The sequence below is a fragment of the Phaseolus vulgaris genome, chromosome 6, assembly GCF_051622355.1.
Source record: "Phaseolus vulgaris cultivar YP4 chromosome 6, ASM5162235v1, whole genome shotgun sequence".
NCBI classification, from domain to species: Eukaryota; Viridiplantae; Streptophyta; class Magnoliopsida; order Fabales; family Fabaceae; genus Phaseolus; species Phaseolus vulgaris.
The window spans coordinates 20,717,116-20,775,028 of NC_143503.1; the positions used below are offsets into that span (position 1 = coordinate 20,717,116).

Genomic DNA, 57,913 nt, shown 5'->3' on the forward strand with positions numbered 1-57,913 from the left:
TCATTTAAAAATATTATTAAATGAGTTTCTGAAATAATTTCTTTACCTGTATGGATGACGGGGCCTAGGTAATATTTATCCACTGGTACACAATTCGTTGTCGTGCTGGTAGTCTCCTAATCCTTCGAAGCTTTTCCTCTCGTTGTGTGTGCTCCGCAGGTCGGGGTACCTGCGATTGCACTCCGACGCTCAAGTCAGTGCTAGTCTTTTGGTTTGTTCTTTTAAGATATGAAAAACGTACATTTTCCCCATTTCAAAATCCTATCTATAGGTTGGCTTGAGCCCCCACTTGTGTGGGTTAGGTAATCAGTTCACTCAGAAGTGTGTAGTGGTCCTCAGAATGTGTGTAGTGGCTTCCTGATATCATGGGCATGTATCTTGAAGTATGTTTTTGACTCATTCAACGGCAGTTACCACTGCTTCTTTATTTATTACGTATTTGTTATATTGTAAATGTCATTTGACTCGGTCGTCTGGTGTCTGACCGATATACTTGCCCCAGGCTCAAGGAGATTTATCTCTGAAGAGTCGTATAGGATGGTTGGGGATTCCAAGATAGTGCGCGATAGCTGGCTACTTTGAATGCATGGCAGAGATGTGACGTTTGGCAGAGCCGCCATTTCATGATGCACTATTTCATCATATGCCTTCAACGGTGGAGATTTCGTGTCGTTTTGTATGCCGAGTGGGCTTGACCATTAGATTACATTAGATCCAATGGTGCTGGACAAGTGGTAGGGATTTCTCTCTCCTATTATGTTGGCTATAAATAGCGCTTCATTGGTGGGTTAAAGGGTTTACACACTTTTTCTGCCTTTTGAGTTTTGTGCCATCTGCTCTGAGTGTCAAGTTCATTGCTTGAATTGTCAGGTTGAGGTTAGTAATGTCTTCTTCTATAGATTCTTCTGGTAATGTTGTAGATAACGAGTCATCTTCGACTCGCACTGCATCTGGTAGTGCGAGTCGGTAAAGGTCTTGGTCAATGAGTATGAACCGAACAGTCTGTTGCTTCATTGTTTTCTCTAAATGTGGGTCACATATTCCATTAGTCAAGTACTGTTTGATGGGGGGTCATCCAATTGGGTTGGGTGTCAGTCACCATGCATTCCTCTGTACTAACACTGAGTTTAGTCAAAGTTACATGTATGACCGATCGGTGAACTCCTTTCTGTTTGGTGGTGGCCAATCGAGAAAGTGCATCCGCACGAGTGTTATTTTCTCGTCAAACGTGTTGGAACGACACCTCTTCAAACTTGGTTAAGAGATTTCGTACAAAATGAAAGTACTGCTGAAGTAATGTTTCTCGAACTTCGTATTCCTTATGAGATGCTCGACCACTAGCCGTGAATCGCTCTTGCAAGTTAACTTAGTTACCTCTAACTCAATAGCCAAGTAAAGACCAGCTATGATAGCCTCATACTCGGCTTGATTATTCGAAACTTTGAACTCAAATTTTAAAGTTTGTTCCACTATGATTTCCCCCAGTCCTTTTAATACCTCCCCTGCTCCGCACGATCAGCTGTTTGAAGAACCGTCAACGTATAGCCTCCACTGAGAATGTTCTTCTTCAACCAGTTGTGGAGCAAGTTTAGCTACAAATTCGGCAAGGGCTTGTAATTTGATTGCACCCCTGGGTTGGTACTGAATATGGAATTCTGATAATTCGATGACCTATCCTATCATTCGTCCTGCCAAGTCTGGTTTCGTTAGAATCTTCATAATAGGATAGTTAGTCTTGACTATGATCTGGTGATTCTGAAAATACATCCGCATACGCCGTGCGGTTATAATTAAGGTCATCGCAATCTTTTCAATCGTTTGATATCTCACTTTCGCGTCGTCGAGTACTCGACTAACGAAGTACACATGCGTTACTTCTGCTTCTATCTCCTGTACGAGGACCGAACTCACTGCTTCGCTTGAAACAACAAGATAAACAATGATAGGTTCGCGTGCGTTCGGCTTCTGGATAACCGGCGGGGATGCCAAAAATGCTTTCAACTGGAGAAAAATTTGTTCACACTCAGCGGTCCACTCAAACCTGGACGCCTTTTTTAACAACTGGATGATGAGTCTCGTTCGTTCCGTAAGTTTTGGCACGAATCGAGACAAGGAGGTGAGTCGTCCGACCAGTCTTTGAATTTCCTTGAGACTACTGGGACTCCACATTTCTGTGATAGCTTTGCATTTATCTTCTATGCCCCGATGGGTGAGCATAAAATCTAAGAACTTTCCCCCTTCTACGCCGAACGTGCACTTGTCGGGATTCAGACGCATGCGATATTTGCATAAAGCTTGAAATGTTTCCTTCATATCTGAGACATGATGCTCGCATGAGTCAAATTTGACAACAATATCGTCAACATATACTTTGACGTTTCTTCTAATCATGTCATGGAAGACATAGTCCATCAATCGCTAATAAGTGGCTTCGGCGTTCTTGAGGCCGAACGACATGACCTCGTAATAGAAGTTGTTGAAATCCTTCCTAAAAGTTGTCTTCTCTCTATCCCGCGGGTGCATATGGATATGATTATAGCCCGAATATGCATCAAGAAAACTGAGAATCTGATATCCAGCTGCTTCATCGACCAGTCGGTTGATAGTCGGTAGGAGATAAAAGTCCTTTGGACACGCTTTGTTGAGGTTCATGTAGTCTACACACATTCGCCATTTACCGTTAGACTTCTTAACCATTACTACATTAGCTAACCACGTGGTATAGCAGGCCTTTTGGATGAAACCGGCTTGTACCAATTTATCAGTTTCTTCTCTGGCGGCCTGACGCTTCTCTTACCCTAGTTTCCTTTTTTCTGGGCTATCGGTCTAGCCTCCTTGTATACGGACAAACGATGAGTGTATGTCCGCATTGGGTTTTATACGGACTATCGATCTAACATTGGGTTTTATCCCGGGCATGTCCGCAGTGGTCCAAGCAAAAAAGGTCTGCATTCTTGGATAACATCCTACTTATCACCTCTTGGTCGTCCAGCTTTAAGGATGTCCCCATGTATGTTTTACAGTCGTTGTCGCGGAGAAATATGGGTTGAAGGTCCTCTCCGGCCTCCATCCGAGGGTCGTCCAGCCGTGGATCCAGGTCTACCAGGGCAACTAAGTGTCTCCTAGAGTTTCAACCTCTAGAACGCCTCTTTGGCGACCACCCTCTTCTACTGGGGGATCGGTTGTTCATCCTAGTATATAATCGTCTGGTCGGTTCAACTTTTAGGCTAGCTACATAGCACTCCCGCGCAATCTTTTGATCAATATGTACTGTCGCAATATCTCCATTGACAGAAGGAAACGTCCTGGCCAAATGAAGGGTAAAAACAATAACTTTCAACTTGTTGATAGAAGGACGTCCGAGCAGTATGTTGTAAGAGGTGTTGGCATTGACCAGTAGGTATCGAATGTTGATTGTCTTCCTGAGAAAATCATCACCAGAAGTGGTGAACAAATCAATGTATCCCTTGGTATCCACATGTTCTCCCGAAAATCCAACTATCTGCTCATCATAAAGTTGTATCTCTATTTCGGAAATGCACATTTTCTTAAAGGTTTCCCAATACAGAATGTCGACCGAGCTACCCTAGTCCACCAGAACCTTCGCTATTGCAAATTTGTCTATGTCCACCGTGATGACCATTGGGTCATCTTGGGCTGGATCAATTGCAGTGAATTCGTCATCACTAAAGGTAATTGGAGGTAAGTGTGGACGTTTATGTGTCGAAGTTGAATGGATGGACTAAATCACCCTCAGATGTTTCTTCCTTGCTGAGTTGGAGCATCCACCACCTACGAAGCCGCCCGCTATATAATTAACTTCTTGAGCTGGTACGCCGAGCGAAACAGAGCCAACAATAGTGTTAATAACTTCACGAACCCTTTGTTTAGTTCGGCTTCTCCGTTCAGGGCTCTCACTTTGAGGACGGGTCCATCTGACCGGACTTTCGCTTCATCTTTGTCGGGTAGTACGGTGATGGTCATCACGGCTTCAAGTGTCTATTCGTCCAGAGCGTTCTTTGTCTTTAAAGTAGTCAATGTCATGTTGGGATGACCGTGGTGTGGCAGTAGACTTCTAATGAATTTGCGGATATGACTGGCTTGAACAAGTTCTTCTATTTTATCTTTTAATGCTTGGCAGCCTTCGGTCATGTGGCCGTAATTACAATGATACTGACAATGTTTGACTATATCTGCATTGTGTGGTGTCTGCGCTTGTTTGAGTGCCGGGATAAGTTCAGCTTTTAAGGCTTCATCCAGAATTTTTCCTCTAGGTACCGTCATAGGGGTGTAGTTGTGGAAACGAGGACCTCGGTTCGGACAGTATCGGTCGCGGTCGGTCCCCATTGTGGGGGATGGATGCCTTTATTTTTCTCCCTTTCTTTTTCAAAAGCCTCTGCCAGCGTTTTCCTGTGATAATCAACGTGTTCTTCTATCTGCATGAATTTGGTAACTCTCGTTCTTAGTTCGTCCACGTTATATGGTGGCCATTTTATAAGACTTTCAATGAACCGCCCTAGCAATATGGTCGAGACTAATTGGTGCATTGCTATCTCTGGGTTCAAGTTCCTGATCCCCATACAAACCTTGCTGAATCTGTCCATAAAAGCTCTCAATGATTCCCCTTTTTCTTGTTTGACGTTGAGGAGAGACATTGATGACGTACGGTGGGGCCTGCTCGTGGCATACTGGGTGGTAAACTTTGTTTCTAGAACCTTGAAACTAGTCACAGAGTTCGAAGGGAGTTCGGTAAACCATCCTAGTGGTCCCTCTCTCAGAGAGGTGGGAAAAACCTCGAACCACATCGTCTGATCTATGGTGTATAAAGTCATTTGTGTTCTGAAAGTGTTCAAATGCTCATCTGGATCAGTAGAACCATCGTAGAGGTCATCATCAAACCTCTCCACTTATCAGGAAGAGGTGCAACAATGATGTCGTCCGTGAAAGGGTGACCCCTTGGATTTTCTTCCTTGTCGAGAGTGACACATTTAATGCTCTGGTGTGTGGGGTGTGTAAGTGAAGCGTGATGCGCCCCATGAGTTTGAAGAGTTGGTGGTTTTGTCCTGGATTGATGCGTTTGCGGTGTCGGTATTGGTGTTTGGGAATGCTCTTCCCGTTCGAACTCTTCAAGTCGTTGAAGCAGCCTTTTGTTATGCTCCTTCAACTGAGCCATCTCATCTGCCTGCCAACGTCGTTCTTCCTTTTGCTTACGCCGATCCTTTTGTCGCAGTTCCTGCATCTGGGCTTGGAGGGCTTGGAGCATCACCATTTGCTCTTCCGCTGTGTTGTCGTTGTTTGTGTTGTTCATTGTGGATACCATTGTTGCTCGTTGAAGTCCCTCTGCTTGGAAGACTAAAAATTACTCAGGCCCCACGGTGGGCACCAATTGTACTTGTATGGATGACGGGGCCTAGGTAATATTTACCCACTGGTATACAATTCGTTGTCGTGCTCCTAATCCTTCAAAGCTTTTCCTTTCGCTGTGTGTGCTCCGCCGATCGGGGGTACTTGCGATTGCACTCCGACGCTCAAGTCAGTGCTAGTCTTTTGGTTTGTTCTTTTAGGATATGCAAAACGTACCTTTCCCCCCTTTCGAAATCCTATCTATAGGTTGACTTGGGCCCCCACTTGTGTGAGTTAGGTAATCAGTTCACTCATACGTGTGTTGTGGTCCTCAGAACGTGTGTAATGGCTTTCTGATATCATGAGCATGTATCTTGAAGTATGTCTTTGACTCATTCAATGCTAGTTACCACTGCTTCTTTATTTATTACGTATTTGCTGTATTGTAAATGCCATTTGACTTGGTCGTCCGGTGTCCCATCGTTACAATCTCGCATCTTATTTTTTATCATTATTACTTAATTAATTTACTTTATGACATTGGATAGTATTGAAATAGAGACCGAACTTTAGAAAGTATTTTTTTTTTATCAGCAATACTTTAGAAAGTATTTTAAAAGTGTTAAAATAGATGTACATAAATTTTAAAGATTAAAATTAAAAAAAATAATTATTTATAATTAACTTTTATATATATATATATATATATATATATATAATACAAATAAATTTGGGAGTCATGCAAATAGATATGAAGTATTTAACAATACGTAAATAATTAATATTTAAAATCATTAAAATGATTACAAGACCAATTAAAAAATCTAGTAATTTTGTGATTAATCTTAACTTTTTACGACTTTGTGTCTAAGATATACTTTTTCAGTTTCTTCACCATTTTATCGAAATTTCTCATAAAATAGTTTAAATTTATAAATTTCCATAAAATTAGTGGAAAAATAAAGTGAGACTTCATATATATCATTTTATATATATTTAACCAACATATATGCTATTTAAATATTAGTTAATTATAGTTTATATCACAACAATGTCCAACCTAAATTTAAAATTTGAGATATATGAAAAGAATATTAAAAAATGTAAAGATAAAGGAAAGGATTTAGAAAAGTGAAAAGTATTTAAGGGATAAAGAATAACGTGGAACTTTTGCAATTTGGTTCCTTGCTTGTGTACAATGTTTAATCTAATGCCATAGTTGATTCAAATCTTTGGTATATATATATATATATGTTTCACGGTGTCTTCAATTTCTGATAAAGCAACAAAACTTGTGACCAATCTATCTTCATTGAGGAAAAATGTCTATTAGAACAAACCGCATGAAAGCAGTGCCATCACTGCAGAGACGGTTGACATCAGTTCAGATCAAGGAAGGGCCTCTTATTTCTGAAAAGCTGGAAAACTTAATGTCTGATCTAAAAGCCATACAAAATTTGTTTACAACAGTGAAAAGTAAGGAAGAAGAACTTCTTGACACGTTAAAAATTGTCGATGATCTTCTTCGCAACTTCAGAACAGACAAGTTCTTCGAGATTTCCCATCGAATTTTGCATCCACCCAAAAAAACTGATCCACAAAAGGGTAAGCTCCTAATTTTTCTTTATATATATATATATATATATATATATATATATATATATATATATATATATATATATATATATATATCATCTGAATCACTAATTAACACTGATTTTATCTTAAGTAAATGTGGTTGTTAAACATCGCACTATCCACGAATTAGGGATAAAGAAATTTTATAATATATAATTTTTATAATATATAATCTTATCAATTTTATAAAATTGAGTTAAATTTAAAGTTTACTTTTTAATATAGTATTAGAATCATTTAGAGTGTGTTTGCTTTCAAGTGGGAGGAAGGAGGGGGTGTTTTTTGTGTTTGTTTCCATGATTTTAAGAATGGGGGAGAGGATGGGAGAGAGCGTGGAGAATTTTTTTTTTTCATTCTTCTCACAATGAAGAGATCTCTGGAGATTTAGTAGGATTGTTGCATTTTACCAAAATATCCTTGTGCATGCATTTTATTTTAATATATAAAATTAAATATTACATAAATTTATTTATTATTTGTAATTTTAAAAATATTTAATTATACTATTAATAACAACATATAATTATAAATAATAAAATAATAAAATTAAATTATAATATCAACAATATATATAGTTATATAAAGTAACAAATTAATATTATTTTCAATGTATTTAATAAATTTATTTCAATTAAACACCAAAATATTTTATATTATATTTTTTAATTTTTTAATTAAAAATATAAATAATTATGGATATTATATATTAAAAATATTTAATTAATTCAAACCTACACAAAAATATCATAATTCATTATTTAAATATTTTTTCATAAGAAGGATAATTTTGTAAACTTACAATAAACTATCCTCACAAATCCACTCTATCATCCCTCCATCCAAACAACCTCACATATCTCCACACATCCTCTCCAATCCTCAAAAATCCACTCCCTCCCTTTCTCATAAATCCCCTCCTCAATCCAAACAAAGTCTTAGAGTGTATTATAATTAGAATTTGTCGTTGACCTTATTAGCCATAACATGTAGTCTTATGTAGGAGTCGAATTAAAGGAACTCATTGTGTAAGAGAGATGGGTTGGAGATCTCACATTTATGTAGGGATAAAAACATTTCATAGTATATAAGTGAGTATAAAATTTATCATAAAAATTGATTTTATTAAAGTGAGTTAAACATAAATTTCAAAAAAATTGGATTGTTAATGTTATTTTTATCAAGGTAAAGATTTTAATTGTATGATTAACATTGTATCAACCTCCTATTGTTTTTTATCTGCATCAAACTCCTATGTATTATTTGATATATGTATTTTATATGGTTTATAGGGAGTGATAAGCCATCTTCAAGTGATGAGGCAAAAGAAAAGAGTGAGGAAAAAGATGAAACGATTGATGGAAAGTTGGAGAATTTGACGTTCATGTTAGAGCATTTGAAGGACAATTTTTCGACGGTGAAGAAAAACGAAGAGCTACGAAAAACGTTAAGAGAAGTGGAAAATTTGCTTCAGTGCTTCAACTCTAAGCTTGCAGAAGAGGCAAATGAAAATGAAACAAAAAGATTAGAACAACCAAGCCAAACCTCAACGGAGGAGGAGATGCATCAACACTTCATTGATGAAGAGTTTAAAGTCACAGGTATGTTATCTTTAAAACCAAGAGCATCTCATGTAGAAATAACAATTAAATGATATATCATTGAGAATTAAAATATGAGAAAGAGTGCTAAAGAGATTAGTTCATCCATCTCTTACTTGGTTTGTGTATTTATAAGAGTATGTACATTATAGATACACATAAAAAGAGATCTAAAGAGACTTCTACTAGGTCATAAATAAGTATTACAAAAATAAGTTAAATTATTTTTTACAACTTAACTTATTTAAACAAGTTAAACAATTTTAAACCTTAAGTTGATAAGTTGGAGTATATAAATTGTATATATCAAAATTGAAACATATAAAACGAACTTAAATATTTGTAAGCAGTATATATCAAACTTGTAACATATAAAATGAATTTAAATATTTGTAAGCAGATGAGTTGACAATTTTTTTTTTCAAAATTCTTTTAATAACAACTTCTCTTGATCAAAATGATAATAAAATTTCTTTTTTTTATCTTTTATAGTGAAATACAATATTAAAATTAATATGAGTAGTTTCGTAGTTATCGTTTTTTTTTATTTGTTGAATTTCATAAAATTTAACTCTTAAAGATTTTTTTATTTGCATAAGTTTACAAATGAGTGATATCCATTAAAAATAATAATTTAGTGATCTATTTTAACGATCGAAATAATTAGTCACAAATTGTAATTAAAATAAAATTCGACTTAATTTTAGTTATTAAATCAATATAAATTAATAATAAATTTGATTTTAATTACTAAAACACAACAAAGGATCGATTTAGTTTTGATCACTAAATATAAATATATTTTTACAAATAAGCACAAATTTTATTTTTCATTAAATCATTATAAATTAGCAACTAAATTTAATGAGAAAATTATAATTTTATCAATACGATTTCTCTCCAATTAAAACATAATATAGTGAAACACCTATTTGTATCATATCATGCCTAATTAGCATCAAATACCTAAACATATATGAGTATTTTCTTTATCTTTATATAGTAATCATTACCTTAGCTTTTTAAGGTATACAATTAATGTGAATGAAAACATTCGAGTGATCAAGACAAGAAACTTGTATAAAGTGACTAACCACTTCAGGTAAAGTCGGGTCTAATAATAATAAGGAGTTAAATAAGTTTTTTTATTTTTTGAGTTTAAGAATAATTACTATAAAATTATTAAATAGAAATTAATTTAAAATAAAAATTAGTTACTATATTGACTAAATTAGGCCCCACAAAATGTGGTATGGGTTGGCTCGCCCCGTGTAAGGAGTGCAGATTCATTTCACTGGTCTGTCCCACATAAGAGGTAACCCGTGTGTCAGCTTGTATAAGAAAAATATATATATTTTTAAAATTAAAATTTTTAAAAAATTATTTCTACTATTGAAAAATTAAAATTTTATCTTTATTTCAATTCATTCAATTAAGATAAAATATAAATAAAAGTATGAGGATTATTAGAAGGGCTTGATTAAAAAAATAGTTAAAATTTGGTTTTGGATTTATTTTTCCTATATATATATATATGTGTAAATGTATAAGAGTATCTTATCAAAGTTTTCTTACAAAATATTTTAATGAAGATGACTAACTTTTTAACTATCCAATTGAAGTCTCTTCTTTATATTAGTTTTTTTATTAACACATTTTAAATATAAAAATTTACTTAAAACTAGATCAAATGTCACTCTTAATACTAACTCCTTTAAATGATTAAAATAAAACATTCCTTTTTTTAGTACATTAAATTCAATATTTTTTGCAATAATGGGTGAATGAAGTATGATTTTTCTTTTTCTTACAAGAAAAAGTAAAATATTTATTTATTTATTTATGCGGACCAGCGGGACGGGCCTAAACGAGTCAACGGGATAGATTAGTGAGTCCGCTCCGCGCTTTTTGGTAGCGGGCTATGGACCGACCCTTATCGCTTGCCCCGCATTCCCATCCATAGGCTAAACTAAATACTACTTTAGAGACTAACAATATTATTGGTATCTAAATTAGTGATAAATAGTTTCTAAATTGGTATCTAATTAATTGTCAAAACTTTAGTTAATAACTAATTAGATTCTAAAATTGGTAGCTAAAATCTTGGTAGTTAATTAGATACCAATTCAGAAACTATTTTTTCAATAATAAAAACTAATTTAGATATCAATAATTGTTTTAGTCTCTAAAATTAATTTTTATTTAATGATTTTGTTGTAGTGATATGATAAAAGATTAAATTTGTAATTAAATAATATAAAAAATTATTAAAATAATAATGTCAACAGTTGTTAACTTTATTACTTAAATGACATGTGTGATTCACATAAAAAAAAACTTCCATTGGTTTATCTGATAATTTAGAATTTTTTAAATTATTCAACAAGGCAAACTTGACTAGGTGCTCATAGGAGAAAAAATGGAGGTCAATAATGAGCAATGATGGTTTGCGGGAGAGAACAACAAAGCTTTTAAGTCATAAATATACAATAATGAAAATACAAGACCTAGGTGATAAATAGGTATTAAAAAAATAAGTTAAGGTATTATGACAAGTTAATATATTTAAACAATTCTAACAAATATATTCGATGTATTTTGGACAAAAATTTCCCTAAGCACCTCTAAGAGAGAGAAAAAAACTTTCTGTAAACTAAAATTAGATCATATATAAATTATTTTGCAAAATTTATTTTTTTATTAATTTCTTCGAAATGTAATTTTTAATTAATGTACTTATGTGTTAATTTTAGTCTATGAAAGAACTTATTTTATTTTCTTAGTTTTCTTCTAAAAGAATTTATAGAGAAATTTCTCCACGTATCACATTGATATCTGCATTCTATTTGTGCTAACAGATATTGGTAAGCCACCTCCAAGCCAAGAGACACAAGACAAGAAAAGTATTGTAGAAAATGATGTAGGGATTGATGAGAAGTTTGAGAGTTTGAAGTTTAAGCTAGACAAAATGAAGGCAATTTCTTTCACGGTGAAGGAGGACAAAGAACTCAGGGACAAATTAAGAGTCATGGAAGATCTTCTTCGCAACTTCAATGGTAAAAGCTTGCATAATATTGTAAATTCTATAGAGGATTCTAATCAAAGTGAAAAGAAAAGTTCAGAACTACCAGACCAAACATCAAGGGATGATCAAGACTTGAAAACCACTGGTAAAAACATCCATTTCTTTTATATCTATTATGTCATGAAATATATCTCATGATATTTTATTTGTGCTCATAGGTGAGGATAAACCATCTTTAGACCAAGAGCCAGAAAAATATGTAGCCATTGATGAAAAGTTGGAGAGTTTGAAATTGGAACTAGACAACATGAAGGCCAAGTTTTCCCCAGTGAAGGAAAATGAAGAAATGCGTGACACGTTAAGAACCCTGGAAGATCTTCTTCAAAGCTTTGACAAAAAAAGTTTAGCTGAGATTGTTAATCCTGCAGAAGATGAAAACCAAAGTGAGACAGAAGGTTCAAGCCAGATATCAAGAGGACAGTTGGAGGATCAAGACCTTAAAGGTATTTGTATAAACATCAATGTCATAAATAGTAATAATCATATATTATCACCTCACCATGGTTTTAGGTTATGGTTGCGATTCCAAGTTTTATCTTCATTATTTTCACAAGAAGAAATTTCACAGAAATGTAATTGCATTTGTAGAATCTTTATAATTTTGACATGGTGATAAACTACAGAAAAATATGACTACAAACACGACACAACATACACTACAAGAAAATCATGAAATAGAAACCAATTTTAGAGACAAAAAATAATTAGTTGTTATAGTAACTAAATTAGAAACCATTTTATAGACTAAAAAAAATTTTGGTTTCTAAATTAATTTTTATTATTGTTAAATAGTTTCTAAATTGGTATCTAATTAACAACTAAGATTTTTGCTACCAAATTTAGAATCTAAATAATTGGTAGTTAAAACTTTGATAGCTAATTAGATACTAATTTAGAAACTATTTAACAATAATAGAAATTAATTTAGAAACCAATGTTTTTTTTAGTTTCTAAAATGTTCTCTAATTTAGTTACCATATCAACTAATTATTTTTGGTTTCTAAAATTGGTTTCTATTTCATGATTTTCTTGTAGTGATATTACAAAAACTTGAAAAACAGACAACCACTCACATTTGGATTTTTTCTGAAGAAACACTCTTCTTCTTATTTCTCTCTATTGTATTTCTTTTCGTGGTGCATGTTACAACTGAGAGAGCATCCTATTTATAGGCTTTAGGAAGCTCTTATAGAAAAATCTTCATTATGACCTTAAAACTCCACTAACAACATAATTAAAATTCCACTCAATACTTTTGACCTTTCACAGATGTGAAAATGAACGTCAATGTGTTTGCTTCTTTCATGGTTCACTGGGTTGCCAACTCAATTGATGATTTGTTGTCAACTTGAATCACGGTTGCACCTAGTTGCTTTAGCTCCATCTTGCTCAACAAGTTTCTAAGCCATATCGCATAACATACACACTAAGATGCTGCCACATATTCAGCTTCACACATCGGTTGCTTCTTTGAAAGCCAAGAAAATGTTGTGTTGCCCATAAAGAATACATATCTCGATGTACTTTTTCGATCATCTATGTCTCCACACCAATCGTTGTCAGAGTAACCCACCAACTTGTAATCTTCTGCTTTCGAGTAGAACAATCCGAGTGATATAGTACCTTGGATGTACCGTAGGACTCACTTCAACGCCTTCCAATGTGAGTAAACAGATTCCTCCATGAATCGACTTATGATGCCGACACTTAATGAAAGATCCGACCTCGTGCATGGGAGATAACGAAGGCTTCCTACCAAACTTCGGTATCTACTTGCATAGACACGTTCTCCTCCATCGAACTTTGAGAGTTTTGCACTTGGTTCCATTGGTATTGATACTAGGTTGAAATTTTCCATCTTGTACTTCTTCAAAATCTCTTTTGCATATGTCTCCTGTGATACAAAAATACCTGTCTTTTCTTGTCTAACCTCCAAACCAAAGAAAAACTTTATCAATCCCAAATCGGGCATATCAAATTCTCGTCTCTTTGTGCCCTTAAATTCTTCTATCATCTCGTTATTGTTACCCATAAAAATGAGATCATCAACATAAAGAGCAACAAATATCTTGTTACCTTCACTGTTCTTTGTGTAAAGAGAATGCTTGTAAGGACATTGCCTGAACCCATTCTCCTTGAAGTATGTATCAATACGAGTATTCCATGCCCGCGGTGCTTGCTTCAACCCGTAAAGTGCCTTCTTCAATTTTAGCACCTTCTTCACTTTTTCGATTTTCATGTACTCGGGTGGTTGTTCGATGTAGACTTTTTCTTCAAGCACACCATTCAAGAAAGCCGACTTGACGTCTATTTGAAATATCGACCATTTAAATTGAGCCGCTTGGGAAATGTGCAACTGAATTGTCTCCATTCTTACAACGGGAGCAAACACCTCATCGTAGTTGATTCCCTCCTTTTGTTTGTATCCAATCACAATGAGTCGCGCCTTGTACCTCTCTATATCGCCTTGAGTATTCATTTTTTTCTTGAATACCCACATCACACCAATGAGCTGACTTCCTTTTGGCAATTTTGTTAACTCCCATGTGTTGTTGTGGTCAATCACTTTAATCTCCTCATCCATGGCAATTTGCCACTTCTTGTCTCGCACCGCCTTTTCAAAGCTGATATTTTTTACATCTGCCAAAAGACATACAAGGTGTACCTCATTTGTCGAATCATACAAATTTTGCAAACTTCTCATTTTAGGTTGTCGTGGTTCATCTTCATCATCGCTAGTTTCAAAATTTATACTTGTTGGTGCAACGACTGATGATTCTCCAACTTCAATCATAACCTTTGAAGAATTGTTCCAATCCCACTTGCTTGCTTCATTTATTCGCACATCACGACTCACCATCACCTTCTTGCTTATCGGGTCAAGGAGCTTGTATCCTTTTGTCTTTTCATCATACCCAATAAAAATATACCTTTTGCTTTTGTCTTCAAGCTTCGTTGATCTAGTACGTGTGCATAAGCCACACTACCAAACACTTTGAGATGACAAACTATCAGCTTTTGTCCACTCCATGCCTCTTGTGGTGTTTGATCATCTAACTTCACATGTGGACATCGGTATGCACATAGATGGCGCATTGCATAACTTCCGCCCAAAATTCCTTTGACATTTTTTTGCTCTTAAGTATTGATCGAACCATGTCGAGAATGGTCCGGTTCTTCCTCTCGGCCACACCATTTTGTTGCAGAGTGTATGGTGCGGTTAGAAATCGCCTTATGCCTTGCTCCTTGCAATACTCCATGAAAGTTGTCGAAGTATACTCGCCACCTCTATCGGATCGTACAACTTTGATATGTCTATCAGTTGCCTTCTCCACCATCACCTTGACCTTTTTGAACACCTCGAATGCCTCAGATTTTTCCTTTAGAAAATAAACCCAAGTTTTTTGTGAGAAATCATCAATAAAAGTAATGAAATACCTTTTACCATTGAAGGATTCTGGAGTAATTGGTCCACATATGTCTGTATGAATCCATTCGAGAGGTTGCTTAGCTCAATATTGAGCCTTATTTGGAAACGAGGTTCTCACATGCTTGCTGAGCACACATTCTTCACAAAATTTCCGCTCGTAGTCCATGTTGGGTAGCCCGTGCACCATATTCTTCTCCGCTAACTCTTTTAGACCACCATGATGTAGGTGACCAAAACGAAGATGCCATAACGATGCCTTATCTTCAATGTTGACTTGCAAACATTTTTCTCATATGCTTCTTAAATTCAGTTTGTACATCCAATTTCTTGCCATCTCGATTCGAGCAACCAAACGTCCTTGCTTGTTCTTCAAGTGTAGTAGCCGATCTTTTAAAAGTATCGAGTAACCTTTCTCCGTGAGTTGCCCCATACTCAAAATGTTGGTTTTGAGGTCTGGTATGTAATGAACATCTTCGAGTGACCCAATTAAGCCATCTTTTTGTAAATAGCAAACCGTACCTCGGCCTTTGACCTCCACCTTTGATGCATCTCCAAATGACACATGTCCATCTTCAATCTTTTGCATCTCTTTGAATAGGTACTCGTGACCGCACATATGGTTGCTTTCTCCCGAGTAGAGATACCACATAGTGTCACTATTAATGTTGACTTCATCTTGAGCCATCAAGAGAACACCTTCATTCATTTCATCTTCTAAGGCTAGGTTGGTTGTCTTTTCTATCTTTATATCGAATCAACAACCTTTTGCAAAATGCCCCACTTTAACACAATTATAACATTTGTCGGAGTTGCAATCCTTCGCATAGTTACCATATTTGTGACATTTGTAGCACTCGACGTTGGAGTAATTTGATCGGCCGCCTCTTCCTCGACCACGTCCTCTTCCATGCCAATTTGATTGGCTCGACTGTTCCTTCTCCTTATAATACCCTTCATGACTATTGCCTTTACCACCACGACCGTTTCCACGACTTCCACGACCACGCCCTCTACTTCGAGAATTTTGATGATAGAGTACCTTTTCATTTTTGATTGATGCCTTGGTTTGAAGTTTTTGCTTGAGTGTTTCCTCCTCCTTCTTCTTCTTCCGTTGTTTGTGTGCCTTGAGAGAACCGGCAAGCTCATCGACTGTGAGCGTCGCTAGGTTCTTTGACTCTTCTATCCCACACACAATGCTCTCAAAATTGTCAGTTAATGTTCTCAAAATATTGTCCACAACTCGTGCATCAGTCAACGTTTCACCATTTCGGTTGAGTTGATTCACCACAGTCTGTACTCGCGTGATGTAGTCAGATACACTTTCCGACTATATCATCTTCATGCTCTCCAACTCGCCACAAAGAGTTTGTAGATGCACTTGCTTGACTCGGTCGACTCCTTTGCACCTTTTTTAAGATGTCCAACGCTTATTTTGAAGTAGTTGCACTAACAATCTTCTCAAAGCCCGATTCATCAACCACTCGGAATAACATGTATAATGTCGCTTTATCCTTTGATCGTATCTCTTTCAACGCCTTGGTTTGAGCCTCCGTATAACGCGTGGTATCTGTTGGTTCTTCGAAACCTTCTTTGACCACCTCCCATGCATCTTGAGAATCTAGAAGGGCTTTCATTTGAATGCTTGAATTATCATATTTGGTTGCCTTCGTTAATCATGGTAGCGGTATTTGACCCGTCACATTCGTCATTGGCTCTTGATACCAAATTGAAAAGCAGACAACCACTCACACTTGGATTTTCTCTAAAGAAACACTTTTCTTCTTCTTATTTCCCTTTATTGTATTTTTTTCTTAGGTGCATGTTACAACTGAGAGAGCCCACTCACAACTTTTGACCCTTCACATATCCAAACTTTCATTCTACTATTTTCCAAACTTTCATTCTACTATTTTCCAAACTTTCATTCTACTATTTTCTAGTAACTTCTAATTTTAAAATCCATAAATTACATTTAAAGTTTATTCAACAAAACTTTCATTTTTCAGTCCATAGTTTGAAAGTATGAGCATACATCAAATCGTATTCATTTGATACCTATATTTTGTAATTTGTGCTTGTAGATTTTGATAAGTCGTCTCCAAACCAAGAGACACAAGACAAGGAGAGTGTGGAAAAAGATGTATTAGTTGATGAAAAGGTGGAGAGTTTGAAGTCTGACATAGACAACAAGAAGGCAAATTTAGTAAGATTGAACACAAATGAACTCCCACACGTGTTAAGAGATGAGGAAAATCTGATAAAAAACACCAACAAAAACATCTCAAGTGAGAATCGTGAAGTTTATAAGGAGAAGATGGTGGGTAAAGTGGTGGACGCCATTAGTAAAGAGATCAAGAAATCAACTGAAAAGCTTGGTTTTAGTCAAACTAAAACAAAAGCTGATGAGTCATCAGGAAAAGGAAAAACATCCAAAGAACTGCATTACCCCATACTATCTTTGAGCCAAGACCATAATGACGTGGAGCTAGTCTTGAAAAGGTTCCAAGCCAGTTATGATGTCCTTGATTCTCATTCAAAAGTTTGTTGTTTGTCTCTCTCAATTTTCCCTGAGAATGTTGTTATAATGAAAAGACATATAATTTACTGGTGGATTGGAGAGGGGTTTGTAAAAGAGTCAACAGAGAAAACAGCTGAAGAAGAAGGTGAGTATGTTTTTGACAAGCTTCTGAATTCTAATCTGATTGTAGCATATGGTATGGTCAAGTGTCCCGTTGTGAGTAAATTTAAAATTAGTCCTTGGATCCGCCACATGTTGGTATCATCTGTTCTGGGAGAAAATAAACAACCCTTTGGATTTTATTCACAAATAATAACCCCTTCCCATCACAATGGTACTGGTCATGCTTGCTTAGTACTTGACCAAGAAAAAGTTCAAATAGGTGGTGAGTTTGATTCGAAATCCGACCATTGTAAAAGTGTTTTCAATCTTGGTGCTAATTATCTTACTATTGAACCTCGATGGATGGCTAAAATGAAAAAGTTGGTGGTGCTTCAGCTTGGTCGTTGGCAAGAATCTCCTTCACATCACATTGAAGTTGCTAGTACAGAATTCATGACAGATTTGAAGGCTCAAAAGCATCTGAAATATTTAAGCCTTCGTGGTATATCAAGAATATCAGAATTGCCACCCTCAATTGCTCAACTTGTTAGCCTACAAATTCTTGACCTCAAGGCTTGTCACAATCTGGAAACCTTACCTAATGAAATTACTTCATTGAGAAAGCTCACACACTTGGATGTGTCCCAGTGCTACTTGTTGGAGAGGATGCCAAAAGGGATTGAGAAGCTCACTGAACTCCAAGTACTCAAAGGATTTGTAGTGGGCAATTCCGACAAGACACCTAGAGTATCAGATCTTGTAAACTTTAAAAAGTTGAAACGATTGAGCATACACATTGGAAGTGAGGCTGTGATCCAAGATAAAGAGTTTGAAAGCCTCGAAGGCTTGTTAGTTAAATGTCTCAAAATATCATGGGGTGTGTCATCTAACACCAAATACCAAGATATTGATATCTCTCTCCCACAATCTTTGGAAAAGTTAAACCTTGAAGCCTTTCCTTCTTTGAAAACTCCAAAATGGTTGAAGCTTAACACTCTACCTCCTGGATTGAAGAGACTATACATAGTAGGAGGAAAACTCACAAGTTTAGAAAAAGAAAAAGGTAGTACAATAAGTTGTAAGGTGGAGATTTTGCGTCTCAAATACCTAAGGAAACTTCAAATGGATGATCTTAAAAACTTGGGAGAGTTGTTTCCTTCACTGAAGTATGCAGAGGTAAACAAGACTCGAATCATTCCTTTGAATGGAAGATTAATTAATGATGGAGAAAGCACCATTTCATAAAATGTTTATTTGAAGGGAAATTTAGTTCACACAACTAATTGTTTATATATATGATTCAAACCAAGTATATATGTCTGGTGTGTTCCAAGTCAGAGTGTAGAAAAGTTCAGAAAAAGATATCAATCGATTCTGTGTAGTAGGTTCATGACTATTGTAACTAAACTTGCTATTTCTTGTTTTCTTTCCTATCTCTCAATCATATTGAATTGATCAATAATATGTCACTTCTAGCCACACCTCAGAATAGCAATAATATTGCAAGCAACAAGCAAACTTCTTTCCATTGATCAGGAGGAAGCATTGACCACTAGACCAAACAAGTTCTTTGGTCATATTATCATTTTTATTATACTTATACATATTAATATAATTTATACATATTAATATAATTAATAATAATAATAATAAAATAAATTATATTCATATTATTAATATTATATTTATATTATTAATATTATAATTAATATTATTATTAACATTATATTCATATTATTAATATTTATTAATATTATTCATATTATTAATATTATAATTAATATTATTATTAATATTATTATTATTAATATTATTAATATTATTATTATTAATATTATTAATATTATTATTATTAATATTATTAGTATTAATATTCATATTATCAATATTATATTCATATTATTAATATTAATTTTGATATAAATATACATTTAGATATTTATTATGTGTGTATAGTAGTTTTATTTGACTTGAGTAATATTACTTTTATCCGGATATAGATAGATAGAGAGAAAAAGGAAGAAATTATATAATATTAATATAACTTTAATACTATAAATACATATATATTGATTAATATATTTTTTTATTTAATCATTAATTTTTTAAAACTCATGGTTAAATTTAAATTTACTTCCATATTATATATATATATATTAATATAAAATTATTTGATATCTTATTTTCAAATATAGGTTATTATAGGTAGTTGTGAAGTTTTTGTTAGATGGCTATATAGGTATTTGTATCTTACACTTCTTTTCTGATTTGAGATTCTTGTATAAGGATTGAAATATCCTTAAAATGTTTCCTTTAATTTTTTTTATTCTTTATCGATAAAAAAAAATCTTATTTTCAAATATTTACTTACATAGATTAAAATTGATATAATGTATAATTTTTAAAATATTTTAAATTATAAATTATTTAATCACTTTGTCATTATGATTTATATATTAGTAGATAAGGTTATTTAGTAACAACTTTTTACATAGATTTATGGAATAATTAATATAGTTTAAACTATAATGATATGCTAACTAGTATTCTGTATTAGAGATTTAATTAATAGTTAATGTAAAAGTCATCATTCTATGTTAAAATATAATATTGTTTGTTGACAATATTCTTTACTATAACACACAAGTAAAACCAACTACCTATAATGAACTTAATTAAGTCAATAGGATCGTAAAATAATAATTAATATGATAGTTGATTTTAATGTAATAGGTAATATGATGACTATGAGTATGACACATATTAAATGTGATTCATACTAATAGATAATATAATAAATTATGTTTAGATTCAAGTAGATTGTAGATAAATTAAATGTGATTCATATGTTAATATTGTTAGTATTATTAATATTGTTAGTATTATTATTATTATTGTTAGTATTATTAATATTGTTAGTATTATTATTATTGTTAGTATTATTATTATTGTTAGTATTGTTAATATTATTAATAATAATAAGTATAATAAAAATCATAATAAAACTAAAGAATTTGTTTGGTGTAGTGGTTAAATTTTCTTTGGTTGCCGAAGAAACCTAGCTTCAAATCCCATTCACTGCGAACCTCACAAAAATCCAACATCAAAGAATCAAATCATACAAAATTTTAGAATTTCCAAAACAAATATATAAACCAACCTTTTAAAAACAAATTTCAAATTTATTTTTATTTTTATAGAGAGTCTAGCTTGAGCTAGAATTTGCTAGCTTGAGCTAAATTCAACCCGAGAGCACCCAGAATTTTTAGCTTGAGCTAGAATTCGCTAGCTTGAGCTAAACTCAACCAAAGAGCACCCAAAATTTTTAGCTTGAGCGAAATATGCAGAATTTTTTTGCATAACTTAATATACCTATCAGATTATAAATCTACATCTCATTTGATTCATAAATTATAAATCTACACATTACATTGGCAGTTTCTGTTCAGCATGATACAATCACTCTCATTGAATCATTGAGCTATTATGTCCATCTATACATATTTATGATTTCTAATTCTAAAACCATTTAAATCAAACAACCAATTCTCAATCACAACACTTTCAATTTCAATCAAACTACAATCTACTCAAAACAAGAAATCTTGCAACAAAATTTGGAATTAGTGACCACGTCACACTCACATTCAAATATTCTAACCTAGGGTTTAGGGTTTAGAGAGAAGGCAGAGGAAAGGAAAAAGGAGTTTTTAGAGAGATGATGGTTCTTTTTAAAATGAAACCTGAATAACTAAATTTCTATTTATATAGCCTTTTCACTTTAATAATAAAATATTCAGGTGCCATTTTAATTGTACCATTTCTACTCTAAGACTATTTTTCTTGGTCCTTACAACAGAGGTATTTGTTTTTCTCCTGCAGCCACAGTCTGGTTTAAAAGAAACCTGTGTTCGGTTTTTGCTTTTTTTGTTGCATAGATGATGCTTAAATGTTGCAGTTTTGGTACATAATTATGCAAATTTAAGGAGCCTAGGCACTGGTGTATTTATGTCTAGTAGTTGTTTGTATTCCATTGGCTGTTTAAGTTTTTGGCCTAATATTTTAGTGCATATTTATTCCATCTGTTGTGTAGGAGCTTTCTATAGCTTATGTTTCTAATTTGTTAAGGCAAGTGCCAAAGGAGCCTAGGCCTTTGTGCTTGTTAACTTTTTTGGAGTGTAAGATGAACTTTGTATAAGGGTTGAGACACTCTTGAAGTGTCCCCTTTAATTCATTCATCTATTGTTGATAAAAAAAAAAAAAATCATTATGTCTGAATGAGTACAAGAATAAAAAGGCCACCTAAGTACCTAAAGGATTATCATTGTAATCTTAATGTTTCCAATACATCTTCAAGAGTTAAATATCTTTGAATTATCTTTTGTCTTATAAAAATTTATCGTCTTCTTAAACATCTTTTTTTAAGTCTCTTTCTTCACATGTGTAGTCAAACACTTATTCTGAAGCTGTGAAACATGACTGTTAGAGAAAAGTAAAGTTATACAATGTGAGATATATGCTTTAGAGTCAAATCAAACTATGGAGACTGCTCTTCTACCTAAGGACAAAGCTATCATAGGTTGCAAATGGGTATTCAAAATAAAATATAAGACTAATGAGACTATATATTATGGATGGTCCAATAGTGGTCTGATAGTGGGTGACCTGATAAGCCCAACAAACTCTCGATAGGATAGACTCTATATGACTCTGATACCATATTATAAAATAGAATAAAGATGAAGAAAAGAGACAACAGGAAGGCAAAAGACATGAGAAGGAATATCTCTTCTATTCTTCTCTTGAAATCAAAGCAAATGGTCTAAATATATATAAGCAGTACACTCATTTTAGGTATAGCTAAAGAAAGAGAATGGAAAACAAAAAGTCAGTCAATAAAGACTAAAATCAGAAAAGACAAAATAAAAGTTATACACCTCTCTACAAAGGGAAACAATAAGAACTAGAAAAGACATAATTAATATTATGTTTCTTCTATAACTTAGTATTCATATCCTTTAATATATCTTTAGAGTGGGCTTTTGGTGCTTGGTGTATCATGTGTTGCATGAGTTCAAGCTATCTCATATTAACAATTTTTTTTTACATGTTGAATTTGTAATCATAGGGATCATGGGGATCATAAATAAATTCAAATCTCACACAAATTCCCATATTTATATACAACTACTATTTAATTTTTTAAATTAAGTATGAGGATGTGAAATATGTAATTTATCTCTACAAAACAATCATTCAATAGAAATCAATTTTAAAGACAAAAATAATTAGTTACTATATTGACTAAGTTATTATATATTATTTCAAAGACAAAAAAAATTATTGGTATCTAGAATAGTTTTTATTATTAATAAAATTTATAAATCAATTTTTAAATTAATATCTAATTAGCTACCAATGTTTTAACTACTTTAGATTATTGCATGTTTGTTATTTATTTTTCTATCAATATGCGTTATGATTACCAATATCAGTTCTTTTACCTAAGTTGAATAACAGGAACCACTTAAGGGATGGTTCAACCCTTATACATACCTAAAAAATAAGAGACAATTTCTCTGGTCTCCCAAACCAACAAATAGAAAGAGACAAACAAATCTACCACTAAAAACCCGTACAGTCTGTACACTTTCAAGACTAACCCGTACAAATTCAAATCTAACCCGTACAAACTCAAAACCAAACCCAATACAATCTCTTTGTAACCACAACAAGGGGCAAAAAGAACAATAGAAGCTTAGAACAACAAACAACCCAACCGAAGGAGTAACTCTTATAAAAGCTCACTTTATTGAAAACATACAAGCCTTAGGATCAATGCACCACTCAGACTAAGTAAAACTAGCAAAAACAGTTTTAGAAGTTACCCAAGACCAAGCCTTTAATTAGGTCAAAGTGAACACTTCCGAAGGATCGATCACCCCTCGAAAAATATGTTTATTCCTGTGCTTTTACCTAAGAATATTAGTTGAAAATATTTAAATGTACAATTTCTCTTTAATTATAAACTTTAAACAACAATAATTAATTACATATATATATAGAATTATAAATATTATTCTTTATTTCAACCCAATTCTATAATATATGTATAAACATATATATATATATATATATATATATATATATATATATATTTTTAAACATTTTTTATTTTAATTTAAATTCTTCCCAATTAGATGAGAATGATATTTTGGTCAATTAATAAATGACAGAATTTTTATTATATTCACTCACATCAATGATATCATTCACAATTTTTTTACTCTAATCTACTTACTTTATACAACTTAATTTTTCACTCTCTTTTCTTTCATTTCCTAAACATTGAAAGAAAATTAATAGGTGATTCAGAAATAGCATGCTGAATGGGGAAGAGTCTTCAACAACAGATAGAAGAATCCCAAGAGGAATTGTGGGAGAATGTGAGGCAGGTATATAGTGGGGAGGGTTTTGTATTGGTGACAAAAGGAAAATTATTTTCATCAAACAAGATATCTTTTCAGATAAAGAGTTTTCCATTTGAATCAAGGCACTTGTATCCTTTGTCACATCCAATGATTTTGAGAAAACTGTAATTAGGATCTTCACGAAAAGTAGTAGAATAAGGAACGGAGTCTGGCAATGTAGAGGATGGTACTCTACTGATAAGATAAACAACATGAAAAGCATGATCCCAAAATTTCAGAGGAAGAAATGCTTGTAAGAGAAGAGTGAGACCCATTTCAACAATGTGTATTCGGATAAATAAGAAGGATTATAACTAGATGAAAAGGATGCATCCATTCACAAGCAAAACATGTTCTTCTCCTTAAGTAGGTGTAAACCAGTTATGAGATTTGAGCAGGAATCTGAGCAAAGGTAGAATAGGCTTGTGGTGATGGAACAGGAACAACAATGTTATAAAATTGATGTTGTGTGAAAGATGGGGAAGGCCATGGCTGAGACTGAGGTTGATATGAATTATAAAACTGTGCAGAATTAGATTGCTGATAAAAATTGCATGGTTGTGTACTAAAATTTGGATCAAACTGGTGATAGCAGAAGGAGGCACTGTGGTCATATATGTTGCACACTTGACATTGAATGGAGTTACGACCAGAATGTCCTCCTCTACAACCATGATTTCCTCTTCCAAATTGAAAATAGCCACCACAGGAAGAATTGATAGTAATATAATGTTGTGAGAGCTCAGAATTCATTGGTGTTAGTTGAACATTTTGCACGAAAGCTGTACATACCTACTTGTAGTTAATATCATCCTTCTATTGTGAACTTTTATTTATTTATCAAAAATACTATGTAATTAAAAAAAACATAACCGTTTGATATGACATACACAAAGAAAATAAACAAGGGCTTCATCTTCTAGTCTTCATTAAGAAAAAAGAAGAAACAAGTTAGAGTGAAGTTATTTTTTTTGCTCCTTTTGCTCCTTTTTTTCCTCATATTCTTCACTTACAACCAATTTTGCCCTTGCATGGCCTTCCTTGATTTGAAACTGCTTGGCTAGACCTAAATGAGTCATCAATAGCCAAACAAGGGAAAGGAATTCTCCACCTTTACTAAGTTGTTGGACATGAGTGATGGGTATGCAATTAGCTGCTGCATATGATAATAATTCCACCCATACTTGTGCTATCAGTTTCCATTTCTTTGTCTCATTTAAACCTAAACCGTTTATAACAGCGGCCAGTTTACAGGCATCGAATAGCAAAGATTTGCTCCTATCTCCCTTCACAGCAGAGGGTTCATAATCAACACACACATCTCTTAGTTGCCTGCATGCCTCCTTGAGTTTACTCTGTGAATAATCACCCTCTTCTTTTTCTTTGAAAAATATTCCAAAACACCGAGTGCCCCTTAATACCTAGGCACAAGAAAATTAGGAGATATAAAACAAAAATATATATAAATACAATGAATGATATAACATGATTGAAATTTTTAAAAAGCAGTTCCAAATATATGTTTTTCTCTCATCCTAAGAATACTAAATAGATGAAATCTAGGAAGGGTGATGATAGGTTAGAGTTTTTGTTTTTAAGTGTTGTGTTAAATTAGTTGGAAAAGTTAACTGTATATGGAGTAGAACATTTCAAATTATTACCTTTTTAAGCTTCTCCCACAAGTCCTTTGTTTTTTCTCCCACCAGAGAGATAAAAGAATTCGATGTGGGGCTCCCATTGTTTTTTCTCTTATTAAGCTGTTCGTTCATTATTTTTTCTCCAGCAGCAATACTTTTCCTCTTGCTAAAGAAGTTTGTGGCCTCTTTACACGTGTCTTGAAACCTTTTCTGCCCAATTCCGCTAACAGCAGACATCATGGTAGGTTGCATGATCAAAAGGTACAACATGTAATCTGACAAAAGCTTACTAAAATGCTGCAGTTCAATATGACCACCTTCACCATCATCATGTTTTCCTTGCTCGAGATCTTGAACCTCATTTTCATTCTTTTTCTTCTCATCATCATTTTCGGTTTGCCCCTCTTTCTTTTTTTGCTTCTCACCATCATTTTCGTTTTGCTCCTCTTTCTTTTTTTGCTTCTCACCATCATTTTCGTTTTGCCCCTCTTCGGTTTCTTGATTCCCATCTTCCTCTTCATAGAACAAGAGGTCAGTGGCAATGTGCCACAGAATTAGGCACTCATCAAAGGTGACTTCGTTGCGTTCCACATAACGCATCAACTTGTTCAGATCTTTCCGTGATAGATCACCTTCCTGGATAACCCACTCACCTCTAGAGGTGCATATTCTTTGAATAGTTTCAACATCATCTGCATCCCCAGCTTTTCTTTTCAACTCGGTAAAGATAAAAATCCAAAGCATCTGAAGCATCGGCATCTTCTTCTCATATATCCATTGTTCCACAAACTCTTTGGCTCCAATTTTGTCGATCACCCAATCCAACCATTTTTTCTTCTTGTGTAAGCAATATGATATCAAGTTGAATGCCGAGATGGTTTCAGACCATCTACGAAACAGTACGAATCTTTCCAACACCCTATAATGCTTATTGTTAAACCATTCTGGCTTCTTAACCTTGTGATCTGTCCATTTGGGTCTCTTAAGCTTGAGGACCCATGTGAAGATGGTGTTTAGTATGGATGTTACCATGCCAGTTCTAGTGCCACTATCAGAATCACTGATTTTCTGAGAGTTGCGAGAGTAAATTAATGCAAATGAGTAGTCAGAGAAAATGAACATGACAATCGACAGGACTTCCAAGGCTACAGCACCATACAACAAAATGTATGTGATTTTAACATCAAAGGGTTCGCAACCCCTCTTTCGCTCATAAATAAAAACAACCAAAGCTGCAACGACTGAAGAAATGGACAGAAATCGAAAGGAAATCCCTAACCAGCTCTTTATGATGGTTGTCTTGGTGTAGAAAGCTTGGTAGATGAAGTTGAGTTCAACCTCTATCACTCTCAAAGCATCCACTGCTGTTCGACCAAGCAAATAATTGCGACTATTACTGCGCTCCTGGAAGCTGAAGATCATGTCAACAACGAGCCCTTTGAATGTGTTGAAGTAGTCATAAGCACCCTTAATTACTTCCAAATCCAATAGGTCTTCTACGTCATCGCCCTTAGGTGTTGTTGAAGAATTTTTCTCTTCACCACGGACACCTAAAACAAAGTTTGAAACTGGTTTTTTATTAAGTGACAAGGTTATAATATTTGAGTCCACTTTCTGTTGAGTGTTTTTTTAATAAAAGGATCAAAATAAACCACTTGCCTGGGCTTTTTTATAAACACTTCTAAGAAAAATAAAATTAGTTTCTGCCTAAATTGAAATTACTTTTTTATAAATAAAATTATAAAATATTTCTCATATGATTTATTCAAGTTTTGGAAAAACAAAAAGGAAAATTTCATGAAGTGAAAACATAATTAATCTAAAAATTACTATTTTGTTGATGTTCCTGAGCTTAAGCCTTTAGATGCCTTACTCTTGGGAGTGTCTGGTTGTGATTTGACACTATTGGATGTTTGTTTCTCTTGAGATTGTTTGGAATGGTCATCAATTTCGTTCTTAGAAGCTGTGTCGGGGGTTTGATTATCTGGTTTGGCATCACTTTGTTCTGACTCAACGTCCAGAAATTGATTTGAGATTTCTGGCATGGTTACTATTTCTGCTGGAAGTCCTGCTTCCCTTCTAGATTTGAGTTCGTCCATGAGCTTTGCATAATTGGGACCTGGATCAGGATCATGAACCATAGATTGTCGAAAGTTGCCAAGACTTGCAAGTTGAAGAGAACGTGTTCTTTCTGCAAATTTGATGAGCCCTGCCATGAAAACTAGGGCTGTGGGGATCCATAACGTGTTGTCAGGAAGTGTCAAGAGGAACACGTAACCCGTTAGGCATACCTGTCAATATGAAGGTAAGATAAATATCTACTCAAAGTAAATCAATAAATATCATATCATCTCTAATCAATATCCTTTTTCATGTTTTCATGAAAGGGGAAGTGGATTTCAAAACCATTTTTATTTTTATTAATTTTATAGTAATTAATGTGATTTATTTGAGTTCAGTCTTATCAGTATCCAATATTTGAGCTTGAATTATATAATACTGTGAAATTTAAATTCATCTTCAAAACACATCAAATATAAGTTTTTTAAATCTAGTCAAAATATTTGTATTGTGATTATGATAAAACATAAAAATTTAATACAAGTAAGTACTAAATATTTATCATGTGAAGTTTGAAGTTAACTAAGAAAAGAGGAAAAAGATTAAAATAAAAATATTATTTTTTGTCATACTATAATACTTCGAACACACTACTTCTCTTTTCATGAGAAGGAAGAGAGAGAGGCTAAATTTATTCTTTGAAAGCCAGACCAAACTTCTTTTACTATGGTTTTCTCACCTTCATAATTTGGACACATCCTCTCATATTTTTTTTTTAAGTTGACGAATAAATTATTTATCAGTTAATTTCAGAAGCATCATCTCTTCCATAAAATAAAATTTATTTCTATGTTAACATGAAATGTATTATGTTGTTTTTTTACTGATTGTTTGACAATTATGATTTTTTATATATTATATTTTTTACTTAATACATATGTAACATGTAAGAAAACGTAGTAGCATACGTTCTATGACTTAAATTTTCACTCTTTCCTTTGACTTTTTTTATATTAAATTAGATAATTTTATAGGTTAATTATTAAAATCAATACAATTTTAAAAAATTATCGAAATGAGTAATTAAGTTGTAACACCTTAATACAATTTATTGGTTATACGAATGAAGTTAAAATCTAATTGTGTAACTAAAAAAACTAAGCTACATTGTTAAGAAGAAACATTTGCTACCATCAACTATATAATTTTTGGTTTAATACTAAACCTTGTATTCAACATTTACACTACTTCTAATTCAAAATCATAAACTATAAATTTGTTTAAATGTTTGATTTGTAGTAGTTAATGTAGAGTGAGATAAGAAATATAAGAAGATTAGGTTTACCTGCACTATGAGTCCAAGCATGTGCCTGAGCCAAAGTTCATTGTCCTCGAGAGAAAAAGCAGTAATGGTGTCAGGGCCTCCCAAGTGCAGCAGCAGAAAGGGTGTCCAGAACGCACGCAAGTAGTCATCGATAGTGGAAACTGCGGTGTCTTTATCACCATATTTGTTGGAGATGAGGCCAACACAGAAGTCCGCAGTCACATCTGCAACAAGGTAGGTGAACCAAAGCAACGAAACCAACAATGTATTTCTGGAGCGTTTTCTGAAAGGAGCTGCGAAGATCAGAATTATCTGCATGCTCAGACTCACAAGGATAACACCCTGAATGTTCCATTTCCCCCAAATGTTCCTTGCAAAATATGGGATAGGGTTAACCATTTCCCTTTCTTCTTCTCTCTCCACGCCACATATCTTTCTTTATCATCTTTCATCGTTTTAAATAGAACACCATGCATGGGTGATATCACTTTTTTTTTTTTTTTTGCTTTCCTTCACTTAGTGTTCACCTTAATAATTATGAAATTCAAAATGAAGAAACAAGTACATGTATAGTAGTTAATTAACATATTTAACACCCATGAACCACATGCAAACGTTCTTCACGCTGTGGTAAAAAGTTCAGCAAGTTATGTCTTTTTCTTAAAGAAGGATTCATCAGCAGTACACAAAAGAGGTAGTTTCTCTTTAATTTGCTTTTGCTGACAGATTATTCTTTCTTCCTTTTCTCTTTTGTTACAGCTCAGAATTGGAGTGGTTCTGATGTAGATCTTCCATCATCACTAAGGAGACAAAAGTTGAAGGTTTCTGCTCTTCCAATATACTCCTCCGTTTCATTCTCTATCTTTATGTAGTTAGCTATTAACTGGGATATGAAGAAACTACATGTGAAGTTCCCTTCTTTGCTTCTTTTGCTTTGCTCTTTATTTATAGTCTTTCTTTTGGGGAAATGCTTCTCTTTTGTTTTGGCAAAGCACAATAGAGGAACTTAACTTTGTGCCTTAATTAGAAACCAAGTCATCTTTCAACACACGCACTTGAATTTAAATTTATTTTTATTTTCTAAAAATGTATTTGTTTGCTATGAAATGGAATATTAGATATGATAATATGGTAATAATATAAATTCAGAAACAAATAAGATCTTCTCTCATGATCTTGTCAATTATGGTAAACTTGGACAATTTTTTATATAAAAGCTATGATGTGCTAAATCGCTCAAGTAGTAAACTTCGACAACTTAAAAACTGTCTTTTTTTATTAAAAGTTAGGAACTATTTGACAACCTGCAGGACAATATAGGAACAGAACGAGGAGGCATGATATCTCGTTGGAGGGAAGATCTACGTTCACTAGGCAGCTAAGGAAGGAAGGACCACAAAAGCTGGAAAGATTTGTTTTTAATCCTTTCACCTTGGTATGGTATGGAATGTGGAATAGGTATTTATGCAGTTAGAAGTAGGCTTTGTTTTATTTGTAACCAACTAAATGCTATGCACTTTTTGGTATGCTTGAGTTTGCAGAATTTTAATTCTTAATTCTGCTGTATGATTTGTATGCATGGTTGAATTGGTGGGTTTTGAATAAGGTTGGAACACTCCCCTTTAAATTTATTAATTTTTTATTGATAAATTTTTTTTTATTAAAAGTTAGGATAAAATATATTTTTAGAAACTAATATTTTTAATTTCAGTCTATGTTCATTTGGAAGCATGATGGTTGTACTATTGGTTCTTGTGTAATGGTTGAACACCTCTAAAGTGTATGACAAAAAAATTAATTTCAGTCTGATTATTTTTTATTCTTTCATATTTTAATGATTGAATAATAAGACATTGTTATCGAGATATGGGAAAGGATATTATGATTGTAAGAGTAAATATGTGAAGGGTGATGTGAGGAGTTCATGAGGCATTAGAAAAGGTATGGATAAAATGATTAGAGAAAGTCTGAATACAAAAACAATGCATAGGACCACAAAATGGAGAAGAATGTTAAATATGTTCAAAGGGACATACATTGGGAGTGAATGGTGCGAGGAGTCTCGTAAGGTTAAGCAAGAAATCTTTGAGAAATTTACAGAGATGTTGGCAAAAGCAGAAAAATAGTAATATTAGATTGGATAATATAGAGAGTTCCCTAACATGTGCGTAAAGGACAATTAGATGTTGACAGATGTAATTAATGAGGATGAAATTAAGGAAGCATCATTATGTGATGGCCAGAAAAGCTTGATTCAATTTCAACTTTTTCCAGAAAAATTGGAATAAGATAAAGTTGGATGTAAAAAGAGTAATAAATTATTTTCCCTCTCTTGAAAGATGGCGTAAGGGTACCAATGCCTCATTTATATGTCTTATTCCTAAGATTGATAATCTGCATAAATTGGAAAAGTTTAGACCTATTTCACTCATAAGATGCATTTACAAAAATTTTGCAGCTGAATGGTGCAGCAAAAGGGAGTAAGTTTGCTTTGTGTAATGAAGTGGAGTAGGCAAATTTCGCTGTGGCAGATTCTTTTGTGGTATCAGGATCTCTCACGGTCACTCTGGTGAAGTGTGGCAGCAGGCCTATGCAGAGTGATGCATATAGTGATTGGTTTTTGTGTTTGGTTGATGGTTTCTTGTGAACGCAGTTGCTGGTGTAGTTTTTAAAAATGTTTTTTTTTTTTCTGTTGTAGGAGTGTCACGGAGGCATAAAAGTTTTGCTGCCCTCTTTTGATCTCTTTGAATTTTTATATACGGGTGGGGACAGTGTCTCATTTTATTCATATTTAGTATTTGCTGATAAAAAAAAGAGAATAAAGTAGTGTCTAAAATTCTAAAGAGTTGCTAAAGTAGTGGGTAGAGGATTTCTAGATAGTGTTGTAGCGGCAAATGGCAAATGAAGTTATAGTAGAAGGAAAAAGGAAGAATGTATAATTGTTAAATTAGATCTTGAGAAGAACTATGGTTTAGAGAATTGAGATTTTCTATTTTATATGTTGAAAAGGTTAGGATTTGGGACTAAGTGGATCAAATGGATTAAAGTTTGTCCGAAATCATCAAGAGTGGAGATTGGTAACAAATAGCATTTTAAGACTTTTTTTCTCTGTGGTCCTTCTACTAAACTATTTGTGTTATACCATATATGTCACTATAACCTCTGGTTCAGTTTCCTGGTCTAGATATCTGTCATAATATGTAGGTGTAACTGGAAAATAAAAGGATCATCAACTATGGCTACAATACTTGCAGGGGCTGACAATGATAATGAAGTTAGCTATATTAATACAGACTACACCAGTTCGCAATCTGAAGGCAATACCAATTTGGAACTTTGTATTCATATGCCTATGTTAAGAGTAAGCATGGAAAAGTAATCATTGTAAGAATGTTCAACTGAGACCTACCAACATTATTTACGACACACACAGTACAAGAAATATTGCCTAAGGTCAGCAAGATAAATTGAAATAGGATTGGAATTGATGGTTTTTTTGTATAGGATATACTCGGGTGTGTGTCATATCTTGGTAAGGTAGCACAATTCTCAATATGTACTAGTTCAGATTTTTTTCTTCAATGTGGATTGAGCACTACAATTTGGAGGGGTGGTATAGACTAATTGTGAAATTTTGGTTGTAAGAATTACTTTTTTTGTCTGATTATTTTTCATATATATATGAGTTGAAGTATTTTTTTTCTTAAGATTAATTCATTATTTTTTATTGATAAAAAAAAATATAATACGGTATTCATAACAATGCAGAGGGAAGTGGGTTCTTTAAAATGCAAGTTGAAAAACCTAATAAGTGAGAAAGCTTTGTGGATTGTTGTTCTCTGAATGTAGAATGCAGAAAACAGGAACAAATTCGTGCGTTACGGGTTTGAAAAGTTTTTTCTTTTTAAACAGATAATCTCAATCCTTATAAAAAAACTCAAAAACCAATTATAAGGTCGGATTATCAGAATCGAAAAAGTTTCGAACCGGAAAGTTAGTCACGGTAAAACAATCGGATCATCATTAGTAGTATATTAAAGATCTCAACAAAGAGAATGGAGACTCAAAATTAATTTTGTCATATTTTATTGCATTTAAATTTTACAAGTTAAATTGTGGATTACTATTAGAAAAGACATAAGTACGAATTAAATAAAGGTTTATTTTCTAGTGATGTTTCAAGGCGTAACTTAGTAAGATAATCATAAAGAGGGTGGTATAAAATATTATGCAAATATATATGATGCGTATCATATGAATAAAAATATATATAAATAATCACTAAAAAAAATATTAAATAACAATTAGAGAAAAAAAAATAACTAATCACTGTATTAACTAAATTAGATATTAATTTAAAGATTAAAAAATTATTTATATCTAAAAAGTTGTTTATTATTAATAAAAATTTATAAAATGATTTCTAAATTGGTATCTAAATTAGCTATCTAGATTTTAACTATTAATATTTTATATTCTAAATTAGTCTCTAAAAAACTAATAGAAATTAATTTAGAATATAAAGTAGTAATTACTTAAAACTTTGGTAGCTAATGATTAAATATTATATTGAAGTGGAGATATAACTAAAGTTTTTATATTTTTTATGATCTAATAACTTATTAATCTATTGATAAAATTTGATTTTATATGTATCCGAGTTATATTCTAAATGTCTTCTACTAAGTATTTACACTATTAAAGTATTTTATAAAAAATAAGAAATATCTTATATGAAAAAGTTATGAAAGTGTAAAAATTCCCTTTTGATTCATTTTAGCTTAGCTATCCAAATAAATTGATAGCAAATTGTAATTGATTTGATTTTAGTTACTAAATTAGTACAAATTAATTATTGATTTAATTTTCATCGTTAATTTACATTGATTTAGTGACTAAAATTAAATTTATCACGAAATACATATCATTATAAATTATTTATAGCGATCGATTTGATTTCAATCGGTAAATCTTTAGAACCAGCGATTGAATTTGAATTTTGTTGCTAATTTTCACTTCTTTAGCAATAAAAATTAAATTTCTGATTAAATAAAAATATATATTTACAAATTAGTAAGCAATTTGTTCTTGAGCACTAAATCCTTACAGATCATTGACCAAATTTGGTTTTCAATTTATTTACATTAATTTAACGATCAAAATTCAATTGGTCATTCATTAAATACAAATATATTATTACAAATTAGTGATCGATTTAGTAGTTAAATTATAATTATTTTATTATTATGATTATAATTATTCTTTATTATTATAGATTTTATTTTTATTTTAATTATTATTATTATTTTTATTATTAAGATTTTTTTAATATAATAATAATATTAATTGTAATAATAATAATAATAATAATAAATACTAATAATTATTATTATTATTGTTTTAATGAAGAAGATAATAATAGTAATACACATATAATAATAATTATAATAATGATAATGATCATATTATTATTATAGAATTTTTGGAGTAGTGATTGTAAGTTGTATTTATAGTAAAAAACCTGAGTTCAAATCCATATGACATATTATTAATATTAATAATATTAACATTTTAGGTGATGAGAAATAATAATCGTGTGTATCTTAAACCCTTTACAAAGAAAACCAAATTAATCTACATTAGCAAATAACATGGTCAAAGTGCAGATTTTCCAACTAAGATACAAAGAAAAAATTCCCCACCAAACAAATTACCAAAAAAAAACAGAATCTAATTACTTATTAATCTATTGATAAAATCTGATTTTATATGTATCCAAGTTATATTCTAAATATCTTGTACTAAGTGGTTACACTACGCAAAGTATTTCATATCAATTAAGAAACATCTTATACAAAACTTTCATAGAATTTCCTTTTCGATTCATTCCATAAACTTTAAAAAGAATGTGTAATAATATTCTGACATTAGTTTTAAGCAAAGAATGAGTAGAACTTCATTGGTATTCAACGAATTTAGAAAAACTGACGGAATAAGCAATGAATAACCTTTGTAGGGAGAAAAAGGAAAAAATGTTATGAAAAAGTGATAAATATAAGATAGTTATAGCTCTTTCAAATAAGGGAACTTCCAAAGTTTTATCCAAGCCTAAGAAGATTCTCTATTTCCCTATAAACAGGTTTTGTTTATCTTTTTCTTTCACCCCCAAGTTTGGTTTTCTTCTTCCTCTCCTCATTCAGGTACTTTTTTATGTATTTAAAAATCTTCTAAAGTTGTCATTTGAATCATTTTAAATCATTATAATGAATTCATTTCAGCATCAAACAATAATTAAGATGAATCCATGTTTATTTCAGGCACTTTGAAAGTAGAAGTCATTCACTCCAGGTACTTGTTCTCTTTTCTCTATTATTAAATTCATGAAATTTACCTTTGGTTATTATTTTAAATTTTAATGGTTAAGACTTTTCCTTCTAATTCATTTATCAAATTCCATCTTTCCCAATTCCTGAGTCATATGTTTGTATGCTTTTAGTAGTTTTGAAAATGCATGCAATTTAAATATTGCTTGAAGTATTTTATTTAATCAAGTTTATTGTTGAAACTTTACACAATCAAATAACATCACATTTTATTACAATTTAAACGAAAAACTAATCTGTTCAAATTTTCACGATGCAAAAATTTACACTGTCTAGAATATTATATTTATCACTTATTCTAGATACAACTTTTTCTTTAACCTTAACTCAAAAAGTTTTCTTATTTTTTGTATTATATTTTGTTCTTATATCAACACACCATTTAACACCTATATATCCTCAATGATAATAAATTGACCATTTTCCTTCTTTTCGTAGTACCTATACCAAAATCGTTAGTATAGTTTAAATTTCTCCCACTACAAAATAAAAATGAACATTAAAAATCTTGGATTTTTATTGGTGAAAATTAAGTTCACATAAATCATAATATTTTAACACTTGTAATCAGATTTGAGATATATCTAAAGTTTCTATTTCAAATCATAATAACATTTACAACATATAAATAAAATTAGAATTATTTAGATCAATAGCAGTTTAAATAAATAATAAAAAAAATTAACATTTATTAGACCAAAAAATAATTTAAATAAATATTAAAAATAAATAATTTCAAAAATTAAAGTATTAAAATAAAAAATATATATATTATTAATTAGATTAATACTAACTTAAATATACATTCAAAAAATTATATTAAAATTTACCAGACCTATACTAAATTAAAAAAATATTAAAATTAAAATTAAATTAATATAAACGAAGTTAATATTAATCACTTAATTTAAATAATATAAATACTAAAAATAAACATACTTAATGTTAGTTAACTCAACGTTGATTTAAATAAATATTAAAAGTAAATTAAATTAATATTTTTTTTTAATAAATTCATGTGAGACGTCATTATGAAATATGACATCTTAATTAGGCGGCCAGTCTAGACCTCAACAATCATTTGTCTTCACGTGAAAGAATCCATTAAATAGAAAAAGAAAACAAGCAAACATGGGGGACTATACCAAACACATGCAAAGGAATACAAAACAACTCCCTAGAACCTAGGCAAGCTTATGAACATAGTGATTTTTTTTATCAACAAAAAACAAATAAATAAGAGGTATTTCAGAGATACATCAACTCTTATATAATCACGCTCCCTTCTAACCTCTTTATCCAAACTTACAGACATGAATCCTAACCATTGACCCAAACATGAACCATAAAAAAATAAGTCATACAAACCCCTCTACTCATCAAAAAACCACCTAGTAATTTTTTACCAATCTCATTAACATAGTGATTACCCTCCTTAATATTATGTGAGACTTTAAACTTAATTCTTTTACAGAAAAACAAACATTTACTTGATCAACTACGTATAGTCCAAGGAACAAGATGCAAGTGCATATAAGAGAAAGCAAGACATATTAAGGCAGAGTCACCTTCCAACCATAAACAATAATATCTATCCCGTTGAGCTTGTTCAATAGCAATGATAGCTCCCATGAATTCAACAAAAATAGATGTCAAGGAAGGAAAAAAAATTCATCAACAAACCCTCTCATAGTACCTCTAGAAATTCCAATACCTATAATAAGACCCAATAAACCCTTGACAGCACAATCAACATTGACTTTAATTTAGCCTTATAAATATTAATTTCTTGCTAAAATTTGAGGTGATTTTTCATCGTCCAAATCATCAAGAGTGAGAAAGTAATAGTTGCAAGTCTAATAGGTTTAAATAAAGGACTTATCGAAGATTAATAACTACACCAAAACTAATTTAAATAAAAATTATCGTTAACAAATATATAAATATTAAAAATAAAATACATTAGTTAGATCAACATTAATTTAAATATATATTTAAAATAAATAACATTAAAATAACATTAATTTAAATGAATATTAAAATTAAATAAAAATTAGTATCAATTTAATCAATATTAACTTAAAAAATATTAAAAAATTATATAACTTTTTATAACATTAACATAAATAAATATAAATATATATATATATATATATATTTGATATTATCCTTAATATTCTTCTCCTAATATCTTATTCTCTTCTTTCTTTGACTTTTGTATTTCTACCTTCTTAGGAATACAAGATAATAAAAGATAATAATTTTCAGTTATTACTTTTCATTACATACATTAAATATATATAAATAAATTCATTACATACATTGAATATATATACATAAATGGGTAAAATAATCTCATAATTCTACCATCCTTAATCTTAATAAAATAGTTTTCCTCAAATTATGGGATTTACAATCTAAAATAAAGATAAAATATACAAATTGAAGCTCCAATAAATATAAAAATTTAAAACTAATCTAGCATAATCATAAGAAGTTTTCTAAAATAATTCAAAACTCCCCTCAAGCTGGTGAATAAGTTTTTCCATTCTTAACTTCGATATAACTATATCAAAGTTATTGTTGTTCAAATCCTTGGCAAGATATATGCAAATCATGTCATTATATCAAACTTCTCTTTAATAAAATGTTTATCCACTATATTGTACTGGATTATGAGTTATGCTAATTGCAGGTTTGTTATCACAATATAACTTCATAGGCCCATCTCATTTTATCTTCTAAGTCTTTCAATATAGTTTTTAGCCATAATAGCTCACATATCCCTTGAGTGCATGAAATTCTACGTTAGCACTACACCTAGCTACCGCACTTTGCTTTTTAATTTTCCAATACCAAGTTTTCACCAAGAAAAGTGCAATAACCAATAGGCGAATTTCTTTTCCTGATGTCTCTTTCAAATACTGGACAATCCTAAGAGCAACTTGTAAATGTGTTTCCTTTGTTGATGCATAAACTGACTTACTAAACTCACAACAAAAGCAATATCAGATTTAGTTGAGATAAATAAATAAGTGTTCCTACAAGACTTTGATATATTTACCAAATTTGCATTTACCAAATTTGCATTTAGACCAACTAGTATGTTTACTAGTTTGTTGGCCATTTTACCTGTTTTTTACAATAACCCAGTAATATACTTTTGTTGAGATATAAAAATCTCTTTCTTAGAGTGAAAAACTTCAATTCTTAAAAAATATTTTAATTTTGCCAAGGCCTTAATTTCAAACTCTTTGGCCAGACATTGACTCAATCTTTGTTGTTTCTATTCATCATTACTCTATTTATATTATCAATAATCGCAACAAAATCATCAACATAAACTAACAAAAATTTTATCCCCCCTAAATCAAAATGTTTAAACAACAAAGTGTGGTCTCCTTGACTATGTTTATATTATCATGACTTTGGTGAACCTCCCAACCATGATCTAGGTTATGGTTTCAACCCATACAACGCCTTATTTAGTTTGCATGTTTTGTTTGACTCAATCATCCTTGTATACTGAAGTGGTACCTTTATGTATATTTCTCCAAGATCCCCATGTAGAAAAAAAAATTGTTAGAATATATGGCCTTAAACGAGAGGGGGGTGAATTGTTTAAGAAAGATTTTCGTAAACTTTTAAGCCTAGAATGAAAATACTTCAAGAAAACCTTGATTAAGAATTCAGTTTTTCAAAACATAAAGCAAAAGCACAAGACTGGAAAAACAATTGGTTGTTTTACCGAAACAATCGGTTGTTTATACCAGTTATCAAATGACAAAACTGAATTTAAAGAGATAGGGATAGAGAGATTGTACACAGTTGTTTATACTGGTTCACTCCAAATCCAGAGCTACATCCAGTCTTCTCAAAAACCCTGAGGAAATCCACTAAGCAATCACACCTTGATCACTTACACAATAACCAAGAGAATGACCTTGAACACCTCAAGAAACACACTCTCTTTGGTCAACACACCTACACCAAGATTGCTGATCTTGATCCCCTCAAGAACACACAACCAATCTTAGCAAACACAGAAACGAAACTTGTCTTTACAGAGAGTACAAGGATTACACTTGTTACAGAAGATAATCTGAAATTAATACAAGCAGAATCATATTCCACAACTTTGATCAATCACACACTCTTAGCAATCTCAACTCTTTGAAAAACTCAAAAACTCTTAGCAAAAACTTATCAAAGATTGATTGTCAAATCTGTTTTTCTGAATTTATTCAAAGATGTAGTTTGTTATCAAATCTTAACAAACTCTTAAATTGCATTAAAAGATTGGTCAAAGCATTTAATGACTGGAGCGTAAGCAGTTAAAACATTTAAAGCTCAGTCAAAGATAAAACAGTTTTTCTGTTATGGTCCCAAAACAAACAATCGGTTGTTTCCTCGAATCAATCGGTTGTTTTGGTACTTAACAGTTCAACCATTTTTAAAAACAGTTTTCAATCTTTTTCTCAAAACACCTAAGTATAAACAATCGGTTGTTTCGACAAAACAATCAGTTGTTTTAACTTAGTTTGAAAACATTTTACTTTCACAAAGATTAAGATGCTTATGCTTTAGATTTAATCAAAGGGTGGATTACAACATTTAAACTACCCCAGAACTAAGCTAAACCAGCACAACAACATCAAGCACAACAAAGGCTTCAACATCCTTCAAAGGATTTGGATTCTTCAAAGCTTGAACACCACTTGGTTCAATAATTTTTACATCAAATTTCAGCATATTCTAGTGATGATTTGTTGTCAAGAATAAAATAACTCTAACCGCGTTCATTTTTGCAATTGGTGCAAAAGTCTTCAATTCATTACATATGTTTGAGTGAATCTTTTTGCTACTAGCCTAGCCTTGTACCTTTCAATAGTTCCATTGGCCTTGTATTTTATCATATAAATCCACTTGCATCCAACCTGTTTTCTACCAAGTGGTAGAGTGACTAGTTTCCAAGTGTTATTCTTCTTCAATGCCTCCATTTCCAAATTCATTGTTTGTTTTCATTTTTTTTCAATTAGTGTCTTAGATACAAAAGAATGTATAGTTGTAGTGTTTAGACTTGTGAGAAAGGTTTTATGTGAAGGAGATAATTTTTTCAAAAGATAGATAATTTGCTAAAGGAGATAATTCTGTTTATTGCTCTCTAGTTCTCCAAATTATTATTTTTTTACCAACTAAAAATTAAAATGAATTAAAGGGATACTTTAGGGGTATCCCAACCCGTATACAACGCTAAAAAAGATTACGACATAACAACTATCCTAACATCCCTCCAAAAAAACAGGATCACTAAAAACCAACCTCTGCTTCATAAAGAACTTCCCCAAACTACAAACTACCCCTGCATTCTTAAAGAGAGAAGACTAGATCATTAACCACTTCCCCCACAACAGATAAGTACATTCTTTATGACTTCACAATACCTACGTACAAAGGGAGAAAAACAAAAGTGGTACAAACCCCATAAACATTTGGTACCTACGGCCTCAGCATCATTGCAGGGAAGTTCTCCAACTTATCTTCTCATGTTGTTGTGTGAAGTTCTCATTTAATACATCTTTTCGTGTCTTCCTAGGTAATTTTGGTTCTGTCCACCTGAGTAAGATATTGAAACAAATATAGCTAGTAGTAGCTAAAGCTTTTCCATTTTGCATTAGATCTCCCAACAAATGAGAGCAATTCATATGTTGTTAATAACTCATACGTAGAGATACTCCAATATATCGTGTAATTTAGTTGATACATTATCACTTAGCATATATCATATATGTAACAAATTAGAATATGCCAAGTGTAACTTAAATTTAGTATCATTAATTCTTAATCAGAATATAACAAAACATTTATAGCAACAAACACTTAAAAAAAATCATTAAATAAAAACTAATTTAAAAAACTAAAATAATTAATTACTATTTAACTAAAATAAAGATCATTTTATAAATTAAAAAAGTATTGGTATCTAAAGTAATTTCTATTATTAATAAAAAAATTAGAAAATAGTTTCTAAATTGACATCTAACCATTAGCTACCAATATTTTAGCAGCTAATTACTACTTCATATTCTAAATTAGTCTTTATTAGTTTTTTATAAACTAATTTAAAAATAAAAATATTAGTATCTAAAATCTTGGTAGCTAATTTAGATACCAGTTTATAATTTTTTTTATACATTTTTATTAATAATAAAAACTACTTTAGATACTGATAACTTTTTATGGCAAGTGCATTGCGTTATCAGGAATAATAATTTGTTCCTAAGGACGGATATAGATCCACAAGGAACAATTGAATTATCAAGTACAATATTCACTAAATATAAACAGAAACAATAAAAAGTTGAATAATGACAAGAATTAACAAGAAAACAAATAAAAAAAGTAATTGCTTCAATTGGAAAAATAGGGATTGAGTTTCTTTTGTCTCACTCTTATGTATTTGATTAGCATGTTAACATTATGTTCTTTGATTGAAATTGATGTCAGTATAAAAGTCATTTATATCGATTTCTCGCATAAAAAATTCTTAAGAATGTTCCCTAAATATCGATCTCTCGCATATATATATATATATATATATAAGAAAAACATAAGATCAAGCTCAGACGTTAATAACAATTAACATTTCAAGTTTATTCCTAACATTCAAATATGTTAAGTATTATTGTTTAGCTCAGAACCCTAAAAATACTTCCTAGTCAGATTTAAGATCCTCAAACATGTCACAAATATTTAAAAGCAAAACAACAATACCAATAATCAATGAAGAACAAAATATTATATCATAGTTAAATATCACCTCAATACATAAGAGTTTGAACAAATTACTCCCAATCCCAAATGGTAGAATTAGTCACGTATACTTCTAACACATTCCATTTTCCCAATTTGTTACAATTCACTCAATGGTGTTTTCCTATCAATCTGGCACCCTAAGGTTGAACCTCTAGCCCCTTATTTAACCTAATTTTCTAGGGCACTCTCGCTTCGCTACTGAGTTGGACTTTTTTGCTCTTTTTGTGCGTTCTTGGCCTTCCAACTTTCTCCTTTTAGATCATCTTATTAGGAATTTAGCTTCCTGTTTTTTTGCTGGAAGATCTAGAAGATTCATTGTGATGCAAGATCCTTTTTATGCAGCGCTTGAGGGGAATGTCAGGAATTGGTCAATCTACAAGTGAAGACTCTGTTTTTTGGTCAATCTACAAGTGTAAACTGGAAGACTTGGTTTAACTCCTCTTGGTTATGAACTTCTTAGGCTAAGTACCTGTTTTAGGTGTAGAATGAAGTCGTCCTTGTTAGGCAGCTTTAGGAAGGGAAGTGTTGCCCGTTCTAGATTAATTGTAAACGGGTTGAGATACCCCTGAAGTATCTCCTTTTAATTAAATTAATTCTTTGCTGACAAAAAAAATTATTCTCTTTAAGCCAATCATCTCCATTCTTCCATATAAACATGAAATTAACACCAAAATTGGGAATAAAATGTTCTCATTCAAAATAAAGATCATAAAAAATGTAAAAATGTATAAATTCATAAATTAAGGATTATTTAATATGTAGTTTAACAATTAATACCCATAAGTGCCTATATTGTAATATGAAATATTACTGAAATTAGGCACTTATCAAATACCAATAATTTTTTAGTCTCTAAAATAATGTCTAATTTAGTCAATATAGTGACTAAGTATTTTTTTGTCTCTAAATTTGGTTGCTATTTAGTGATTTTCTTGTAGTGATAATAATGTATTCTCACATAAAGATGTAGACAAACATTGTTCAACTTATAAATAAAACTGTTTCAAAAATATGAACTAGTTGCATTGTAGGATATTCATTTTCGTATGCTTATGAAGCAATCTTTTTACATAAGCACCAATTTGAAAAGCTTGTTTTTTAGAATTGTTTCTAACTCGTGCTTAAGCTTTTAATTATGCATTTCCAAATATTTCTCCCATCCATCCTGAATATCACATTATTTCTTTGTATCCATATGCTTCTCATAATTGACATGCATGTCTACTAGTATCTCCCAAAGACCTATGCTTTGTTTCTTCTTTTATGGGGTGAAAAGTAGCAATAGAATTTCTCATTAGAAGATCGTGGATGGCCACTAATAGTAAATTGTCCCATTAAAAGATGAAAGTTGATGGTGAATAGAAGATGTAGTTAACAATAGTTGTGTATTTGTATATAGGTTATTTATACAAAATGTGAATATGTTTCCCTACATACGGCTAGCCACTATAACCCCACCCATTTCCTGTAAACTTAGAATATTCTTAGTTTTTTTATCGGCAAATTACAAATACATAAACAAAAGAATTAGACATTAGAGATGTCATAACCCCTGTTCAAAAGTTCACTCAAAATTACATCCCAAAAACTAAAATTACATCCCAAAAACTATGTATATGAATATAATTTTTTTATTAATAAAAAATAAATAAATTAAAAAAGACACTTCTAAGGTGTCCAACCCTTATACAAAATTCAAGAGGAGCTCAGCTTCAGCAACAAGCAAAAAGCCTAGATTCTTCAGCACTTCCCTTGCTTTATCATAACTAACACTATAACAGCTATTACAAAAAAACTGTAACCATCACTACTGCCAAAGCAACTAATAAAAAAACAGTTTCTTCTACACTTTTAGCAATTTACAAACGAGTTTCAAAGACATTAAGAATAGGATCTGGAGGGGGATGTTGATAGTGGTAGTTAGATGTATCTGGATCAAAGAAATGAAATTATATTTAAGAACACAATGGTGGATTGAGGAGATTTTTAGTAAAGAAAAATTAAAAAAGTGGGCATATGGGTGCATTGCAATTTTTGTAAGACTATATTTTCTTTTTTTTATTAGTGTCTATGTCCAAGGATATGTATTGATATGATTTGTAGAGCATACAAAAATGGGTAGTGATAGTATAAAGGGTAATTTCATGATTTGATAACTGGTAGGTAGGAGTTGTCATGTTTCTACCTGTTATGGAACATTAAACCAATAAAGTTGATAGTGCAGATATACTCTAATATAGATGCTCTGGCACCATTTTATCTAGTTAACCAGGTCTCACAACTAGGCAGAGTAGCTTAGAGAATTATTTTTTATGTGCAAGTAGTGAACTCACAATGTCTGCATGATCATACAAGGGCTTACAGCCTTCGTATATGCATATCAGAAAAGCCTTAGCTTGGACAGAGTGAGTAGTACGAAAACACAACACATGGTGGGGTGCTGTAAACTGTGTACAACACAAACTGTGTACATGAACTGAATTTGAGTCTACATAAAGGAAGAAAACTATAATGAAGACTGCAGTAGAAACACTACTATCATGTGTAGGGAAGATTAAGAATACATGAGGAAAGCAATTTGTGGAATTAGTACCTCAGTTTGGTTGTAGCTTGTTCAAAACAGGTTGCAAGAGTATATTTCAATGTGAGCCTATATTGATGTGGAGATAAGGAGTTAATGAGGGGTAAACTTGTTTTTGGGATGAGAACACCTTGGTTTGTTACAAGAAACTTATTAGTGGTAATATTTGAAGAGAGGTGAAAGGTTGGTTGATTGTTTTGTTTCTAGACAAACCACCTAACTGTGGAATTATTGTATATTTGTGTACAAGGGTTAGAGCAAGCATTTGTACTACTTTTTTTTATATAACTAACTAATATAAAATTGATTTTTTATTTATAAAAATATCACCATGTTTCTTTCAATACAGGTTAAATGTAAAATGATGAAATTTATGTACTCTATCATTTTTTCGCCAGTAATAACTTAAATAATCTTATTCCGTCAGCATTTTAAATACTGTTCAATTTGTTTTGTTCATGACAGGAGTACAGTTGAAGAATAATTGTTATTTAAGTCACATCCTTTCTATTTTGGCCATTATCTAAAAGAGGGTGAGCCATTTACTTCAAATTTTGCGTTGCTTCATTGAAGTTATTGCCTCCATCTATTATCCTATCCTAGGTTAAACCTGTATCAACTCCGTTGCAGCAACCAACACCAACAAAGGAAAGAAAGATCAATTGGCACATTTTTTCAGAAGATGAAAGCAGCAGTGGTTGTACATCAACTGGGCAACCTAATTTCCAACAGAAGCATTTTGGAGAATCTCAAAGCTGAACTCAAGGATCTGCAAGATCAAAAGAAAAGGGTGCAAGTAAATCTTATTTTGCACTATGAAAAACTCCAAACTCAAAGAGAGTGGCTAAAAAGAGTGGATGAGATTCTTGAACAAGGGGATAGATTCTTGAACGATTATGAAGGCAAAAGTACTTGCACAAATTTTTTGTTGCGGTACAAGGTTGGTAAACAATCAAGAAAGATGCAACAAGTTATTTCACAATTAATTGAAGAAGGAAATTCTCATCTATCTGCAGCAAGAGATTATGAGAGACCAAAATCAAGAGATGATACTATAGAAGATATTATGAAAGCCCTAAAGAACCCTAGTATCCAAGCAGTTGGAGTGTGGGGGCTGGGTGGTATAGGCACAACCCCATTAGCCAAACACATTAGAGAGAAAGCAAAAGAACAAAAATTGTTTACTGCAGTGGTTGTCATAACTGTAACTGATAAGTCAAATCAGGAGCAAGTTCAAAAGGCTATTGCAGATGAATTGGGAGTGCAGTTGACCAATGGAGAAAGTCTTGTGAAAAGAAGAAACAAATTGCGTCAGAGAATAAAAATGGAGCAAAATTGTCTCATCATAGTGGATGATACGTGGGGGGAATTGGACCCACAAGAATTTGACTTAGAGGAATTTGGAGTTCCTCCGGGTAATGAACATGCAGGGTGCAAATTATTGTTGACATCAAGAAATATGAATTTCATACAAAATTTGAAGGGTGCCTCTAAGCTTAAAGTGTTTCAATTAGAAGCATTACAAAAAGAAGAGGCTCAGATGTTGTTTCAGAAGATGGTTGGAGGTGTTGTTGAAGATCAGGAAAGTTCCATTGTAGAAGAAATTGTGAGAAGTTGTGAAGGTTCCACTTCTTTAATTTATGCCATAGCAAAAGCATTAGAAAATAAGGGCCCAGATGCCTTGATGCAGTTAAAGGAAAACACCTCACCAACAAAACTATTGTCCTTTTGTCTAGAACAAAATGAGGAACTCAAATCATTGTTGTTGCTTCTTACTATTAGGGGAAGAAGGTTTATTAACACATATAGCATCTATATAGACATGTGGGCAGGTGTATTAAAAAATCTCGAAACAACAGATTCTGCAAGAAAAAAGCGTGACTCACTGATTAGTGATCTGAAGGCCTATGGTCTTGTGGTTGAAAATGAAAAGGACTGGGTCAGAGTAGATGACTACATATGGCATACTGCTAATCGAATGGACCAGCAGGATCGAATAAGAGCTTCAATGATTTTCAGAGAATGGCCATCTGAAGAAGAGCTAAAAGATTTACACTTCTGCAACATACATCTTGTGGGTGATTTGCAAGTTCCAAAAAGGTTAAAATGTCCAAACTTAAAACATCTTTTGATAAGTAGGGAAAATCCCACAATAGATATTCCAGATTCCTTTTTTGAGGAGACTAAACTTCTGAAAGTGCTTGATTTTGTTTCCTTTAGTCGTCCAAATCTGCCAATTAGTTTTGTTTCTTTGAAGGACCTTGAAGCAATATCCATGTATCAATGCAATTTCGGAGACATTACTAAAGTTTGTGAGCTCACAAATCTACGAATGCTTGGCATCGTTGAAAGTACGATCCAACAATTGCCTGTGCAAATTAGACAGCTTCAGAAGTTGCTATTCTTGGATTTAAGAGACACACATCTCCAAGTGATTCCAGCCAATGTCCTGTCAAACTTGACAAGCTTGGAAGAATTATATTTGAGAAACTCCTTCTGTAATTGGAAGATTGAAATGTCTTCCAGTGAAAACAACGCAAGCTTGAAAGAGCTTACAGACTTGGAACATTTGGCATATATAGAAGACTTATATGTTCCAGATCCTCAGGCATGGCCTGTGGAAATGTTCTTTAGAAATCTAAGATCATACACAATTTTCATTGGTGACGGGTGGAGCCGACAACATGATGGTGATCATGAATTGAAGACATTGAAATTGAATCTCAACAGGAGGTTTCAGTCAGATGATGGAATAAAAAAGATGCTGAAAGAAGTTCAGGTTTTGCACTTGAATACACTGAGTGGTGTCCAAAATGTTCTTAATGATTTGGAGTGTGATGGGTTTCCACAACTGCAGTCTCTCTTTATTCAAAACAATGATGAACTCAAATGCATAGCCACAGGGTCAGGTAATGATCCTCTTGATGCTTTTCCGAACTTGGAGTCACTGTCTCTCAGCATTCTTATCAATTTGAAGCACATATGCTATGGTGGTCCTTTAACTGAGAAATCTTTCTTCAAACTAAGAGTCATCACAATAGAGAAATGCAGTGAAATGGAATGTCTCTTCTTAAAATCAATGATCAATGGCCTTCCTCATCTTGCTACTTTGAATGTTTCACAGTGCAAATCCATAAAGACAATTGTGCTTATTGAAGGTGCAGAGAATCCTCCCATAAAATTTCCTGAATTATGCTCTCTAACCTTACAAGGACTCCCAGCATTAATCAGTTTCTGCTCAAGTGAAGGATCCTCTGCGACTGATACACCTACACTTTTTCATGACAAGGTTTTAAAATATTTCCAGCACTGATAAGGCATTAAAGCATTAACCATATGTAATCTGTAGCTCCATTACTGCATGTATCCTCTCAACAACCCTACATTCCATTTGCACGTATATACACATATAACATATACAAGTTTGTTCATTAATTTTTATAGAAAATATTTTTTTAATCAGAAAAAACGAATAAATAAATAATAGGTATTTTAGGGATACCACAACCCGTATACAACAAACCTACCTTGCGCTCATTCCCTCTACTGTAATCTTTGCCCCTAATACATACACCTACACTCAAGATATATATCTCCTAGAGAAATTAACAGACCTCATACAAGCCATTGACTTAAGACACCAGTCTGAATATGCGCTTTGGACATAACTCATGACCAAGCCTTCAGTTGTGACAGGGCAAAGATTTCAATATGATCGATCCTACCACTTTTGAAGATCCTCCTATTCCTATAATTCCACAATTCTCCTGCAACTGCTATCCACACACAACCCAAACTTGATTTACACTTTCCTTGACCTCATTCATCCTAAAGCTTAATAAGTGTTTTTTGGCTACCTATGATGTGTCGATGCCATCCTCATCCAGTCATAGCACTTAGACCACATGAGCTAGACAATTCTACACATACAAAAAAGGTGAGACGAGGTTTCCTCTTCCTCCTCGTACATACAACAAATATTGGAAGACATACATATCCCCCTCCTTACTGATTTGCTTTAGACGCTATTTTGTCTTCCAGAACCTCCATGATGTGAGATGTGTAGATGGTTGTGCCTTTAACCTCCAAAACCCACAAACAAATCCCTCTCAGCCCCCCCCCCCTAAGTGTCTTCATTAAGAATTTTGTATGCAGATTTAACTGTGAACACGATTGCCTCTCTGTCTTCCCAAACCCAAAAATCGTCCTTATCCACCCTTACCCTATGTTCCCCTATAATTTGCATTAGTTGATGTTCCAGATTCCGTTCACATTCAAACAAGTTCCTTCTCCATTCGATCTTCCAGGTCCACCCTGAATTTTCTGACCTTTCCCCTGCCTGCCATATAGAAGAGTCCTTGATAGAACATATGGTATAAAGTCTTGGAAAGGACTCCTTCAAAGTCATGTTGTCCACCCATCTATCCTCCCATAACCTGATCTCCCTCCCACTTTCAACCTCCCAAGAAAAGTTATCCTCAAACTTGTCTTTCCATCCGTCATAGACCAAACCTCCTTCAAATCCCTCCACCAAAGAGGATCACAACAGCTATTTCTTTGACTTCGTAGATCCCTCCAACCTCCATATTTAGAATCCACCACTTCTTTCCACAAACTTTGTTTTTCATGACCTAAGTGTCGTATCCATTTTCCTAACAGAGCAATATTAAACTGCCTTATGTCAATCATTCCTAACCCTCCCGCTTCTTTTGGCTGGCAAACCTTTTCCCACGAAGCCTACGCAATTTTCCTGCCTACTGATCCCCATCCCGACAAAAAGTTCCTCTGCAACCTCACTATATCCTTCATCACCATAACCGACGTCTTATACAAAGACAAGTAATACAGGGAGAGAGCAGATAACGCTGACTTAATCAAACAAAATCTGTCAGCCATAGAGATAAACTTACCTTTCCATTTGCTTAGTCTTTTTCTCACTCTTTCCACCACCTCTTCCCAAAACTTACTTCTTCTCTGACATCCTTCTACATGCATACCCAGATATTTAAACGGAGTCTTCATTGTTTCGCAATTAAAAATTGATGAACATTTGTAGTCTTTTTCTTGACAAAACAGAAGAGTAAGCATAAAAGCCAAACAAATACTTAAACCCTAATAGCATGACAATGAGCAGTAATTAATGATGTTGTAAAAAACTGCTAATAGTATTCATTAATGTCATATTGTTTATGCAGGTTTCTTGCCCTAATCTGGAGACAATGGTAATTTTCGAGGTTAGTGACTTGACAACAATATGGAATGAGGGGTATGATGCTGAAAATTCATTTTGGAAACTGAAAAACGTAAATATCAAATATTGTGAGAAATTGAGAACTGTTTTTCCCGTTAATCTTTCCAAAAATCTTGATAACTTGAAGATGTTAGAGGTAACAGATTGCAGTTCAATGACAAGCATTTTTACTGTGATGAGGCAAGATAGCAGAATACCAGGACTTCAAATGAGCATTCCAATGATTCAAATAAATTTAACAAATCTTCCCAAATTGGATTATGTGTGTGTTACTGAAGGATTTGAATCCTTGAAGAAAAGATTCGAGAAAGAATGGCATGCTGGCCTTCCCGGATTGTCAGCTGACGCACGTATTGAACACGAAAGAAAAATGAAAAAATATTTGGAAGAATATTTAAATATGTAGGTGCTTGAACAATACCATGAACCTTAACTTGTATTTCATTTAATTCACTCTTAACTTCAAACTAAAGTTATATATGTATGCATTTCAATTTTCTTTTTTGCTTCTTATTTTAGAATTATAAAAAAAATCTTTACATCAAAACTTTTTACAATCTCATCATGAAATAGGTTGTGTTTTATTTGAAAAATAACTATTTACCTTTGTTTTTTTTATATAATCGTGTGGATATATATATATATATATATATATATATATATATATTTCAAACCATATATAGATAAATACTATGTTATATAAGAATTACAAGCCTAAAAATATCAAAATAATAATCATCATACTCCCCTTAAAGATAAATGAACTAGAAGTATCTCTATGACACACTAAATTTCTTTTTAAAAAAAAAATATATATATATATATATATAAAAAAATATTGTAATAGTAACTAATTTAGAAACTAAAAAAAAATAGTTTATATAAATATCAATTTAGATACTATTTTATAAACTAAAAATTATTGGTTACTAAAAAGGTATCTATTATTAATAAAAATTATAATATAATTAGATACTATATTTTTGGTAGTTAATAATAAAAATATAAAAAAGAAGGTATTTTTTAAAGATATTTTTTAATTTCTTGTTAAGATGTAACTGGAAACCATTTTTTTAGTCACTTTTAATTTAATTTAGAAACTAATTTTTCTCTCTAAAAATAATAAAATTAGAAACTAATAATCATCATATAATTTATATACTTAAATTTTTATTCACTATTATTTAAATCAATCTATATACTAATTTTAGAGTAATTAAATTTTATAAAATTAATTTTTAATATATAAAATATTTTAAATTAATATGAATAAATTTACTAAACTATTATTTTTAGTATAATATTAAAATAATTAATATGAATTTAAAATTACATTTAAAATAGTATTTTAATCTTTTAATTTTATTTAAACATAAAATTAAATTAATTATAAATTCAAAATATTATTTAAATTAAAAAAATTTATGAATTAATTTAAATAGATATACATACTTTTTAAAAACTTATTTAATTTTTTTAAATATGAGAAAATATTCTGCAGTTTGAATTTCTAAGCTCTTAGAAATAAGTACATTTTACTAATTTATTTAGAATTATTTTTCTTATAAAATATTTATAAATTTTATTTCAATAATAATTTGCAAGAAATTATTACTAAATTTATTTTATTTGTATTTATTTATTTAAGTTTGTATATATTTAAAAGTTTTTTATATCTTTTTTTAGAAAAAAATTATTTTTTCTAAAATTCTACTTGATAAATCTTTTTTTCCTGTCTTCTTCTTCTTCTTCCCGTCGCAACCTTCTTTCACTCCACTCTCTGTTTCCTTCCTATTCACTCTCAATCTCAATCTCGTTCCTCTTTCTCAGTGTTGCTTGTTCTTGATTTCACTCTCAGTCTCATTCAATTGGTTTATCTCACTATCTTGTTCTTTCTTCAAATCCAGGTAAGTCTCATTCTTCTTCTCCACACTGTCTCCTTCATCTACTTCACTCTCAGTTTCGTTATTCTTTATCACTGTCGTTCTCGTTCTCAATCTCGTCCAATTGGTTCATCTCACTGTCTCTTTCCTTGCTCAAGCTTAGGTAAATCATTCTCAATCTCTATATCTCGTGCTTGCGACTCGGAATATTGTCGGTGACAGTGCTCAAACGCAATATGATCTTCAGTGTCATAGGCTTCAAGTTGTTCGCACAATTAGGTATGGTTTTTTTTTTATTTTGATTTTATTTTTAGCACGTTTAATGATTCTCATACTAGAGTTTCGATTGGGGAAATCTTTGCCCGTATACCTAATTACATATTGATAAAAATGTGGTAGGTCCTGTATTCATGCTTGGCAGATGTTTGACATCTTTGTTGTGGGGAGCTATAGTTGATCGCATTGGTCGAAAACCCGTTATACTTGCAGGGATCATTTCAGTGTAAGTATACATGTCAATGAACTGCATGCTTAGCTTTGAAGATTCCCATAATTATCAATGCTTACTTCATTTCAGTGTCATTTTCAACACACTATTTGGCCTTAGCAAAAGTTTTTGGATGGCTATTCTTACAAGATTTCTTCTCGGATGTTTCAATGGTTTTCTAGGACCAGTGAGGGTATCATATCTTTAACTCCTACTATTTCACACTTTCTTGTTTTTTCCACCAGTACTTGGATACAAATTTTGGATGCATGTGTTGATTATAACTTCATTCTCTTTCAAACTTCCATTTCTACATTTTCTTGTCTAACTACTTTATTTAACAAGCCTATGCCACTGGACTTTTTAGAGAAGAACACCAAGCTCTAGGACTGTCAACTGTAAGCATCACTAACTCTTTTACATTGTTAATTCTTAGAACTGCATTTCCACACCAACAAGTCATGTTGTGATTGGTTTAATAATTGGCCCATCATTGAGAGGCTATTTGGCTCAGGTACTATTCATATTCTTAGCCATCTGGAGTATAAGATAAATCTTGCATAAAGCCTTGAATTTCCATATGTTTATAAGATGAAATGTTTTGAATTGAAAGTATTCTGGTTTTTTGAGAAGGTTAACTGCTGAAATTTTGTATTTAATTGTAGCCAGTAGAGAAGTACCCAAATATTTTTCCAAAGAATTCCTTTTGGGATAAGTAAGTGGACTTTCATATTCAGTTTCTATTTAAATTGCTTTATCATTTGGACCTATTTAGATAAACTTCTCCCGAAAATTAGTTTATGCCTGAATCATTTTTATAGAAGCTAGTACAAGAAAACTTTTTCAAATTAGATTAAGAATAATATGATTTTTGCTTACTTATTATGTTTTTCTTTCTTATTTTATCTTCCTGTAAGTACTCATGGAGAACTTTATCCAAATAAAATCTTAATGATGTGCTGATTTTTATTTTCCAAACATAAATTATTTTGTAGGTTTCCATACTTCTTGCCCAACCTCATAACATTAGTATTTGCACTTGTAGTAGCAATTGGCTGCATCTGGATTCCAGTATGGATCTTAGGCTCTGACAAATCTATTCATTGACTGCAATTTTATTTTATCTCCATATTTCGTTGGTGTTACTCCACTTTGTATTATGAGGTTGAGCTAGTATCATTTGAGAAGGTAAGTTAATAAACAATCAATGATTTACAATTCTGCACTCATCTTGTGTTTCAATTTTCATTCTTTCATTCCTTTATCCATTGTTTGTGTTTGTTTCTTACTGATTTGTAACAATCTTTCGATTCTGGCTTCCAAGACCGTCCTTGATTTGTTCCAGCCCAGAAGCTTGTGAGCTGGAAGTAGGCACAAAAAATGTAAATTCAATCAAGATAGGAATAGACTAAACTTTCTTGTACATATAACTCATGGATATTAACAAAAGTTGAAAGTAGATTTCAAACTACGACGAGTATCTTGAGTTTATGTGATTATTTTCTAGTTTCTACCACAATCTTAGTTCACATTCATAATTCATAAAAAAGTTCTTTTGTAAAAATTGAAAAAATTCTCATTTATAACCATATTTTGATTCTGAAAATAATTGTTTTGAGTTGATGAACTTTTAAAATTAGTGAACTTGAATCTACAAATAAATATAAAATATGAAAGAGTAAGTAGGTAAATAAATAAAAAAAGAAAAAAAAGTAGATGAATAAAATAATATTTTATAATAAATTACATTATTTAGAAACCAATATTGTGACCATTTTTTTGGTATTTATATATTTGGTCACTAAATGGGTTTCTATATATTTTGGTCACTAAATTGGTTTCAATGAAATTGGTTGTTAATTTGGTTTCTATATAATTGGTCACTAAATTAGTTCTATATATTTTGGTCGCTAAGTTGGTTTTCATTTAATGGTAACTAAATTGGTTTCTAAATTAGAATCTAAATTGGTATCTAAAATTAGCGACCATGATTTTAGTCACTTAGTGCTATTAGTTTCTAAATTAGTCTCTAATTAAGTTAGTGACTATTTTTATCATTTTAGAAACCAAAAATTTAGTTTCTAAAAGCAATTTTTCTTGTAGTGGTGTACCAGTAATCTATTGGTCAAAATATCTCCCCTTCATATATGGTCAAGAAACTATGCCACAATTGTCACACCTATCTATTGATAAAAAAAATCAATGAAGCCAGATATAACATCAGGGCACCCTTTAACCAAAATATAGCATATTGACTCTTAGGCACAAGAGAGAGATCCAGGGAGAGAAATATAGAATGAGAAAATCATATTATTAAATCATTTATATACAAGGTTAGAGAGAAGAGAAGATATAACTCTCTGGTTAACACCCCCGTTAAACTCATGGTTGGATTAGGAACCACCATGAGTTTATCCCTGACATTAAGAAACAAATTTCCAGATACAGGTTTGGTGCGAGGGTCCGCGACTTGGAGGCGTGCAGAAAGATGAAGAAGATTAATGGTGCCCTTGCATATATGGTCACGAACAAAATGTAGGTCCAACTCAAAATGTTTTATTTTTGAATGCATAACAGGTTTGGCACTGAGAAGGACTGTACCAAGATTATTAGAGTACAACTTTGGTTTGAGAAAGGGAATACGTAATTCTGATAAAAGAGACTGAGTCCATATAACTTCAGTAAGAAGAGCTGCAACAGCACGGTATTCAACTTTTGTTGAGCTTCTGAAAATAGATTTTTGTTTGTGAGTAGACCATGATACGAGATTTGAGCCAAGATAGATGCAATAGGCAGTTATTGATTTCTTGTCATCAACATCAGTTCCTCAATCTGCATCTGAGAAACCAATGATGAAGGATGAAGACTAACATTTCAATAAAAGACCATAATTGGTGGTTCCAGCTAGATAGCGTGAGATGCATTTCATAGCTTGCCAGTGGTGTAGTTTAGGGTCATGCATAAAGTGACAAACACGGTTAACTGAATAGGATAACTCAGGTCGCGTTATAAGAATATATTGTAAAGCACCAACGACTGACCTATACATAGATGGATCTTGGAAAGGTTCAGCGGAGTCTTGTTGTAGACGAGTTGATGAAGTCATAGGGGTAGGTTGGGACTTTGCATGAAGCATATTCGTTCGACGAAGCAAGTCTTTTATATATTGATCATGAGATAAATGCATATTACCATGTTGTGTAGTTGACACCTGAATCCCAAGAAAATGATGGAGAGAATCTAAATCTTTGAGGGCAAAGAAAGAGCTAAGAGTTGAAATAAGATTAGTGACAGCAGTAGACGAAGAACTAGTAATAATGATATCATCAACATAAACAAGCACAAACAAAGTGTAGGAACTAGTAAATTTGGTGAAAACAGAGGAATCACTGATAGTAGATTGAAAACCAAGATGAATCGAAGTTTAACTAAGTTTAGAAAACTAGGACCTGAGAGCTTGTTTCAAACCATAAATGGTCTTGTGTAATCTGCAAACAAGAGTAGGATCACGAGATGCAAACCTAGGAGGTTGTTGCATGTATACATGCTCATTCAAATCACCATGAAGGAAGGCGTTATTAATATCAATCTGACGCACAAGCCATTGTTGAGTAACAACATGAAAAAGAACAATGCGAATGGTATTATGTTTCACCACTGGGCTAAATGTCTCTATGTAGTCAACACCTTAAGTTTGATTGAATCACTTTGCAACCAGTCGGACCTTACTCTGTTGAAAAGTACCATCTGTATGAAGCTTTGTTTTGAATATCCACTTGCAGCCAAGAGAGGCTCCCGACGGAATGGGAATTAACAAGATGAATCTAAGAGCCAATAGAGCAAGTATTGTTAGGCATATCAGTGTTGTTATCTATAGGGAGGATAGCAGAAGAACTATGAACAAGCATAGTAGCATCAGTATTAGAATGAATAACAGTAAGAGTAGGGTGTGTAGTCAAAGGTGAAGACATTGAAACAAATGAAATAGGAAAAATAATTTAATTGTTCATGATATGAAAACTCAATTTCATTAAAGTGCACATGTCTGGAAACAATTGTCTTACCAGAAGAAGTTCGACATATATAACCTTTGTTGTTAACACTATACCTGAGAAACAAGCACTGTTGTGAACGAAAATCAAATTTATTCCTGTTATAAGGTCGTAATAAAGGAAAACAAGCACATACAAAAACTTTGAAAATAGTGTAATCAAGATTTTTGTTAAACAACATAGTATACGGATTAATTATTTTTAATCTCTAAAATTGGTTTCTATTTCAAGATTTTCTTGTAGTGAATTAGATACCAATTAATAAAAATAATTTAAATATCAATAAGTTATTTAGTCTTTAAAATAATATTTAGTTTAGTAAATATAGTAATTAACTATTATTTTTTAAATAATGTTTATTTAATAATTTTTTAGTATATGTTTTTCTGTATTAATGATCTAAATGTCTATTTAAGGATTTAATATCTACTCTTTATAGGAATAATGAAGATTAAGTGTGAAGGCAAGTATTGATAAGTTCTGAAACTACCTTTAGATGATTTGGTTAAAATAGGTATCTTTTTGTAAAAGTATATTGAATCATAAATATAAAATTATAGATCATACATTCACTAACTAGCACAAAATGTATAAACAACGACTATTTATTTAATGTGGTTTTAGGGTTAGCCGCGGTCATTCAAAACGCGATGATATTTTTGAAATTAATTTCATTTACGAATGTGGTTATTTGTAATAGCCGCATTCTTAAATCATGCACATTGATTTACGAATGCGGCTATTTAAATAGCCGCATTCGTAAATCATGCGCTTTGATTTAAGAATGCGGCTATTTAAATATAGCCGCATTCGTAAATCATGCGTTTTGATTTAAGAATGCGGCTATTACTAATAGTCGCATTCTTAAATAATTTTTTACCCTAATTTTGAAGCGCGCGACTTACGCTTTCATACTTTCTTCCTTTTTGGCGCTTCGCGTTTTCTCTTTGTTTCTGCTCTGATGTTCCTCTTTTCTGCGAGTTTCATTGTGTTCTCGTACCAATGTAAGTTCGTTTCGTTTCGCTCTCTTTCTTCTTCACCAATGGTTTATAAATTTTTTTCGTTTCACTTGTTTATTTGTTTGTTTTCTTGCATTGGCGAAAGGTTCTCTGACGCTTCATTTTCTCTTTTGTTTATGCTCTCGTGCTTTCTCTCGTTTTCTACGAGCCTTCAATGTCTTCTTTGTACCATTGTAAGTTCTTTTCGAGTTCTATTTCTTCTTCCACTACAAAAAAAAACTCTCTTTTAGCGACC

At 32.1% G+C, this 57,913-nt stretch overlaps 3 protein-coding genes across 6 annotated transcripts; 2 read left to right on the plus strand and 1 right to left on the minus strand.

Moving 5' to 3' along the window:
* Positions 1 to 6,606: 6,606 nt before the first annotated feature.
* On the plus strand, positions 6,607 to 19,193 carry LOC137831170 (uncharacterized). The gene is made up of 5 exons (XM_068638743.2): positions 6,607 to 6,948; positions 8,271 to 8,579; positions 11,438 to 11,749; positions 11,823 to 12,107; positions 17,176 to 19,193. Exons 1-5 carry the CDS (start codon positions 6,666 to 6,668, stop codon positions 18,957 to 18,959), a joined length of 2,973 nt encoding a protein of 990 aa, XP_068494844.2. The 5' UTR covers positions 6,607 to 6,665; the 3' UTR covers positions 18,960 to 19,193.
* Positions 19,194 to 24,980: 5,787 nt separating this feature from the next.
* Positions 24,981 to 29,704, minus strand: LOC137831169 (uncharacterized). Of its 2 annotated transcripts, none has more exons than XM_090304120.1 (4): positions 29,228 to 29,704; positions 27,695 to 28,112; positions 25,846 to 27,389; positions 24,981 to 25,605 (listed from the first exon to the last, which is right to left on the minus strand). In XM_090304120.1, exons 1-4 carry the CDS (start codon positions 29,603 to 29,605, stop codon positions 25,147 to 25,149), a joined length of 2,799 nt encoding a protein of 932 aa, XP_090160246.1. In that variant the 5' UTR covers positions 29,606 to 29,704; the 3' UTR covers positions 24,981 to 25,146. The 2 variants fall into 2 exon arrangements, with proteins under 2 accessions (XP_090160246.1, XP_068494843.2); XM_068638742.2 differs by having other exon boundaries at positions 25,846 to 27,371; positions 29,228 to 29,703.
* Positions 29,705 to 35,288: 5,584 nt separating this feature from the next.
* LOC137831168 (disease resistance protein At4g27190) lies at positions 35,289 to 50,709 on the plus strand. 3 transcript variants are annotated; one of them, XM_068638740.2, is made up of 5 exons: positions 35,289 to 35,406; positions 35,524 to 35,554; positions 45,452 to 45,519; positions 45,617 to 48,275; positions 50,182 to 50,709. In XM_068638740.2, exons 4-5 carry the CDS (start codon positions 45,669 to 45,671, stop codon positions 50,641 to 50,643), a joined length of 3,069 nt encoding a protein of 1,022 aa, XP_068494841.1. In that variant the 5' UTR covers positions 35,289 to 35,406; positions 35,524 to 35,554; positions 45,452 to 45,519; positions 45,617 to 45,668; the 3' UTR covers positions 50,644 to 50,709. The 3 variants fall into 3 exon arrangements, 2 of the variants coding, with proteins under 2 accessions (XP_068494841.1, XP_090159167.1); XR_016521320.1 differs by lacking the exons at positions 45,452 to 45,519; positions 45,617 to 48,275; positions 50,182 to 50,709 and adding an exon at positions 42,748 to 42,872; XM_090303041.1 differs by lacking the exons at positions 35,289 to 35,406; positions 35,524 to 35,554; positions 45,452 to 45,519 and having other exon boundaries at positions 45,544 to 48,275.
* The last annotated feature ends 7,204 nt before the right edge of the window (positions 50,710 to 57,913 follow it).

Excerpts from the sequence above, each read along its gene's own strand:
- LOC137831170 (XM_068638743.2), top strand. The coding sequence starts at position 6,666 with ATGTCTATTAGAACAAACCGCATGAAAGCAGTGCCATCACTGCAGAGA. Across the intron at positions 11,750-11,822 it reads TCAAGACTTGAAAACCACTG|GTGAGGATAAACCATCTTTA; the intron begins GTAAAAACATCC and ends TTGTGCTCATAG. Across the intron at positions 12,108-17,175 it reads GGAGGATCAAGACCTTAAAG|ATTTTGATAAGTCGTCTCCA; the intron begins GTATTTGTATAA and ends TTGTGCTTGTAG.
- LOC137831169 (XM_090304120.1), bottom strand. The coding sequence starts at position 29,605 with ATGGTTAACCCTATCCCATATTTTGCAAGGAACATTTGGGGGAAATGG. Across the intron at positions 27,390-27,694 it reads ACAACCAGACACTCCCAAGA|TTTCAAACTTTGTTTTAGGT; the intron begins GTAAGGCATCTA and ends ATAAAAAACCAG. Across the intron at positions 25,606-25,845 it reads TGTGGGAGAAGCTTAAAAAG|GTATTAAGGGGCACTCGGTG; the intron begins GTAATAATTTGA and ends TCTTGTGCCTAG.
- LOC137831168 (XM_068638740.2), top strand. The coding sequence starts at position 45,669 with ATGAAAGCAGCAGTGGTTGTACATCAACTGGGCAACCTAATTTCCAAC. Across the intron at positions 48,276-50,181 it reads CTACACTTTTTCATGACAAG|GTTTCTTGCCCTAATCTGGA; the intron begins GTTTTAAAATAT and ends TTGTTTATGCAG.